Source organism: Nuphar pumila, chromosome 12 (genome assembly GCF_984573655.1).
Source record: "Nuphar pumila chromosome 12, dmNupPumi1.hap1.1, whole genome shotgun sequence".
Classification (NCBI taxonomy): domain Eukaryota; kingdom Viridiplantae; phylum Streptophyta; class Magnoliopsida; order Nymphaeales; family Nymphaeaceae; genus Nuphar; species Nuphar pumila.
The window spans coordinates 103,574,031-103,646,119 of NC_143260.1; the positions used below are offsets into that span (position 1 = coordinate 103,574,031).

The 72,089-nt window shown below is 38.6% G+C and overlaps 1 protein-coding gene across 1 annotated transcript; it reads right to left on the reverse strand.

The window, feature by feature from the left end:
• Positions 1-813: 813 nt before the first annotated feature.
• On the reverse strand, positions 814-28,635 carry LOC149821414 (uncharacterized). Its single transcript, XM_089983681.1, has 5 exons — positions 28,292-28,635; positions 1,815-1,929; positions 1,644-1,733; positions 1,130-1,228; positions 814-1,031 (listed from the first exon to the last, which is right to left on the reverse strand). Exons 1-5 carry the CDS (start codon positions 28,357-28,359, stop codon positions 933-935), a joined length of 471 nt encoding a protein of 156 aa, XP_089839807.1. The 5' UTR covers positions 28,360-28,635; the 3' UTR covers positions 814-932.
• Between the last annotated feature and the right edge of the window lie 43,454 nt (positions 28,636-72,089).

A 72,089-nucleotide genomic window follows, 5' to 3' on the forward strand; every position in this document is an offset into this window, starting at 1 on the left:
TTGTATAACTGGTAGGGGTCTGCCTGACCCCAACTTGCCTTTCAAAAAAATATGGCAGCTAGATTGTCTTCACAAGATGGAATACAATTATAAGATGTGGCAACCAAAGACTAGGAACTGCATCATTTGCAGCAGTAAGATATCAAAATTTCTCCAATTCACAGGGTCACAGGCTCAACCATCCAAATCAACTGCAAGAATGGAGGAGTTCAAACGACTTATAAGTAGTCCTTGATCCTCAAACCAACCAGGAGGCATACCATGAATAACAATCCCTCTGATAATGGTGTAGGACAAGCTTCTTTAGAAACCCAAACGAGCCATCTTCAGCTCATTACTGAGATGAACTCAATCAGCAGGTTTCAAGGCAATCAACACGAGTTCAAAAGAAAACTTACCTCCAGTCTCTGAGACATCATCATTGCTACTGTTCACAATAACAAAGGAAGAAAGCTGCAGTGACACTTTACTTTCTAACAATTACATTGCAAAAATATTATTGGCTTGGAATGACCGGATCATCTTATTATATAATTTCTTTGTAAATGTGTCCTAACTTCAGATCATGTACAGGTTTAACCAAGGCCTCAGTCTACACAATGACCTGATGATCATGAGATCATATAATTTCTTCAACCACAGATCTTGTACAGGTTTAACTGAGGCCAGGTGGTTCTTCTGTAAGTCATCCTAAACATCATGGAAGTCAGCAGCCAATTTAATCAAGAAAAATATTTGTGACAACCCCGAAGAATCAGGTAAGGTACCAGTCCCTCCCAGCGAACTAGCACAAAAATAAACAAGCAACAGAATGTTCATCGCAAAAGAGAAACCCAACACATTTCCTAATTCAAAGGCTTTTTGACAAACCGTACCTAAAAAATTACAAAAAGGGTATAAAAAGATAAAATCCTGGTTCACGTACATGCTCGCTAGTTGGTCTTTGTCTTTGCAACCTTTTTCCTGGGTTTCTTGGGGAATGAGTTCTTCATTCCAAGGAAGAATACCAATGCCCCAAATAGAGCCAAGTTCTGGAAATTTATACAAATATCAAACAGTTAACGACGGGGCAGATATAGCCAATCAAAGACCAGAGAGGAAAAAATAATTGTGAATAAACAGAGACTACCTGAACAAATTCAGAAAAAACAGGCAAGAATTCGGGCTTCATAAAGTCATAGTTGTAGAAATCATGAAGAATGGGTGTTACAATCGCCAGATAGATAAGCTGCAATATCAAAGTTTGTCATCAGATAAATATTGATAAAAAATCTATAGTTGTTAGATTTCTATATGGCCATATGAACTGCATTCTGATATTAAAAACACAAACTATCATTGCCAGAAACAACCATCTTTTTCCTCATCTCTTTCACAATATGTTCAGAGCAAATCAGTCATACAAATTAGCACAGCTGCACACACACAGACAGTTCATTCAATTTGATTTTATAAAGAAAGTGCAGATACTCCCAGGAAAAAAAAATCCCAGCTAGGACAGGAAAAATATGAATGCAAGTAAAAACCTGGAAGCAACCTAAAAGCAATAACTGGGACAGACATCAGAAATTATGTCCAAGCAAAAAAGGAAACAATAAATCTTGCTCAATGAGCAAAAATAAATAAGAACAAAAAAACTATACCAGAAGCCATGCACCAAAAGAGCTACCAAAGATGAAGAGAATGCCACCAATTCCTTTTAAAGCAATAGCTGCAGCAACCAGATGTTTAATCTGCAACATATGGAAAAGGAACTCAGTTTCCAAATACAGACATCAGTGATCACATATACGCCTTTGCAGAACACATTTCACCTCAATTTGTAGAAGTTGAACTCCAAGAGATTTTGTGAGATGAAGTTTAAATAAGTTGTATTTCGGTTCAAATTGCTCGACTGAAGGTCCACCATCAGTGCCAAAATCATTCAGCCTGAAATAGTCATTGCACTCAGTATTTATAGACAGGCATATAAAATTTGAAAGAAGCATTGTATTCATAGAAGTGTCTTGATGATTTTGTTCCTTCCTCTTTTATTCTCCAATACCAATACAATAGATATGTTACATAACATGATCAAAGATACAAACTCCAACCAAACAGATATAATAAAAGAGAATAATGAACTGGTTCCCTAAAAATGATTACAGTGTTCCAACACTGTGGCAGACACCAATATTTTGTAAGGGAAACAAAAGACTAACTTACTCAAGAAATGAACTACTTCTAGCAGTAATAATTAATACCAAAGCTAAGACTTTGAAATCTATAGAAAGTGTTGTATTAAACATCCAATTCCATCATACGCGAATACTTTCATGCTCCAATTTCCTGTCTACCTATTTATCACAAGTTTTATGGTAAAGACTTAAACAATAATGTTTGACCGATCCAATTAAAAAATATCAAACTCACAGAACTCTGGATATATGCAATGGATTTTGTTAATCAACCAAGCCAGTTGAATAACCTCATTTGACAACAAAACACAGGCAAATCATCTCTCTAGTTATCATTTCACCAGCAACATGACTGAAACAATTTCTTACCCTTCAGCAAAAAAGTACAAGTTCTACCACCTTGTTTGATCCCAAAACTGTTGGCCAAAGATGCGCATTACAGCCATTCAACCAACAAGCACTATCCAATTAGAAAGCTTTCAGACTTAACATTTGAGGAATTGACCTTATAAAGTTCCTGCTACATTTGTTTTGGCATAAGCAACCTATTTTTGGCCATTAAATATTTAATTTAAAGTAAGGTGTTGGACACAATTAAACTCTCGCACAGCAGGCCAATCAATAGATGTCAAGGAACACTTGCAAGTCATGGTTTCAAGTAAAAGAAACACTGCCGAGTAATCATTTCAACAATTTTAGTTTTTGCACAATTCACTATAAAACATACATATGCTCTACGCTTGATTTTTTGACCATTTCACAAACAAATCCCATTATTTATATAATAACTAACTGTAAGATAAATAGGATATTGCAATAGTTAAATCGTTTAAAAGATATCAATGATCTTCTTGAGTTTTCAGAACAACTCTTTTTTCTTGAAAAAGATAAGAATTAGAATAATCACAGGAGAATAAAGTAATGCACAGAGATGATGAGGTGCCATCACAAGAAAAAACAGGAACAAAGCCATAATTGGCTACAATAGCTCCCAATCCAATTTGAATCCTGACTCAACCATTTATGATGACCCATTTCGAAGAGAACGGGCTTGAGTTCGTCAAAATCAGAGTTGAAATGCAAATGGTAATTTCGGGAAAGATCCGGGGACAGTCACAAGCTGAGGGTCATAGTCGTCCAAACCTGGTTGACTGGCTCAGTCAACTACCTAGGGGATATGAATGTCATTACCCTTTAGCTAAAATATCTTTTTGGGGTTTTTAAGAATAGTTTTTGGACCTAGTTCTACTAACTAGATTGAGATCTAGTTAGTGAAACTAGATCCCAACCAAAAACCAACTAATTAAAATTCAATTGGACCTGGATTGGATCCAATCCAGATCCAAAGCCCATCTCATAAAACAGCCCACGGTTTTGCATGTTTGGATCCTTGGAGGATTCAATCAGTTTGCCAAAAAATCCTTCTATTTCTGCATCAAAATAAACCACCTGGATAACGAGAATCACCACTTTGAAATACCAAACCATTTATTTCCCCTTTTATTCAGAAGGACAGCTCAAAATTCAAATACACAAAACATGCTTCTCAACCAAGAGTTCCAACTTCATTAAAAGCTTGCAAAAATTTTAAATTGTAATATAAAAAGACTAAGATAAAAAATTTGTGATCACAATAGTGAACGTGTGCCAAAAGACTTGTGCAGTATTCCCCAAAAGAGGGAGAGAGTATGCAACTTTCCTTCCATGAAATCACCACCTACAAACGATCAGGCCACAAAGGATGCATGCAATGTGGACAACCCCCATCCATTAACATTAGAGCCCAGCTTGTACTAGAGGGCATATAGTTCTGTAACCCATCCTGGCCTGATTACCAAAACCACAATAACTTCCTCGAATTTGCCCTTCTTATTAATCCTAACGCTCACTCAATTTTGAAGCCATTAACAGCTAAAAGTCCAATATTATTAAAAAAAGAGATCTGAAAAGTTAGCAACTGTTTTTTAGGGGTGTCAATGGGCCGGTCCCCCAAAATGGGTGGGTCCAAACCATAGTGACAGATATCGCCCATATTTTGAAAATATTGTGATATTAAAGCTGTAAAATGGAAAATTAACACCAGCAGATGTTAATTTTTCAAGTGTTAGTGTAGGGGGATTTTGGGATTTTAGAACAAAAGGATATGTATGTCGTTAGTGATTTTTTAAAAGGATACTTTTGGTATCAGATTTTTAACTCTTTCCCTTAGGGTTTTAAATCTTTTAATGTAAGGGGGTGTCTTTGACCTTGACCCTCGATGATTGATACTCTCGGTGGCTGCCTTGCGAGTTGCAACGGGGAAAGAAAGAAGGAAGGGAAGGAAGAAAAGAAGGAAAGAAAGAAAGAAAGAGGAAAGGAAGGAAGAAAAGAAGAAAGGAAAGAAAGAGGAAGGGAAGGAAAAAAAGAAGGAAAGAAATAAAGGGGAAAGGAAGGAAGAAAAGAAGGAAGGAAAAAAAGAGGAAGGGAAGGAAGGGGGGTCTCGGTGGCTGTCCTGCGACAGGGAAGAAAGAAGGAAGGAAAGAAAGAGGAAGGGAATGAAGAAAAGAAAGAAGTCAGTGTCTTGGTGCCCATCCTGTCACAGGGGAAGAAAGAAGGAAGAGAAGGAAGGAAGAGAAGCACCACCATCACACAAGAAGATGCTTCACCTTCATAGGATTTTTAGAGCTTCTTCGAGGTAGGTATTCTTACGCGAATTTACCAAGACTTATATGACTTTAATGAAATGGTGGTCTTCAACAAATGCACAAATAACTCACAAACAAGTGTCTATTGGAGACACTACAAGCATGACCCTTGAAAGGGTATAAAAGGAAGAACACTTGAAAAATAAATAATACTTTATTCATGAACAAAATGCTTAAGAAGCATGGTTTTTTACATTGAAGGGGTTCACCCCTATATATACAAAAAAGTGGGAGAGAGGAGAGCTCATTTTGAGCTCTCCAAAAGAGACGTTGGATTCCAACGTCTCTTAATATAGCTGTTGGACTACAGTCCAACAGATAGCTGTTGGATTGTAGTCCAACAACATTTATTATAGCTGTTGGACTACAGTCCAACAGCTATTTGCACAGTCAAGTTCCAACAGGAACTTGACTGGATCAAATATCTAGTTTCTATTGAACTAGATGCTAAAAAAGAAAATAAAGAAAAATAATAAAAGAAAATAATAAAAGAAAATATAATAATATAATATATATATATATATATTACAGATTACATTTTAACACTCCCCCTCAAACTTACGGTACAATGAGCGAAAGTTTGTCTAAGAGGAAGTGAAATCTGGGAGCAGCGAGAGGCTTGGTGAAGAAGTCTGCTAATTGATATTCTGATGTAACATATGGCAGATCAATGGTTCCTTGTAAGTATTCCTCTCTGACATAGTGACAGTCCATCTCAATGTGTTTGGTGCGCTCATGGAATGTCTGGTTGCTTGCAATGTAGATCGCACTTTTGTTGTCACAGCACATCTTTGAAGCTTGCGTTGCTTTAGCTCCCATATCCGCTAGCAATCGTCTGAGCCAAACAACCTCCATAGTGGTAGTTGTCATGGCTCTGTATTCAGCTTCGGTGGAGGAAAGAGAGACTTTCTGCTGCTTCTTGCACCTCCACGAAATTAAGGTTTCACCTAGGAACACACAAAAACCAGTAGTTGAGTGTCTATTATTGGGATCACCTCCCCAGTCAGCATCAGTATATGCAATTAAATTTAATGAAGATGAAGCAGACAAGAAGAGTCCTCGTGAAAGAGAGGATTTTAAGTATCTAATAATACGCAAAATCGCTCCCATGTGCACGGAGGTGGGAGCATGCTGAAACTGACTGACTGTATGAACCGCATGAGTTATATCTGGCCTAGTAATGGAAAGATAAGAAAGAGCTCCAACAAGTTGTCTATAAAGAGTAGGATCATCAAGAAGTTCTCCATCATCAATTTTCATTTTAACATTGACAACTTCTGGAGTGTCTACTTTCTTATCATCTGTAATTCCAGACCTGAAAACGATATCAAGAGCAAATTTAGATTGAGATATCAAATACCCCCGAGGGGAATAAGCAACTTCAATGCCTAAAAAATATCTTAATAAACCTAAGTCAGTCATTTCAAAGTGAGTTTTAAGAAGAGATTTGATATTTGCAACTCCCTGTTTGTCGCCTCCGGTGATGATCATATCGTCCACATAGAGAAGAAGAATAATGATGCCTGCATCAGATTTCTTAACAAACAAAACAGTGTCAGTTAAACAAGGTTGAAAACCAATATCAAGCATAACATGACTAAATCGGTCATACCAGGCTTTTGGAGCCTGTTTAAGACCATAAAGAGCTTTTTCTAGACGAAGAGCTTTACCCTTAGGGATACTAATACCAGGTGGGGCTTCCATGTATACTTCTTCAACGAGATTCTCATTCAGGAAAGCATTTTTGACATCTAATTGAAAGATAGGTCATGTTCTAATGGAGGCCAAGGCTATTAAAGTTCTAACAGTGGTCATACGGGCCACAGGAGCAAATGTTTCTTCATAATCGATGCCATACTCTTGGGCATATCCTTTTGCTACTAAACGGGCCTTATATCTTTCCAGGGTCCCATCACTTTTGGTTTTGACTTTGTATACCCACCTACAACCTATAGGTTTCTTACCCGGAGGAATATCTTGTATCGTCCAAGTATTGGCCTTTTCTAGTGCATCCAATTCTATTTTCATGGCTTCTATCCATTCTATATGATTTTTTGCTTGAGAATAGGATGATGGTTCAACATATGATTGTATTAATGTAATGGCGGCCCTATACGTGGGTGAAAAAAATTCATAAGACACAAATTTTTCTGGAGGTTTAGAGATTCTAGACATTCTTCTAGGTGAGACTTCAGAGTACTTTTGTAATGCACATGGAAGATTTTGCTCTCTACGTCTTGAATATTGTAGACTAACATCCCTATGGATTTGCTCTTCATTATCATCATTTTCAACAGCCCCTATGGATTTGCTCTTCATTATCATCATTTTCAACAGCAATAGGACTTTGATCATTGTCAAGGTCACATCCAACATCACATTCATTGGATTTTGAAATTGGATCAATTAAAAACGAGTATTCAGTGACATCCTTGGATTTTTCAAATTCAAAGAAGCTTTCTTTTTCCAAAAAAGGTACATTTCTTGACACATATAATTTGTCATTTTGAAAATCGAAACACCTGTAGCCTTTTTTATTATCAGCATATCCTAAAAAGCCACATGGGATTGCACGAGGAGAGAGTTTGTCATTTCTGTTGGTGAAAACAAAACATTTGCATCCAAAGACTCTTAATCTAGAATAATCTGGAGTTAAGTTAACAAGCTTTTCTATTGGAGTTGTATTCTTTAATGAGGAAGATGGCATCCTATTAATGAGGTAGGTGGCAGTTAGGACCGCTTCAGCCCAAAAACTTTTTGAAACTTGATTTGCAATTAGCAATGTCCTAGTAGTTTCTATAATGTGCCGATGTTTGCGTTCGGCTAGGCCATTCTGTTGTGGAGTGTGTGGACATGATCTTTGATGTGTAATACCATGTAAATTGAGATAGTCTTTGAATTCGTTGGACATAAATTCTCCCCCTGAATCAGTGCGAAAAATAGAAATATCATTTTGAAACTTATTTTTAACCATTTTATGAAATATTTGGAAGTTAGCAAAGACATCAGATTTATGTTTAAGAAAATAAATCCAAGTATGTCTAGAAAAGTCATCAACAAAAATGACATAATATGTATAACCACTTTTGGAAATTACTGGTGCGGGGCCCCAAACATCCGAATGTATTAACTCAAGTGGTCGTGAGGAAACAAAAGTTCTACTAAGAAATGGTAACCTTTTCATTTTGCCAAGAATGCAGTCTTTACAAGAAAAATTTTCAGAATTACAAAATTTTTCCAAACTTGGAAAATATTGAATTTTAGACATATGAGGATGGCCAAGCCTTTTGTGTCATAAATCCAATTCTAATTTCTGAATATTATAACAAAATGCATTCTTGGGTAATTCCAAAAAGTCCATGTAATAAAGTCCTCCTTCTCTATGGCCTTCCCCAATCAGCTTCCCTGACTGGCGATCCTGTACCCAACAACCATGAGAAGAGAAGGAGATATTACATCCATAATCAGATATTTGCGAGACAGATAAGAGATTCAAATTAAGTTTAGGGATATATCTAACTTCTGGGATAAAAAATCTTTTGGATTTTTGAAGATTTTCAAAACATCCTATTCCTTTTACTTCGAGAGATGTGCCATCGGCTGTAAAAACCTTTGACACACTTGAGTTATTTTTAAGACATTCGGATAGACTATTAACATTTGGGGTCATATGAAAAGAAGCACCAGAATCTAAAAGCCAAGGAAAGTTACCTGGACCGGAGAAAGATGCAACTGCCGCTCCAGTTGAGGCTTCGGTTGAGGATACCCCTTTGAGAAGAGGTTGAAGGATTTCCATCAGTTGAGCCATAGACACAGGTGCATCTTGATCTTTTGACTCAGATTCAACAGATGCAACTCTTTTTTCTTCTCTTCTTTTTAACTTTGGACATTGAGGCCTATAGTGCCCCGGTTCATGACAATGATGACAAATAACTTTTCTTTTATCAAAGTCGCTGTTTTGCCTTCCAAAATGAGGCGGCTTGTAAGTACGAGTATGATTCCCCGGTCTAGATACAGCTAAAACGGAGTCATCATCAACTTTTGGAGTACTTTTTCTAAGTCTATTTTCCTCCATAGTGAGCTCTTCTATAGTATCAACAATAGAAGGAATTTTTCCACAATGTAAAAGGGCCGATTTGGTGGATTCAAACTCCGGCCTTAGACCATTCACAAATTGATAGAAATGTTCCATATCAAGTTGCTTTTGGCGAAGCTCGATGTCTTCGGCACAATGCCATTTGGGCTCAAGAAGAGCCAACTCTTCCCAAAGTTCGGACAACTCATTATAATATTCTCGAATAGTTTTATCTTTTTGAGTCATTGTCCGAACTTTATCTTGTAAATTGCATACATGTGCAATATCTTTAAGGGAATACATGTTTTTGAGGTATTCCCAAGCCTTATCGGCATGCTCAAACTTAGCTAGACTAGAGCATTTTTTAATGTCTATGCTATTGATGAGCCATGACATAATTTTTGCATGCCCTATCCTCCATTCTTTCCATTTCTTTTCATAAGTGGCTAACGCCTTACTCTTCTCTTCTTCCGTTAGAGGAACCTCTTTATCACCCTCTTTCTTGGTAAGAGATAGTTTAGGTTCCAAATCGGAACCATCCACTATACCCCATAAACCTTTTCCCCAAATGTGGTGTTTCATAATCGAAGCCCACATTACATAGTTAGTATCATTTAGCTTCATAGGAATGATGGTGATCTTATCATTGTCATCCATCTTTTACAAGGGTAAGAGAGGAATAAATAAGAGTAGAGAGAGAAAAATAAAAAGAAAAGAAAAAGAGTAGACAAAAGAATAAGAGATGATACAAAACCAATTTTTTTTTAGCACAAGTTCGCCTTTCTTTAAACAAATCTTCTTAAGCCAAGAACAAGGTGATGAAACACCTTTTGTAAATGTGGCACGGAAATCGAGGCAGAAGCACTTCAAGATCTAAGGATTTCGTAGCTCTGATACCATGTAATGAAATGGTGGTCTTCAACAAATGCACAAATAACTCACAAACAAGTGTCTATTGGAGACACTACAAGCATGACCCTTGAAAGGGTATAAAAGGAAGAACACTTGAAAAATAAATAATACTTTATTCATGAACAAAATGCTTAAGAAGCATGGTTTTTTACATTGAAGGGGTTCACCCCTATATATACAAAAAAGTGGGAGAGAGGAGAGCTCATTTTGAGCTCTCCAAAAGAGACTTGGATTCCAACGTCTCTTAATATAGCTGTTGGACTACAGTCCAACAGCATTTATTATTATAGCTGTTGGATTGTAGTCCAACAACATTTATTATAGCTGTTGGACTACAGTCCAACAGCTATTTGCACAATCAAGTTCCAACAGGAACTTGACTGGATCAAATATCTAGTTTCTATTGAACTAGATGCTAAAAAAGAAAATAAAGAAAAATAATAAAAGAAAATAATAAAAGAAAATATAATAATATAATATATATATATATATATTACAGATTACATTTTAACAGTTGATGCATATATTTTGCTCATAGATTATACGTAACTAGGGTGAAGCTGATTCAGTTTGACAAATTTGAGAGAAAACACATTTTTGAAAGTATTAGTTGAATCAGCAAGATACAGGAGTCGACACTTGCAACCAAGGGTCGACCCCTATAGCTTTTATGAACCTCAAGGCTGACTCGAGGGTCGGCCCTTGCTATGAAGAGTTGACTCTCGGGTAGGCTAAAACCTTGGCAGGTTGACCCATGCCCCTTGGAGGGTCAACCCTAGCTTTTGAGATTCTGGTCTGACCCAAGGGGTCGACCCTTGCTACTCTTTATGCCCTATTTCAGAACTTAACAGTAAGGGTCGAAACCTGCTACTCTTTATGCCCTATTTCAGACTCTACCAGTAAGGGTCGACCATTTCTCTGAAGGGTCAACCTCTGTTGTTCTTTATGCCCTATTTCAAACCCTAAGAGTAAGGGTCGACCCTTTTTCTGAATGGTCAACCCCTGCTACTCTTTATGCCCCATTTCAGACCCTAAGAGTAAGGGTTGACCCTTTCTCTAAAGGTTCAACTTGCTACTCTTTATGCCCTATTTTAGACCCTAATAGTAGGGGTCGACCCTTTCTCTGAAGGGTCGACCCCTGCTGCTCTTTATGCCTTATTTCAGACCCTAACAGTAAGGGTCGACCCTTTCTCTGAACGGTCGACCCCAACTGCTCTTTATATGCCCTATTTCAGGCCCTAAAAATAAGGGTCGACCCATGCTACTCTTTATGCCCCATTTCAGACCCTAGCAGTAAGGGTCGACCCTTTCTCTGAAGCGTCGACCCCTGCTGCTCCTTATGCCCTATTTCAGACCTCATAGTTAGGGTCGATCCTTTCTCTGAAGGGTCAGCCTTTGATGCTCTTTATACCTTATTTCAGATCTTAATAGTAAGGGTCAACCCTTTATCTGAAGGGTCGACCCCTACTGCTTTTTATGCCCTATTTCAAACCCAAACAGTAAGGGTCGACCCCTGCTGCACTTTATGTCATATTTCAAACGGGTCGACCCTTTCTCTGAAAGGACGACCCCTACTACTCTTTATGCCTTATTTCAGACCTTAACAGTGAGGGTGCTGCTCTTTATGCCCTATTTTAGAACCTAACAGTAAGGGTCGACCCTTGCTGCTCTTTATGCCCTATTTCAGACCCTAACAATAAGGGTTGACCCTTTCTCTGCAGGGTTGACCCCCTGCCGCTCTTTATGCCTTATTTTAGACCCTAACAGTAACGGTCGACCCTTTCTCTGAACGGTTAACCCCAGCTGCTCTTTATGCCCTATTTTAGACCCTAACAATAAGGGTCAACCATTTCTCTGAAGGGTCAACCCTTGCTGCTCTTTATGCCCTATTTTAGACCCTAACAGTAAGGGTCGACCCTTTCTCTGAAGCATCGACCCATGCGGCTCTTTATATCAGATTCATTCACAGGAAATAAGGAGAGAGAGAGAGAGTGAAAGAGAGAGAGAAATTCACAATGGCTGGGGCAGCACTGCAATACACGACCTCCAAAACCCTAAGCATTATAAAGTAAAAACATATACATACTACAAGAATGCCATTAATGAGATCCTATTTAACATGTGTTTTATATAATGTGTATGGATCTGGATCCAGATCCATACGCACATGCAAACTGTATTCTAACACCCTCCCTCAAGTTGTACGTGATTTTGGAGCATGTACAACTTGCTCTTCAATAGCCAAAATTGGCGTCCTGTTAATCCCTTGGTAAACAGGTCTGCCACTTGATCTTCTGTTCGAACATGACGTAGTTCTATCTCCTTCATCTCGACTTTCTGCCGTATGAAATGTTGATCAATCTCAATGTGCTTCGTTCTGCTATGCTGGATAGGATTACATGCAATGTTTATTGCGCTTTGATTGTCACATAAAAGAAATGATCGAATAATTGTCTCCCCAAGATCACTCAATAAGTGTCTAATCCATGTGGCTTCTGCCGTGCATGCAGCCATCGATCTGTATTCAGCCTCTGTACTCGATCGTGCCACTGCCTTTTATTTTCTGCTGCTCCAGGACACTAAATTGTGCCCAATATAAACACAATATCCAGAGACAGATCGTCTCTCATCTGGATCTCCTGCCCAATCTGCGTCTGTATAAGTGATAAGTGCATGTCCTCTATGCATATTATCGTTCTTGCGATAAACAAGTCTGTCTCCTATAATGCGCTTCACAGCTTCCATATGACCCTCTGTTGGAGCATGCATAAACTGGGATACCTGATTGACAACATAAACTATATCAGGTTTGGTAAAGGTCAAGTGTTGTAACATCCCCACGAGACTTCTATACGTTGTAGGGTTGACACAAAGATGACCATCTTCAGAGCTCAGCCTTTGATGTAATACACTAGGAGTGCTGACCGGTTTGCAATTCGTCATCCCGGCTCTTTCCAGAAGGTCAAGAGTGTATTTTTGTTGCATGAGTGTCAATGTGTCTTGTTGTCTGTCAACTTCCACACCAAGGAAGTACCGCAACTCCCCTAAATCTTTCATCTTGAAAGTTTTCATTAAAAACTGTTTCACGTCTTGCACATGACTATCTGAGCTCCCAGTGATCACAATGTCATCATATATAAGGAGTATAACAATGTCCGCCTTTTGGTAAATAAAGAGTGAGTGATCCAGAGAGCATCTTCTAAAACCATAACTTTGAATCTGCATAGAGAAACTTTCAAACCAGGAACGGGACGCCTGTTTCAACCCATACAGAGATTTCCTTAGTTTGCACACCCAGGCAATAGGATCCTTCTCGGCATAACCATGTGGTTGCTCCATATACACTTCTTCCTTTAAAGTTTCATGCAAAAATGCATTTTTAACATCCATCTGGCTAAGGCACCAACCTTGATCGACTGCTATGGATATGATGATACGAATAGTACCCATTTTGACTACGGGACTAAAAGTTTCGTCGTAGTCTTCACCATATTGTTGTGTGAATCCTCGAGCAACAAGTCGCGCCTTATATCTGTCAATACTTCCTTCAGGCTTATATTTTATTTTATAAACCCATTTTGAGCCAACTACATTCTTTTCTTCTGGCCGAGGGACTATTTCCCAAGTCTGGCATTCATGAAGAGCTTCTATTTCTTCATTCATAGCTTCAGTCCAATGACGGGATTGAAGAGCTTGATTAAAACAAGTGGGTTCATCCTGTTTTGTGAGCTGAGACATAAACAACTGGAAATCAAGGGAGAAGGTCTCATAACTCACCCATCGTTGAATAGGATGCTTAATGCGTGACGGCCTTTGAGCCGAATCATTGGCGATGCTTTCCTCCACATTCCTCGGCTCTGTATTTTTGTCCCGTCTAGTGTATATCTGTCCAGAGAAACGTTCTACTGGGGGTGGCTCAACTGGAGATAATTCACCATGCATTTGTGAGTCATTCAACTCCCTACTCAAGCCGAAGGAAGGACAATTTGTTTGACATGTTTCTCCTGTATTAGCAAAAAGATCTGCGCTCATCCATGGATCATATACTTCTAATTCTCGAGGTGGCAACACTGCAGAGTCATTGACCTGAAAATTTTGTTCATCAAAAACAACATTTCTGGAGGTCCTAATACGTTTTGTAGTAGGGTCATAGCATCGATAACCTTTGTATTCATCTGCATACCCAACAAATCTGCACTTGACAGCCTTGTCTTGAAACTTATTTGGCAGAGATGAATCAATATGTACATAACATACACAACCAAAAACACGCAGTTCATCGTAAGAGGGATGTTGCATAAATAAAGTATAATAGGGAGATTTCCGATCCAAGAGTGCCATAGGAAGACGATTTATGATATGAACAGATGTGTGAAAAACTTCTGTCCAGATACTAACGGGCACATTGCTATCATGTAGCATGCTCATCGCGCTCTCGACAATATACTTGTGTTTCCTCTCTACAACCCCATTTTGTTGAGGAGTATGAGGGCAAGAAACCTGTCGGCTTATTCCTTTATCTCGAAGAAAGGCAATAAACTCGTTCGACGAATACTCTCCTCCACCATCACATTGTAAATGCACAATATCACAAGCAAACTTTGTTTTGACCATCGAATGGAATTCCCGAAATATTTGAAAAACTTCATGCTTGTGTTTTAAGAAATATATCCAAGTATAACGGGAATAGGAATCAATAAAGACAACATAGTAACGACGGCCAGAAAGAGAAGGAATAGGTGCGGGTCCCCAAACATCAGAACAAATAATCTCAAATGACTTTGAAGCTCTTTTATTTATAATATGAAAAGGAAGAACATGGCTTTTGCAGAGTTCGCATGAAGAACATTTATTATTATTATCAAAAAATGAACTTAAACTAGACTCTGGAAGGAGACCATCAGATACAAGATTTTCAACGAAACCTCGACTACAATGTCCCAAACGACTATGCCAAATATCTGGCTTATTACAATGAGATGAATTAAAAACTTCCAATGAAGGAAAAAATAAAGACTCTGAAGGCGAAGACACTGAAGAATGCTTGGACGACTTCGACTGGAGGACTAGGACTGAGGGCGAAGACATTAGAGGAATCTCCTTGAAGACGTACATGTTTCCTTGTCGCTCCCCCTTAGCGAACGTCTCCTTCGTTCGTAGATCCTTAACATAAACAGAAGAGGGAGTAAATTCGACGAAAGAATTCATATCGTCAACAAGTTTAGCTACAGAAACAATGTTCTTTTTAATATTAGGAGCAAGAAGGACATTTGACAAATGAAGTGAGGACTTTGACATAGGGATATGTGCATTGCCAGTATGACTAATGGAGTGATAAGTTTCATCTCCCGTAACTATACTACCATTTTCAAAATAAGGCAATAAGTGAGATAACTTACCCGCATTACCCGTAACATGTGTGGCGGCACCTAAATCAACATATCATTCGCCTTGTTCATTTTGCTTGATCGTCATCTGTGACAATGATGATAACAAAAGTTGTTGCACATCTGTGGATGGCACTTTTGTGTCCACAACAGTAGTTGATTTATTCTCAATTTTGTTTAGTTTTCCTCTATTTTGTGGATTGAACCAACAATCAGCTTTCACATGTCCTCTTTTGTTACATAAGAAACAAGTGGGCACTCTCCTCTGATTCCCTGTATTAAAAGCCCCTGAAATATTAGGTGTAGGTAAGATACCACGTCCTCCGTGCCCGAAACGTCTACGGCCTCTGCCTCCTTGATACCCTCCATTCCCTCGTCCAAAACCTACAGAAGTGTCCATGGCCAAAACTGAATGAGGACGAGCTGACTCATTTCCTTCTGCCCTTTGCTTCATAATCATCTCATGCTGGAGAAGTTTCACTTGGAGGTCGTCAAAAGTGGGCAAGTGAGGAAGGCAGGATAAAGCTGTGGTAAACATGTCAAAATCAGGACCCAATCCATTGAGAAGTTGTTGAACTTTATCTTTATCTGCAATAGCACTTCCAACAACAGCCAATTGATCAGTAATACTCTTCAAGCGGCCTATGTATTCCATGACGATCATGGAGCCTTTCTTCAAACTTTGAAATTCATTTTTTAAGTACATAACTCGGGCTTCTGATATCTGAGAGTATGTCTGAGACAGATTACTCCACAGATCTGCCGCAGTGCAATCATCTGAAAGAGTAACCAACACTTCTTGAGAGAGTGTTGACGTAATATAAGCAACCAAAGACTGATCTCGCTTCCTCCAAGCTGTATACTCTGGATTCTTAATAGAAATGGTAATTGTGTCACCCTTCTCATCCTTGGTTTCCTGCAAAATAAGCCGTGGTGGCATAGGAACTAAACCACCCAAATGTTCATCGAGATCCTGACTCCGTATAAAAGGAAGGATTTGCTTCTTCTAGGTCAAAAAATTAGAATGAGTAAGTTTTTCAGTAACGAGCTGACTCAAGAAATTGGCAGAGGGACCAGATGACGAAGAGAAATCCATAGCAGTGAAACGATGAATAAACAAACAAGATGAATAGAGGAAAAATACATGTACTACCAAAAGTGTTGCACAAAGAACGCTAAAACAGCAATAAAGGAAAGGAGAAATGGAACCAACACAGGTCTGAAAAACAGTCGTTGATGTTGAAGAAAAGATGGAATCAACACAGACGATGGAATGAAGAAGATAAACAAATGCCAATGAACGAGAATAATAAAAATGGGTAACAGAAAAGAAAAAACCAGGTGAGCACGCTGAAAGGAAAAAGGGAAAAAAAAGGAACCACCTTTCAAAAGATGAGATTTCAGATTCAGAAGATGAGATTTGAGATAAAGAGAAGATGATCACGCTGAAACAGTCCACGCTGGGTGTTGTTCACGCTGAAGAATCACGATCTGGGGTTGTTGTTCACGCTGAAGAATCATGATCTGGGTTGCTGTTCACGCTGGGTTTGTTGTTCACGCTGAAAAATCACGATCTGGGGTTGCTGTTCACGCTGAAGAATCACGATCTGGGGTTGTTGTTCACGCTGAAGAATCACGAATCTGTTGTTCATGCTGGAACTGTTACTGTCCACGCTGGGGTTGCTGTTCACGCTGAAGAATCACGATCTGTCAAGTTTCAGAACTTCTTCACGCACAGGATTAACCTAAGCTCTGATACCATATCAGATTCATTCACAGGAAATAAGGAAAGAGAGAGTGAAAGAGAGAGAGAGAGAGAGAGAAATTCACAATGGCTGGGGCGGCACTGCAATACACGACCTCCAAAACCCTAAGCATTATAAAGTAAAAACATATACATATTACAAGAATGCCATTAATGAGATCCTATTTAACATGTGTTTCATATAATATGTGTATGGATCTGGATCCAGATCCATACGCATATGCAAACTGTATTCTAACACTTTATGCCCTATTTCAGACCTAATAGTGAGGGTCGACCCCTGCTGCTCTTTATGCATTATTTCAGATCTTAATAGTAAGGGTCAACCCTTTCTCTGAAGGGTCGACCCCTACTGCTTTTTATGCCCTATTTCAAACCCAAACAGTAAGGGTCGACCCCTGCTGCACTTTATGTCGTATTTCAGACACTAACAGTAAGGGTCGACCCTTTCTCTGAAAGGACGACCCCTACTGCTCTTTATGCCTTATTTCAGACCCTAATAGTGAGGGTGCTACTCTTTATGCCCTATTTCAAAACCTAACAGTAAGGGTCGACCCTTCTTGATGCTCTTTATGTCCTATTTCAGATCCTAACAGTAGGGGTCAACCCTTTCTCTGAAGGGTTGACCCCTGCTGCTCTTTATGCCCTATTTCAAAACCTAACAGTAAGGGTCGACCCTTCTTGATGCTCTTTATGTCCTATTTCAGATCCTAAGAGTAAGGGTCGACCCTTTCTCTGAAGGGTTGACCCCTGCTGCTCTTTATGCCCTATTTCAAACCCTAAGAGTAAGGGTCGACCCTTTCTCTGAACGGTCAACCCCTACCGCTCTTTATGCCCTATTTCAGACCCTAAGAGTAAGGGTTGACCCTTTCTCTAAAGAGTCAACTTGCTGCTCTTCATGCCCTATTTTAGACCCTAATAGTAGGAGTCGACCATTTCTCTGAAGGGTCGACCCCTACAGCTCCTTATGCCTTATTTCAGACCCTAACAGTAAGGGTCGACCCCAGCTGCTCTTTATTCCCTATTTCAGACCCTAAGAGTAAGGGTCTACCCCTACTACTCTTTATGCCCTATTTCAGACCCTAACAGTAAGGGTCGACCCTTTCTCTGAAGGGTCGACCCCTACATATCTTTATGCCCTATTTCAGACCCTAATAGTGAAGATGAACCCCTATTGCTCTTTATGCCTTATTTTAGACCTTAATAGTAAGGGTCAACCCTTTCTCTGAAGGGTTGACCCTGAAATGAAATGGGGATCTTCGAAACACGAGCTTAGATTAACAAGGGCAAGTGTCAAGAATGACACTAAAGCATAACCCTTAAAAAGGGTATAACTGGAAACAAAATAAAAATAAAAATGTATTCTTTATTGATATGAAAAACCAATTGCTTAAGAAGCATTGGAATAAAATACAAGAGGGGCTGCACCCCTTTATATACAAAGCTGAAAGAGGACTTAAGAGCTGTTGGACAGTCCAACAGCTCTATTGCTAGTCAAGTCTGGACAGGACTTGACTAGCAACAGTCATTCTAGTTCAAACTGACCTAGATGACATAAAGACAAAAAATAAAAATAAAGGAAAAAATTACAGAAAAAGAAAGAAATGAAAAATGTATTTATATATATATATATAATAATATAATATTATTATATATACATATGTGTACAGTTTTACATTTTAATACTCCCCCTCAAACTTACGGTACAATGAGCGAAAGTTTGTCTAAGAGAAAGTGAAATCGGGGAGCAGCGAGAGGCTTTGTAAAGAAGTCTGCTAACTGATATTCTAAAGTGACATATGGCAGATCAATTATCCCGTGTAGATATTCCTCTCTGACGTAATGACAATCCATTTCGATGTGTTTGGTGCGTTCGTGGAATGTTCTGTTACTGACAATGTAGATCGCACTTTTGTTGTCACAACACATTTGTGAAGCCTTTGTTGCTTCAGCTCCCATGTCAGCAAGCAGTCGTCGGAGCCAAACTACTTCCATGGTCGTGGTTGTCATGACTCTGTATTCAGCTTCGGTGGATGAGAGAGATACCTTCTGCTGCTTTTTACACCTCCACGAGATCAATGATTCCCCTAAAAAGACACAAAAACCAGTGGTTGAGTGTCTGTTATTGGGATCACCTCCCCAATCAGCATCAGTATATGCAATTAAATCAAGAGAAGAGGAGAAAGATAAGAAAAGTCCTCGTGAAAGAGAGGACTTGATGTATCTGATAATACGCATGACTGCTCCCATATGAACAGAAGTAGGAGCATTTTGATATTGACTTGCTGTATGAACAGCATGTGTTATATCTGGTCTGGTAATGGATAGATAGGAAAGTGCCCCGATAAGCTGTCTGTAAGGAGTAGGGTCTGCAAGAAGTTCTTCATCATCAATCTTCATTTTAACATTAACAACTTCTGGAGTGTCAACTTTCTTATCATCAGTAATACCAGACCTGAAAACAATATCAAAAGCAAATTTAGTCTGAGATAATAAATATCCTCTAGGAGAATAAGCAACTTCAATGCCTAAAAAATATCTCAACAAGCCCAAATCAGTCATTTCAAAATGAGATTTAAGAAGTGTTTTGATTGTTTCAACTCCTTGTTTATCGCTTCCGGTGATGATCATATCATCCACATAGAGAAGAAGCACAATGATCCCTGCATCAGAATTCTTAATAAACAAAGCAGTGTAAGTTAAACAGAATTGAAAACCAATATCAATCATAACACGACTAAACCTATCATACCAAGCTTTTGGTGCTTGTTTAAGTCCATAAAGAGCTTTTTCTAAGTGAAGGACTTTACCCTTAGGAATACTTAGACCAGGAGGGGGTTCCATGTATACTTCTTCAACTAGCTTTTCATTTAAAAAAGCATTTTTGACATCTATTTGAAAAATAGACCATTTTTTGATAGAAGCTAAGGCAATTAAGGTTCGGACAGTAGTCATACGAGTCACCGGAGCAAAGGTTTCTTCATAATCAATCTCATATTCTTGGGCATAACCTTTGGCTACTAAACGAGCTTTATATCTTTCCAGAGTACCATCACTCTTGGTTTTAATTTTATAAACCCATCGGCATCCTATAGTTTTCTTCCCTAAAGGAAGATCTTGAATATTCCATGTAGAAGCTTTTTCAAGTGCATCTAATTCAGCTTTCATGGCTTCTATCCATTTGATATCATTTTTTGCTTGAAAATATGTGGATGGTTCTTCATATGAGTGAATTAATGCAATAACTGCCCTATATGTGGGTGAGAAAGACTCGTATGATACAAACTTTCCTGGAGGCCTCGAGATTCTGGATGATTGTCTAGTTGGAATGTTAGAATATTTTTCAAGTGCACATGGAGGATTAGACTCTTGTCGCCTGGAATATTGAATACTAGTATCTCTATGAACTTCTTCATTTTCAACATTAAGATCAATAATTCTTTGATCATCATCAAAGTTACAATCAAGGTCATATTCATCAGATGTTGATATTAGATCTAGCAAAAAGGAGTACTCAGTGACGTCTTTTAATTTTCTAAAATCAAAGAAGCTCTCCTTTTCAAGAAAGGAAACATTTTTAGACACATATAGTTTATTATTTTTGAAGTCAAAACATCTATAACCTTTCTGGTTTTCAGCATATCCTAAAAAGGCACAGGGAATCGCACGAGGGGAAAGTTTATCATTTTTGTCAGTAAATATGAAACATTTGCACCCAAATATTCTTAGTCTAGAGTAGTCTAGAGAAATGTTCATAAGTTTTTCAATGGGAGTGATATTTTGTAACGAAGAAGATGGCATCCTATTAATGAGATAGGTGGCAGTTAAGGCAGCTTCTGCCCAAAAGTCTTTTGGGACTTGATTTGCTATTAATAAAGTCTTAGTGGTTTCTATAATATGGCGATGTTTTCGTTCTGCCAGTCCATTTTGTTGAGGTGTATAAGGACAAGATCTTTGATGTGTGATGCCATGCAATTTAAGATAATTTTGAAAATCTGTGGATAAAAACTCTCCCCCTGAATCTGTGCGAAAAATAGTAATATCATTTTGAAACTTGTTTTTAACCATATTATGAAAAGTTTGAAAGTATGAAAGTATGAAAATACTTCAGACTTATGTTTGAGAAAGTACATCAACGTATGTCGGGAGAAATCATCGACAAAAATAACATAGTAAACAAATCCTCCTTTAGAAATTACTGGTGCAGGACCCCAAACATCCGAGTGTATTAATTCAAGTGGTCTTGAAGAGAAAAAGGTTCTGTTCTGAAATGGTAATCTTTTCATTTTGCTGAGAATACAATCTTTACAATCAAATGATTCAGAGTTACAAAATTTCCCTAGATTTGGAAAATGTTGGATTTTGGCTATATGTGGGTAACCAAGTCTCTTATGCCACAGTTCCAACTCTATTTTTTGAATAATATAACAAAAAGCTTTCTTCGGCATTTCCAAAAAATCCATGTAATAGAGTCCTTCTCTATGGCCTTCCCCAATCAGCTTGCCTGACTGGCGATCCTGTACCCAACAACCATGAGAAGAAAAAGAAATATTACACCCATAATCAGAAATTTGAGATACAGATAAAAGATTTAAATTTAATTTGGGAACATGTCTAATTTCTGGAATAAATTTTTTTTTTGTTTTATAAATTTTTTCAAAATTTTCTATTCCTTAAAGACCTTTGGCACACTTGTTTTATTTTTAACACATTTGGATAGACTTTGATTATTTGGGGTCATATGAAAAGATGCACCAGATTCAAGAAGCCAAGAAATTTTACCTAGATCAGAAAAAGATGAGGTTGTTGCGCCGGTTGAAGCTTCAGATGAGGAAGAGGCACCTTTGATGAGAGGCTGAAGAATCTCCATTAGTTGGGCCAGGGAAACTGGTGCATCCTGATCTTTAGGCTCCGATCCAGCAATTGCAGCTCTTTTTTCTCTCAGCTCCTTAAGTTTGGGACATTATGGCCTGTAGTGTCCCGGTTCATGACAGTGATGACAAATAACTTTCTTCTTATCATAGTCACCATTTTGTCGGTTAAAGTGAGGAGGCCTATATGATCGAACATGATTCCCTGGTCTAGACACGGCTAAAACGGAATCATCTTCAATTTTTAAAGAACCTTTCCGGAGACGATTTTCTTCCATTGTTAACTCTTCAATAGTTTCAACAATAGAAGGAATTTTTCCCCGGTGAAGTAGGGCCGATTTAGTGGTTTCAAATTCCGGCCTTAATCCAGTGATAAACTGGTAAAAATGTTCAGCATCGAGTTGTTTCTAACGAAGCTCGATGTCTTCGGCACAATGCCACTTTGGTTCTAAAAGGGAAAGTTCTTCCCAAAGTTCGGACAACCCATTGTAATATTCACGAATAGTTTTGTCTCCTTGTGTCATCATTCGAACTTTTTCTTGGAGGTTGCACACGTGTGCAATATCTTTAAGGGAATACATATTCTTAAGGTATTCCCATGCTTTATTGGCATGATCAAATTTGGCAAGACTTGAGCATTTTTTAATGTCAATGCTATTGATAAGCCATGACATTATCTTCGCATGAGATATTCTCCATTCTTTCCATTTCTTCTCGTATGAGGCAATAGCCTTGATTTTCTCTTCTTCCGACAGAGGGACCTCTTTATCTCCCTCCTTTTTAGTAAGAGATATCTTAGGTTCCGAATCGGAACCATCCACAATCCCCCATAAGCCTTTTCCCCATATATGGTGCTTCATGATTGAAGCTCATGTTACATAGTTCGTATCGCTTAGTTTCATAGGCATGATGGTGACTTTATCATTGTCATCCATCGATTACAAGGAGAGAAAGAATAGGGATAGAAGAGAAATAAGAAGGAAAATGAAAAAGAAAGAAGAAAAAAAACAATACAACAAGATGTGAAATCTTCTCTAATGAAGTGATAAAACACTTCTCTTCAAGTGGCGAACACTTTTGCAAACGGGCACGAAAACCGAGGCAGCTTTTCCTCAAGATTTAGTACTTCCGCGACTCTGATACCATGAAATGAAATGGGGATCTTCGAAACACGAGCTTAGATTAACAAGGGCAAGTGTCAAGAATGACACTAAATCATAACCCTTAAAAAGGGTATAAATGGAAACAAAATAAAAATAAAAATGTATTCTTTATTGATATGAAAAACCAATTGCTTAAGAAGCATTGGAATAAAATACAAGAGGGGCTGCACCCCTTTATATACACAGCTTAAAGAGGACTCAATAGAGCTGTTGGACACAGTCCAACAGCTCTATTAAGAGCTATTGGACTGTGTCAGTCCAAAAGCTCTATTGCTAGTCAAGTCTGGACAGGACTTGACTAGCAACAATCATTCTAGTTCAAACTGAACTAGATGACATAAAGACAAAAAATAAAAATAAAGGAAAAAATTACAGAAAAGAAAGAAATGAAAAATGTATTTATATATATATATAATATTATTATATATACATATGTGTACAGTTTTACATTTTAACAGACCCCTACTGCTCTTTATGCCCTATTTCAAACTCAAACAGTAAGGGTCGACTCGTGCTGCTCTTTATGCCCTATTTCAGACCCTAACAGTAAGGGTCGACCCTTTCTCTGAAAGGACGACAGCTACTGCTCTTTATGCCTTATTTCATACCCTAACAGTAAGGGTCGACCCTTTCTTTAAAGGATCGACCCCTGCTGCTCTTTATGCCCTATTTTAGACCTTAACAGTAAGGGTCGACCCATTATCTGAAGGATCGACCCCTACTGCTCTTTATGCCCTATTTCAAACCCTAACAGTAAGGGTCGACCCTTTCTCTGAAGGGTCGACCCTTTCTCTGAAGGGTCAACCCTGCTACTCTTTATGCCCTATTTCAGACCCTAATAGTAAGGTTTGACCCTTGCTACTCTTTATGCCCTATTTCAGACCCTAATAGTAAGGGTCGACCCCTACTGCTCTTTATGTCTTATTTCAGACCCTAATAGTAGGTCAACCCTTTCTCTGAAGGGCCGACCCCTGCTGCTTTTTATGCTTTGTTTCAGACCCTAACAGTAAGGGTCGACCCATGTTGTTGAAGGGTCAACCCCTGCAAGTTATTTTGATTTATTTTCAACTAAACCCAGCAAGGGTCGACCCCTGCAACAATTTTGTTGGTTTTCAATAAAATCTGGATCATCTGCCACTTGTTTTGCCTACAGATTTGAACCCTGACCCTAGAGTTGACCCTTGTTCTGAAGGGACAACCCCTGTTAACTTTGGTCACAGTTTTCAAGCACGAACCCGTAAGGGTCAACCCTTGGTTCTGAAGGATCGACCCCGAATTGTAATGAATACCAAAGACCCTAAGGGTCGACCCCTACTTGTATAAGTTACAAAAGACCCCTGCATGATAGACAATTGACCTTTGTCACTGGGTCGACTCTTACTAAGTCTAGGACTTGAATACGTGCATATCAACTCTTCTAAAGGAAGAGTTGACCTTTATACCTTGTATATCAACTCTTGTGAATAAGAGTCGACTCTTTTGAGGCAAGAGTCGACCCTTCACTTTTGTGAGTCAACTCTGGAGTTGGATGAGTCCACCCCTAGCATTGAAGAGACAATTTCTTCGACCCTGAATGCAGGTATATGATCCCGGGTAAAGAAGGTATATGCATATTGGGATATGCACAAAATTGTTCATGGCTCACGTGGAGCCTCTGGTTCAAGAAACTGGACCAAGGTCCTGATATCTATAAGGTGTGGCATATGTCTGAGTACTGTAAGGCATGCATGTACTACTGTTGGCTCTGCAACGAGCTTGGAGGTTTTGATGAACGCTTCTGAGGAAAACAACGCACATGTTAACCATGCACACCTAAATAAATAATGGTGCCTTCACCGGTGAGTCGCACGAATGGTTCAAGGCACCAGAGCAATAAACAGATGGTTATGAGATAGACAACCCTCATAATCATTACGTTTGCATGCCCTATCTTAGAGAAGATAGGCGGTACAAACCTCGAGTAGCACATGATAGCAAGGTATCCTCACTAGTCTCCATGCACTCGAGGGTTGGGAGGTCGGGGCTATCAATGTGTCGTAGGTAATAGTGCCCAACTACTACAGTTAATTCAGGATGCATCCTAATTCTTATTGGTCCTCTTCGAGAGTTATCTCTCGGCCACGAGCAACCTGCTTTGAAAGTCAGGGGAAGGCAAACCTTCGGGGAATCTAAAATATATAAAATAATAAACATCCAAAATGTTCTCTCTAGCTGCCATATGTGTCCTCGTTTACCTGAGAAACAGTAACTAAGAGAAAACATGTCTAATTAGACTAACAGATCTGTGTAAATTTTGTGTATACATCTACCAGGCTTTCACCCATTTTTATGGGGCGCAGGTGAGCAGTGGTAGCTACGCAGCGCAGGCCGGGTTGCAAGGCGAAGACGATAGACCAAGACTTCTAGGCTCAGTTCATTTTCATATTTTGGCATCATTTTGTAGATATTTTGATAAACATTGATAAACTCTGAATTGCAAATCTCGTCTTATTCATTTCTGGAATGATATACATGTTTTTGATTAATTTTCATTATTTCCTCATATTTAAATTACTCTGATTTGTTTGCAAAATCGGGTTGGATTCTGAACAGAATCCTCGTTGTTAGATCGGAATCCAAACCCTATGGGGGAGTTGGATTCAAGCCTACGCAGTTCACGTTTCTCCTTTAACCCACCCAAGGATTTGCTAACGTAGGACCAAAATGATTTTTTCGCTGTGTTATAACCTCGTTTTACATTGCCAAAGAAAATTTCAAATTTTTTCTGAATTTTCCAAGTTAAAAATCTCACGGCGTTACATGCATCATGCGAGGACATTCCAAATTCCATCATTTGAAATGGCTCTAATCGAATTCAGTATTATAACATATCCATAGAAATGGAAACCGGAAGGTATATGTCATATGAAACACAGCTTAGAATCGATTGTCCAAGAAAATGAGATGTCCAAAAGGAAACTTCGCAATATAGCAACATTCTGCAGTGCACTTTTGGGTTCAAAAATGCACTTTGTTTCCTTTGAGTGCACAAGAATAGATGGAGTATTTATTCCCAACCAAAGCCTCTAGGCCCTCTACTTATCTGCACAACTTTCTTAAAATATGTAACAGTGCACATGACAGTCAATTTTCACAGGGGATCCAAGTTGTGAGAAGTTTTGCTGCATGGATATGGATTTGGGAAGCTATCTTTCGAGGATTGACTGCAAGAAAAATAAAGGCATCTTTTATGGAAAAATTTTGCCTTCGAGATTGGACCAAGGATACGCCCAAAAAAATCATATAAAAATCAACAAAGAAATATTACCAAATGAGACAATAAAAAACATTAAAAGTAAATTTCTGGGAAGCAAACAAAGACAATAAGACACAAGGATTTGGAATAAAAAATGCAGCTATTTAAAATCATAAAACAAACTAGGTTAAAGTTATGGGATTAAGAAGATGATTGAAGTTAAATACATTGTCTTGGAAATATCTTGGAAGCAAATACCTAGTAGGTATCACAAAGTACTATTTTTCTAAATAACATATTGTCCATATTTTAGGAGAAAAATAAGAATAAAGTGTAGAAAACAGAAATTGAAAAAAAACAGGTTGGGGGAATATATCAAAATAATCACAAGGTATTTCGCTGCAGGATCACATGACCAATTTGATTACAGTGAAAATAATAGGGTCACTGTTTCCAAAATATAGCGACTATAAGTCTATAACCCATACTCGGTACAAAGATATTAATGATGACTTGATGAGAAAATCGACAATAGAAACAAATCTCCTGCACAGAGAAAAAATGAAAAAACAGAGTTCTTCAAAAGAGTACCTCATCGAACAATAAAATTTCTATTTTTACATACATGTCTACCTTCACATTTCTACATGAAAAATACTAAGAAGTGTTCTTTTTTTATAACTTTTTATATTAAATCTATTAAATGCCAAGATTTCCATGAGATTTATAGAAAACTTATTGCATCATCAGTACATGCAATGAATACAACAATAAAACTGCAAGTTTTTCCAAGTTGAAATAAAGCTTAGTTCTTAATTATTGTAAATTTTTCTTTTTCTTAATTCATCTTTTTGGGGCTCTGACTAGTCTGGCCTAGGCCCCGACTAGACCTTTTAGACATCTGCCACCTAGGCGCTGACTAGCATTTTTAACTACATAGAGCTTAGCCCAACCAAATGAGATCAATAGGTTTCAAAGTCACACGTTATACAAACCATGTTGTAAAAGCATTCAGTAAATGTAAAAAATGACCATAAACAACCATGCTACTCACAATGTTTGTGACAATCCACCACATCTGTTTCAACAAAAATCATATCCCTGCTCACAAATACGGCCTCCAAGTTTGAGATACTACACAAAGTAAAAAATTCTACATCCGCACTATCATCCAACTTTTTCCTTACCATCCATTTTTTTCGTAGTTTCAGAAGAAAAGTATGCAAAGGCCATGGAATGTAAAATCGTAAAGTATAAAACACTTCGTGCTTGAGGTCTCTTCCGGCCTGCTTTTATGTCAATTTTCATAAGTTCTTGGTAAAGCATCTATCGAAAAGTTAAATAAAGCCTAACTGCCTATTCAATGGCTATCATATGATATCTACCAAATCATTAGGGCAGCAAACAACATTCACCATCTGCATAGTCTTCTTTCTGGATCACTTTGCCTTCCCTCTACATATACTCTGAGCTCCTTAAATATTGTTTTAAGCACATGGTTTAACCGTTAGACACAACACGTTGCGGTCCTTGAGTATTAACCTGTGAATCTTAATCATCTCTAAACGGTACTTAGCAACCAATACCAGTCAAGTTAACCGTTTAAGACAACGGTCCCAAGAGAGTATATCTCCTACCACAACATCCACCAATCGATCCCAACTTTATAGAAACAATAACAGAGGGACAACACCATAATAACAAATACTTCACCATTAAAAAAGCAGGCAATGACTCCAGAAAGGAGAAATTCGAACTCGTGATACCACTACCAAGCACATGACGCAAGCAAATCAAGAAACTACTAAGCACAACAAAGGAAACGAAATTTATCCCAGACCAAACAGTAAAAACAAGAAAAATCCACAAATTGCACGTTACGAAATAAACAATGAAAATAAAGGCAAAAAATCAGAATAACATGGAGGCAAGAAACTAAAAAACCAGATCTGATCTTTCACAAATGAAACAATGTGCGAGTGTTTTCGCGTGAGAGAGACAGAGAGACAGAGAGAGGCTAACATCTGCCACGCCGAGAGTATGAACATGCACGAGAACAGAACTCTCCCGGAGAAGGAAGCGAACCCCATCGCTTTCCGGCCAGAACGTCAACGAGAGATCCACCGGAAAAAATAAATAAACGATCCTGCCGGAATCTGACCCCGGATTTAGTGATCTACGCCACGCGATCCTACACCGAGTCGCAAAGAATCGAATCCGTACAAACTAGTGCTCCGGCGACTGCTGCCGATTCCCCTCTCTCTTTCTCTCTCTCTCTCTCTCTCGGGAGTGTTTCTGCGAAAGCAAAATGCTCCCCCGAAGAGTGAAGCGTCTCTCTCTCTCTCTCTCTCTCTGTCTCTCGTCTCGTCTCGTCTCGTCGGACCCAGCATTTTATAGGTCCGGTATCTTCTCGGGAGAGGTTTGTCGTTTGAAATTGACGCCATCTCTGCCGTCGATAGGCTAGGGCATCGTGACGCATTCGACGGCCCGCTCGCGCTGTTTTGTTCCTACGTGGCCGGTGACGTGTTCTTCTCTGACGCCGGAAATTTCAATTTTTGAAAAAACAGGAAATGGGAAATAGTTTTTTTTTCTTTGAAAAAAGGCAAGCCGGGGTTAGGCTAGGGATGGCAGTGGATCGGGGACCCGGGACAAGGTCTCCACCCCCGCCCCGTCTCAAAATTCTGCTTTTCATCTCTGCTAGGGTTTTGATTTTAACCTTTATCCTTGTTTCATCTCCGGCCCACAAATGAGGCGAGAAGGGGCGGAGCTCTATTTCTCCCCGGTCCACTATCATCCCTAGGTTGGAACGACCCTTACCAATTAGATACTATACCGTTGGGTTTTGAACCTGAGACGTCCCAAAACAACGAGACGTACACTAGCTGCACCTACCAGTCAAGCGGTGCCCCCGTTGGTAAATGGGAAATAGAGTTGCTTACACTGTGTAATACGTAAACGTCAAAGCAAGCATTAGTATTCTGCCACGTTTGGAGAATGTCCAGTTGGAGAAGGCATGACATAGATGTTTTTGAGACCGGATCTGGTGAGGGTATGCTCTAACTGTATTCCGTCGCAGCATCCAAAACCTGTGCACTCTTTTTTCGATGTTCTTCGGGTTTCGGATGGATGGCATCGGAATGGTTTAAAATGAACGGCTCACAATGAGCTTGTTCACCGTTTTGATGGGTGTCATCGTTTTTTAAAAAGACATCCATGGTAGGGGTGTCACCGGGTTTGATTCGGACTTAGGTGGAACCAGACTTGGACTATATTTTCGAATATGGTATCGAGTCTAGACATCCGTTTAATAAGGTCCACTATAAGAAAAAACGAACCAGGACCCAATCAAAATTACATGAACCAAACTTCTAACCATACCCTGTAAAACCATATTTTTTTTCATTTTTACATTAAAAAATTATGGGTCTTAATCGGAACTCGGGTCGGGTTCTTGTTTGGTATAAAATTTCATAAACTATACCCAGGTTCATGTATTAATAGGACCTTAAGGTCCGGACCTGAGTCCTAATCGGGTCTTCTAATTTATCACTAGAACCTATAGGATTTGGTTCGAATCCGATCCGAGTAAACCAGGCCCGTTGACACCCCTAATCCAAGGCAGCTCTCACGATGTTGACATGAATGTTTTTTTTTTTTAACCGTTCATTTTTTGCTCTCTAGATGTCATTCATCTCAAACTTTTACGGAACCCAAAAATATTGTGGGGCCCATCAAAAAACCAACCTGTCCATCTGACTTGATGCGCTTCCCTTTCTCATAGTAGAATAAAATAGAGTTTTTTTATTTAAATACAAAAAACGGGTTAACTTTTGATATAATAATAAATGCACGCTTAATGTTTGAGAATTTATAAATACCTGCTTAGTTAGAAAAATTATTCTCAACCACCCGCTTTCCTTGGTTGAGGTGTGTTTACCATGCTGAAACCATGGTTAGATATAACATAATTACCTTAATACCCTTTATGTTTACCATTTTAGGAATCCCTTACCCACGTAGACAAAGGTTGTGTCCCCTAATAGCCAGTCACTAGAGCACGGCTAGGGGTGTCAACGATTTGGGTTTGGTTTGAACTAGACTTGAACCAGATTTTTGTGTATGGTATCGAGTTTGAACTTGGGTCTAATCGGGTCCACTATAAGAAAAACCATACTCGCACCTAATAAAAACTACATGAATCAAACTCGGATTATATATGGTAAAACCATATTTTTTTATCATTTTTACATTGAAAAATTGCGGGTCTTAATTGAAACTCAGGTCGGGTCCGAGTCTGGAGTAAACTAGGCTCGTTGATACCCCTAAGCACAGCCATAGCAGCCCGTTATTGAAGTGTAGTCTCTCTCTCTCTCATTTTTCTCTAGTATGCAGTGTTTTGAAGCATTCATCTATGTATTTCATTTTTTAATCTTTATTTGTACTTTTGCATCCAATTTGTAGATGTTGGCAAAGGAGAAAATCTCTCTCTCTATCTCATTGTTTGGAGTTTGGAAAATCAAAATAGCATGCCTTGAGATGGTAGGCTAACAAACCTATGAAGCTTACAATGTTGGCATAAAATGTATTGGGGAAGAGCCACTTACCGGATACGGCCTTGGACGATCCGAACGTCACTTCGATGGATGTGGGTGGTCGATGTTTTTCTCAGCAAATCGATGCCCTCAATGAGCCCAGGCTAAAATGTCAAAATGTAAGCAAGACCCTTGAACCTAGAGAGAGAAATCACACACGTACGTATGTGGCACTCAACAACCACGTATTGTAATACCTGCGAATTTATTTTATTTTAATTTTTAGATTTGAGCAAAATTCAAGTTAAATTCAGGCAAAATTTGAGAATTTAAATTTAACTAGGACTCTAGTTAGGTCTGTTATGAGCCGTACATCTCGTAAGAGATCAGATCTGATGATTTTGGTTATGTGTTGGTTCAGAAAATATTATTTTTAAAATTGATCGACCTTCATTTTTGGTTTTTTCAACTCGGATAAGATTCAGAATTTGATTGTTTAAAATTGACCAGACTATGTTTTAGTTTCAAACTAGGTTTTTTATGAGACCCAGAGGGTCACGCCCAGCCCGATAGAGTACCATGTGCCTACGTGGTGGCCCATAGGGGTTCAAGGGTGGGTAATGGCCTTTATGGATCTTTGATGAGTTATTCTCGTATCCAAATCTTAGTAGTTGGATCCAATAGTGATTTGGACTTCTTTTATAGATATGGATCTTAATTTAAGAATTGGATTTGAAATTAATGTTTGGTACCTGGATCCAATGCAACTTGGTTTGGATACATACCAATGTTTTGGATTAGGATTATCTAGATTGAACTTAAGTAGGGTGCCACCTAGGTGAGGCCCACTTTCTTTTTTTTAGAGACCTCATAAAGATGATCTCTAATTAATTAATCAATAGAGGGTTCTTGTAAAACCCATAAATTTTTCATATTTTACGAGAAATAATATTGAATTAAGGCTAAAAATATTATTTAGGATTAAGATAAGAATTAATTTATAATTTAAACATTTATTAAGATTCAGAATAAATTTTTAGTAGAGAATTTATTCTAAATCAGGGTTTCGATTTTTAATCGGATTTGGATTTGAATTAGAATTTAATAAATATGTCTCAAATATTATAATTAGATTTGAGTTTGATTCAAATCTAAATTAAGACTTAATCAATTGTTAATTCAAGTTTAAAAATTATAATAAATTGTATTTTTTGTTGAAATCTAATCTATAATTTTAAATTTAGTTTAGAAGTAATACATGTAATTCTTTAAGGTATTTCTAATAAATGAATCATATTTTTTATGAGAAAGAAGTGTAAAAATATAAATTAGCATAAGAAGAATTATAAAAAATATCGTATGAAAACTTAAAGTTGATTCAAGTTTTTTTTTTATGAATTTCACATTCATAGTTGAATTTATGAAAAAAATAGGATTTAATAAAATAACTAGTAAATTTCATTTAAATAAAGTTGAATATGTTTTTTGATAAATTCAAGATAACTCGATATCTATGTAATGTTAATTCAATAAATTTGAATTTAGTTTCATGAGTTTAAAATCTAATCTACAAAAAAAAAAAGTACTCAAAACGACACTAGGTCCAGTCGATCCTAGTAAAGATCGCTTTCGAAGTTCATTTCTGAAAAAATATCATTTTAAGAAAATAAATTAAATAGTCTAGATAATGATAATTGCCGTTAAGTAGAGTATGTAGGACTTAGACAAAATTTTCAAAGTATAAGAAACACCCCTACATGACCAAGGGTCACATTGACCCTATTTAGTTTTAATTTTCCAGAAATTATTTTTGAAAAATTTGAATTAACCTCTTAAGGAATATTTAAAATAAATAATTTAAATACATAAAAATTTGAAATTTTATAGATGAAATCTATTTATATTAAGGAATAATTTAGAGTCATTTCATCTAATTTCACATTTAAATTTATATATAATTGAATTTTAATTTAATTAGGCATGAAATTAGAATTTAATCATAAATAATAAAAATTTATATGGATTTGGACCTTAAACTAGGTAGTGGATTTAACTAATGATATTTGGATCAAACCCAATTAAGTCAGATATAATTTATATAATATTTAGATCAATTTAGGGGTAGAGTAGATTAGATATAACTCAGGATATTTTGAATAATACATCATTGGATTGAACTCATAAGGGCAGACGCTCTGAAAAACATTATTATTGCTTCAACATAAATTATGACTGATAAATAGTGTATCTATTAAATCAGAGTCAACCTTGACATTTCTCATTTCGAGGGCATCAAAATCGACTATACACGCCCAAATTGGTATTGATTTGAGCATTTTATCATCGATTGAAGTTCTTCCTTAATTGTAGGTCAAAAATTTATGTTCTTTAATGTCAACTAAATTTTATTATCAAATCGTGTTTGTATGATTAAATCTAAAACTATCACGATTATCTATGTTTTGAGGGTTATCAAATCGACTATTTAAACGTCAAATTCTTATAAGTCTTTGGGTTTGTAAGCCTCCCAGAAAGTTACCATGTCACTAGAGCCCAACCAGGGTAAGAAGTCCTTACTTTTCTTCTCTACCTTAGTTAATTTCAAAATTTAATAAGTTAGGACTTATAGTTTATTTAGATATTTTATTAATAAAATATATTAATAAATATTAACTTCTTATATTAGAGATAAGACTCATGTTTAAGCTCATTTATAAATAAAAGCCCTCATAAAAAGGATTAATAATGTTAGTTCTCTCTCCCTCTCCTATTCTCATTATAATTCTCTATATCTATGTTCTTCTTTTTCTTCTTCTTTCTTTTTTCCTTCTTTGAGTTTTTTCAGCAGCCATTGAAGCTCCTCTAAGGTTTGAAGACGGGAGACGAAAGCCAATCTATATTTGAGAACTCAATTAAGGTAGGGAGTTCTATACTTTACACGTAAAATAAAATTCATGGGTATGAATTCTTTTAATTTTTCATAAGTATAGATTCTAAACCATGCCTCCCACATATGGGTTTGACTTAGGAATGTCTATGCATGTGATAGAAAGGGGTTTTCGAAAGAAAACCCCTCTAAAAATCATTTTCTCTCAAAACCAATTTCTCAAAAAATAAAAGCATAAAAACTGCAAAATATGCATGTTACCTAGTTATTTTTCTGTATATTTAGATTAGTAGATTATGTTTATACTGATGTGCTGTAAAAAATGAAATAATTTCTATGGTCATTTTCATAGAAAAATATACGTTTTGTATTACCGGGTTTCTCAGAAATTTTTTCGATAATTACATATTTCTGGATTAACACCCGACCGGTAATCGCTTGTATCTCCCTCATCCAGAAAAGTTTTAATGAGCGGTTTATTGTGTTGGTAAACTAACAAAATTTTGCATCTAGTGTAAAATTTTGAGCCCTGTTTATGGACTGAGCATGGATTTGTGATAGTCAGAATAAAAAAGTATAGGTCTGGAACAAAACGTTCATTACATCCTTATATGAATGAATTTTTACAAACAGTTTGCGGCATTTGAAAGCTGACAAAAATTCCTATAAACTGTGAAAAATTTAGCTTTGACTATTGAATATAAATTTTTTTGCAGCTTCTATAACAGTCAAACAGAGTTGGACTTTTCAAAAATTTGGGGAAAGGTTCTTTCTTGTTATTTGATAAATCTTATTTATTGCTGCATATTTAATAGGTTAATATTAGGTTTTATTGATGAAATACAGGATTTATAAGTTTTAAAAATTTGTTATATGCATGAATCCATGTTCTTGTATGTGAAAAATCATTTTAAATAAGGTTCTGACAAAAACTTTTTTAGGGTTTTGATATTTTTGATAAAGAAAGTTGAACTGAGCATATAATATGGATTGTTTTATATTTAGCATGATTAAATAACATGTTATTGCATAAAGAATTCATATTTTCATGATTGTTTAGGGCTTTATATGATTCTTGCATAGATGTAATCATATTTGAAATATTTCTTGAAGGTTTTGTGATTCTTGGATGATGTATGTTATTGTTTTAGTAAGATTAATATGAATTTAATCAAATATGCATTATATAATGATGTAACAATATTTAGAGTATCAAAAATTAATATTGTATGCATTTTTACTTTGAATCTTGTTCATGCTTGATGGATCTTGCATGAGTTTGAATATTAGCTTTTTTGTCCTCATTTTTTATCCCGACCTACACTTGACAAGACCTGTCTTGTATTTTTTCTAAACAGGGTTTAATCCCAGAATTTTCTTAATTTTATTCTAACAAATTTTTTAGTTCTATTTCTTGGACTATTTTTCTGAGACATAGGGGCATTCATAGTAAAATTGAGAGAGTGTAATTCAGTTCTTATGATTTTTGGAGGGTTTTTCAAAAATAAATTAACAACGATCTGAGTTTGCACAATATGACATGTGTGGATGCTTAATTTTATTTGATATTATGCATGCAAAGTTATGAAAGTTTATCATATTGTTTATGTATATGCGCACATGTTTGCAAATTGAGAAATACAAGTATGTTATTGAATGCAATATTGTAAACTCGCATTCATTGGTCCTGAGGTAGACAAATTATCTTTGGTGGATTCTAATATGGTGTTGCATATAAAATATTTAATTTAAATAATTGAAACCTGTAACACTAAAGTAAGGGCTTGCAAGGAGAGGACAATCGTTACAGATGGATTCGTAAAAATATTTTTTTGAGCATAGAAGTTTGCTCTTCCTCAACAACGAAGGTCAAGAAAACCCTCTGCAATATACTGCAGTGTAGGAGGAAGAAATTCATGAGTGAAAGTTTGATGCATCGGGATTGTGGTATTCAGATCGAGCTTCTCTCGCACTTATCGTCCCTCACCTACTACTAGTGAAAAGTGTTTGGCCAGGCCAAAACCACCTATGTATAAAAATAATGCCTGGTCCATGACCCTAATTCAGATATATGCATGTGTTTGTATCCACGAGGCTAAGAAGATGAACCTAAGTATACATGCATTAGAAAAATATTGCATGCATCATATAAGAAAAAAAAGATAATTGAACATAAGAATCAGTTCATGCATATGAAAGGTTTCTGCATTGGTAAGTACATGCATTTTTTACTGTTCATGCATTTTTACTTGTTTAAGTTGAATGAATGATGAATAAATGTTACCTTTTGTAATTGCATGTTTACTTGAGATATTTGCAATACTTATTGAACTTTGTCGTAATTGATTTGTTAAATGCATAAAAAACTGAAGCAATTTCTGCTTACGAATTCTAGATTACATGTTTAGTATAGCTATACCCTACTAAGATAAGTTTTGTTTGACCCCATGAATTTTAATATTTTTCAGGAAGTGAGTGAACTTACTTGCAATGACGTGAGGTTGCGATGGGGACCGAGTCATATCTTTCTCAAACCTTCGAAGTTCTGGAATGAGAGCATTTTAGTTGCTTAAAAACTCTGATATTTGATTTGATTTGATTTGATAATTAGACTTTTATTATTAATGTTGGAGATATATGAACATTTATTTCATACATGAATGTCTAATTTCTAAGTTCAAATGCATGTATGAATGTGAATGTAAACGAGAAGTAACGCACCAAGTTTTAGTTCCATTTGATTTTTCTATTACAATTTTATAAAAGTATTTAAAAAGAAATCTATGATTTTCGAGATTTAAAATTTAGGGTGTTACCATTCTAAAGAGGGTGTGATGCCCCCTTAGTGAACCCCATAGTTAGTTATTTGGTCAGAGTTTTATTTTAGTAGGACTCTTAAGAGACCTTATGGAGTTGAAAGTCTTTTACAAGAGTTAGAAGACTCTTAGGAGAACATTCTAGGTGGGATGTTTCATCTAAGGGTTGTTAGATATAGTTTCTATCTCTAAGGGGAACTTAAGAGATCCAATAGGAGGGGACCCCTCTCCCTCACCCCCCGCTATTGAGGCTATTTAAACCCTCTCTACCAATTTCATTGCATCTCTTGTTTCTTCTTCTTCCTTCTTCCATATTTTGTGTCTTTCTTATATATATATATATATATATATATATATATATATATATATGTGTGTGTGTGTGTGTGTAATGTTATTAACTACTAAGGGTATTTTAGTTATTTTATTAACAAAAATCAAGGATGGGGTGGAGCAGGGTGAGGCAAGGCAAAGGAAAGCGTAAATCCATCCCTGTCTTCATCCCCACACAAGTTTTTATTTTCACCTTCATCATCGGTCCTTTTCATGTTTCATATCCTTCATCTCCGATCTAAACGGGGTGAGGCGGGGTAGGGCGGGGCCCCGTTTTCCCCCAGGTTCATTGACATCCCTACATGGTAGTCCTCATCAAGTTGCCATGGATCCTTCCTATTTATAGGGGAGGTTTGGTGAAGGTCCATAATGGGTCCATAATAGGCATTAGTGGAGGTCCTTAATGGGCACAATGGCCAGTTTCTGTAACCTCTAAAACCCAAAGAGTCACACATATATATGTCCCTTGATGTGCCCATGTCAATATATAGGGAGGGGTCACATTCAGGTTGGATCGGGTCCGATTCAAAATCCAACATACAAAGCAAAGAGGGGAAGCCTAATACCTTAGATCAACCCTAGGCTGAAGGAAAATCCTTCAAAAACCTACCATTATAAGGGCACAACTTTGAAATAACACATATATAAAAAAACCAAGAGTAAGTGATTAAAAAGCAATAATAGACCGGAGCAAGTAGTAAAACAGAAAAGAAAACACCCTATGTTTTTTTATTCAATGTTGTTTTTCATATATTACACTAAAAACATAAATTATACATAAAAAGTATATATTTTTATCTACACGAGATCTCCCGTGCCAAGTCGAGCTGAACACCCTATGTTCGGGCTCAACTCTTTAAGCTAAATGAGCTCCTCACGGCTCATGCTGACCAGCTATATGAACCAGTTACAAATGAGTTCATGATGAGCCAAACCGAGCCAAGTATATGAGCTGCTCGGTTCGTTTGCCAGATCTATTTATTCTCAACATTTCTATGTTTTCAGTGGCACCAAAAATACATAGTGCTTTCAGGGCTGGTAACGGAAGAAGCAAATCAGAATTAAAAAAAAACTGCATCAGAACTGGAGGGGCAAAACTTGATCAACAGTTTTTTTTTTCTGATTTGCTTCTTCACCGTGGTTGTACGGAGGGGGACGGCAGAGTATATATATATATATATATATATATATATATATATATATATATATATATATATATATAATCTTCTTCTTTACTACGCCTTCATCCCAAAACAATTGGGGTCGGCGATATGAACCAAAATATATATATATATAGAAGTGTGTGTGTGCGCGCACGCGTGCATCTCAACAAAGATATTGTACCATAACTTACGATGTTATAAACTTGATTTACATAAATCTAAGAAGCAAAATCTTACCTTTGGATGATATTTAGCTTGTTGTGTTTACTATTTTCTTGTGTTTAAAGTTGACTTAAATAGGATGTTTTATATCATTTTAATACCACCCGTGTTCTCATGAATTTGATTTTCACCATATCAAAAGTGAATCTTATGATCTATTAGACATGATAAAACCTGAACAGGACCCGAAGGGGTCTATTGTTTTCAGCCATACTCAAACCTGAAGCCGACCCAGATCAAAACGAGTTTATTAAATTAGACCCATTCCATTTGTACCCGAACCCATTAACTCATATGGTCCACAATTTTCAACTGTACCCAAACCCGACCCGCTTAGACCCCTAATTGTGTTGCAACAGTGGAAATGTTCATGATGTTTATAATTGATGAAGAACTTGCTTGTCCTGTCCTAGAGGAGTCGTAAGGGATTATCACGTAAAAAATAACTTCTCTGTTTTTGCATATTTGATATGTTTTCTTAATCATCTTTTCAACCATAGCAGTAAATATCAGCCTTTTTTTACATTACAAGATTATTCCTTTGTCGAGAAAATCTAAGAATTGAAGTATCTTTCATCTCATTGGTGCAAACAATAGATGCAGATTTTTTAGATAAAACAATATTTTTTTAGTATTGTAAATTACCACTTGCCATCCATTTGGGGCAGGGGTCTGGTTTGGTTCGGACCCAGGTGGAACCAGACTTAGACCAGATTTTAGGGTATGGTATTGAATCTGGACCCGAGTCTAATAGGGTATTATACTATAAGAGAAACCATATTCGGAACCCATAAGGACTACATGAACCAGACCCAGACCCAGACCATACCTGGTAAAATAATATTTTTTTATCATTTTTATGTTGAAAAATTGCGGGTCCTAATCAGAACTCGGGCTGGGCCCGGGTCTGGTAAAAAATTTCACAAACTATACCTGGATCCATGTATTAATCAGACCTTTGAGTCCAGACCTGGGTTTTAATCAGATTTTCTAATTTGTCACCATACCCAAACCGTATAGGGTTTGGTCCAAGTAGGGTCCGGGTAAACCCGACCCGTTGACACCGCTAAATTGGGGCATATTCAAAGTTAATAAAACTTCATTGATTAAGATTTTTAAAAACTACAACGGGGCTCCGCTTGTTTGGTAGGAGTTGTTAGTCACGTCACCATGTGTTGTGTCTAGGGATGTTAATGGGTTCGGTTTACCTAAACCAAACCCTACAGGGTCCAAGTATGTGACAAATAAGAAGACTTGATTAAGACCCGGGTCTAGACCCGAAGGTAGTTTGTTAAATTTTACACTAGACTCGGACCTGATCCGAGTTCTGATTAAGACCCATAATTTTTCAATGTAAAAAGGATAAAAAATATTATTTTACCAGGTATGGTCGGAGTCTGGTTCATGTAGTTATTATCGGATCCAGATATGATTTCTCTTATAGTAGACTCGGTTAGTGTAATACACGAGAATTTAGTATTAATTTTTTATGATTATTAAATAAATAAAAATAAAAATTTGTCTTAATGGTGGTTTGAAATTATATTAGGTATTTAAATTGATACTTAATTTTAATTTAGGTTTAAATACCCATTTGAAACTTAAATGGGTCTAATATGGTATTTGGATATAGTGGGGACCCAAGTGTGAGATGTCCCAAACAACGTCATTACTGTTCTGACAAAAATTTTGGCTGATCAGTAGCTCACAAATTAAATCAAAGGTGACTTTGATGTTCCTCATTTTGAGGGCATCGAAGTCGATTACCTACATGCCCAAATTGGTCCTGATTTGAGCGTTTTATTATCGACTGAAGTTCATGCCTAATTGCAAGTAAGAAATCTGCATTTTTCGCCATTGAGTAAGATTTTTTATTGATCCATGTACATACGATTAAATCTAAGACCATCACATTGATCTACATTTTGAATCTATCAAATTGATTATTTAAACATCGAATTTGGTTGAGTCTTTATGTCACAAATAGAAAGGTCACCTTGTCACCAAACTTCATGTAAGACTTTATGTAGGGATGCCAAGTGACACACCGTTTTTATTTTATTAATTAAATACTTAATTATAAGAAGTCGTACATATCTAATTAGGAACCCTATGAGGCTAGAAGGATAGAGTTTGGGTGAAGGAAGTATGAAAAGATATTCTTTTATAAACATTATAAATAGAAGGGAAGAAACCTCTCTCATCACATGAATTTGACAATCTCTCTCTTACCTTTTCCTACCTCAAGTTCTCATAGGTCTAGACCTGTATTGAAGGGTTTTAGAAGTTTGTAGCTGGTGTGTTTGTATATCCATAGTGTGCAATGAGGAGGAGAGATCATCTACGGTGTCAAAATGTTGTTTAAGTGATCAATATCATATTGTTTCAGTGATCCGTATCATGTTGTTCGCTTTTTTGATATAAGATCTCATTGGCGTGTCTGTGTGCATAGCACCAAGGGTGTATATGTATGCTAGATTAAATTTTCAGACTGGTATAATGGATGATATCAATCCTAAACACGAGTTTGAATTGATATTCATGATTTCAGAAGGCTATGATCATTCAGATTAATTTTTACCAGAAACGATTTTGAGAAAACCTTATTTCTTGTTCGTAGTTCGTAGAAAGTATGATTTATAATTAACTTCAGATTTTGTTGGATGTGTATTTGATGTGATCAGTATGTTGAGATCATATAGAATTTGATGTTTATGGTGTTTAATCAAATAAAATAAAAAAAAAGAAAATAAAATCGTAATTATAAAAAATCAATTTTGAGTATTTTAGTTTTTTTAAAATTGGATTTAAATGTTATTTGTTGTTATGATTTATGTTGATATGCATGTATTGAATGATCTGAACTATATTCATGTTTGATTCATAATTTTATGATGGATGGAATTAAATATCATAAATAAAATTTTGTAGATCATATCGATTAGGGTTTATGAGAGTATTTTTTTTTTAAATACAATTTATATGATTATATTATGTATCTAATTAGGGTTTATGAGATTTTTTTCGAAAAACTGTTATTTAAGCGTCAGTGCTTATGTAGGCTGACTACTTAAAACTCAATTCGATCAAGGCACTGTCATAAATAGGACCTCGTATTAAAAAAAAAATCTATGTATTTTTCTTAAAATACTCTTATAAATTTTAGGTAGAAAAAGAGAAGAGAGAGACTATCAAATTCATGTGATGGGAGGGGTCCCCTCCCTTCTATTTATAATATTTTTAAAAGAATTTATTTTCATATGGGTTTCCTCCTTCACCCCAAACTCTATCCTTTTAGTCTCATAGGTTTCATAATTAGATATATAAAACTTTTAACAATTAAGTATTTAATTAATAAAATAAAATAAGAGTGTCAGCATTTTCACATAAAGTTTTACATGAGGTTTGGTAACAATGTGACATTTCGGGAGGCTTACAGACATGAAGACTCAACCAAATTCAACGTTTAAATAGTCATTGACAACCTTCAAAATGTAGATCATTGTAATGGTCATAGATTTAATCATACGTGCACAGATCAGTAAAAAAATATTAGTCAACATCGAAAAATGCAGATTTCTAACATGCAATTAGGCATGAACTTTGGTCGATGATAAAACACTCAAATAAATACTAATTTGGGTGTGTAGATAGTCAATTTCGATGCCCTCAAAATGAGAAACATCAAAGTCAACTCTGATTTAATTGATAAGGCACTGATCAACAAAAAATTTTGTCGTAATAGTAATGACGTTTTGGGCATCTCACACTCGGGTCCCCACTGAGTACAAATACCATATTAGACCCAATTAAGTTTCAAATGGGTATTTAAACTTAAATTAAAATTAAATATCAATTTAAATACTTAATATAATTTTAAATCAATATTAAGATAAAATTTTATTTTTATTTATTTAATAATCATAAAATTTTTTAAAAAATTCTTGAGTATTACAATTAGACTTGGATTCGAACTCGATGCCATACCCAAAAATCTGGTCTAAGTCTGGTTCTACATGCGTCCGAACCAAACCCGACCCATTGACACCCCTAATTGGGATGTTGCAAGCCCAATTGTATGTTATGTAACTGGTGGGGGTCGGCCTGACCCCAGCTTGCCTTTCAAAACAAACATATATTTTAAAAATTGTCACCATGCATATCTTATTGTTTTGTTTTTTTTAACTGACATATCAAACTCTAGTCACCTGTCACGTCATACCGATAATCTCTGTGGACACACTATGTAGACGAACATAGATATAAAAACTTTCATTTAGTGAACAATTACATCCATATGTTCCTATAGAAAAATGTGGGTTTCATAGTGTCAAGAAGCAAATTTGCCACTTCATAAGTATTTTGATGATAAGAAAATTATGTCAATCTACAAAGAAAATCTAACCAACTGTAAGATTATAAAAAAAAAGTGAAAAATAATGAAAAATTGTAAGAAAACAATCTAAACAAAAAATAAATTGAAAAAATAACAATTCTAAATTTCAATCTCAACTCTCTCTCTTCTTCATTGTCATCTCATCTTATCTATATATAGATGAAATATTATAATCCCAAGTGACTCAAGTTGTTGCACATGAAATCTCGGAGAGCCTTGCAACGTGCCATAGGTATGGGACTTGGTGCAGTGCATGGGGTTGAAGAGACGTATGCATGCCACTGATAGTGCCATGTGCCTGAGCTTGGCACTGGGTTGTGCAAAGGGGTGTGGCATGTGCACGGGTTGGTGTAACGCAGGTGCTGAAAAGGTGTGTGCATGTCACTGATTGCGTCATGTGCATGAGCTTGGCACTGGACCGTGAAAGGAGTGTGTGACATGTGCACTGGCAGGATGCAGTGCACCTTCATAAGAAGTGCGTGCATGCCACAGATTGTGTTCTATGCTGGAGTGTGACACAGAGCTGTGCAAGGAGTGTGGCATGTGCACAGGTGTGGTGCAGTGCAGATGCGGCAACAGATGCACAGATGTGTGTGAAGTGCGGTGGAAGTGCCCCAAGAGTGATGGATTGGTTGGTTGCGGCGTACATGAGGCAGTCGAGCCAACCCCGTGGCAAACAAGCCTTGCCCATGTGTGCAGATTTTGGTGCACGAGCATAATAGTGGTGTCGTGTGTTGCATTGACCATTGTCGTGCGTGGTGCATGTGGCGTGCGAAGCACAACATGCGGTGGGCACGTGGTTGCGGTGAGTTTGGTAAGGGCTTAGCATGTGTAGCAATGTGTGCAGTGTGCGCACAATTGCGTGCATAATCTTTGAGGCGATAATCCAATGAGCATTTGAAGTTGTTTGGGGCCAAGATCGAAGATTCACCGTGTAAATGGACTATGGGGAACGAGTGGGTGAAGACAGATTTGAAAAATTCAGAAGTTAAAAAATTTATGGTTCCCCAAGTGTTATTCGGGTTCCTCTTGCTGGCAGGGGTCTCGCTCCTAAAACACCTATATAGGGGACCTCCTGTTTGAGCTGTCTGGCACATGTTGCAGCAGCTTGGCATAGGCACCCCCTATATCGCACGAGCAGCACTAGGAGTGCATGGGGTTGTCCGTGTGTAGTGCAAATCCCCCATGAGACGTAGGCAAAGGCCTTGGGTGCGCAGGTAGGCGACTTTTGGTGCGACGGTGCGATCCCAACCGTGCATGGTAGCACGGGGTTGTGCAAGTGAGTGCACAGCGCCATCGAATGAGTTTGGGTGGTACTTTTCGCTATGGCATGAAATCATCAACTAGTCTTCGCACTGGGGGTCAAAAGACCTTGTCCATTCGGTGGTGAGGTTATGGTTGGGGCGTGCCCATGGGGCCGCTATCTGCTCAATGGCACGCGAGGCTAAGGCATCCGTGTGTTGTTGGCTCGGATGACTGGAATTGAGGAAAGGTGGCTTGCAATGATGGTTGGAGGCATGACATGCATCGGTAAAGGCTTTAGGATGTGTTATGCTCCTCATGACCCGTGTTGGATATTGGTTAAGTCGGTAGTGCTGCGAAGGCATGTTTCAGCTCTTGTCAGCGTGCACTTGCTTATGGGAGTAGTAAGGCACATTTGGCTCGACGGTTGAAGGTGCTAGCCGGTATGGGTCGACTATGCACGTAAGTGGCGATCAGATGCACGATGGACCATGTTTGGAAGAATTTCTTGAAAAGAAGGGTTTGCTAAGTTGGCATTCCGCTGGATAAGAAGTTTACGTGTGGGAAACACGTGCTATGAGGCTGACTAGGCTGTGAAGCCTAGTGCCGCACGGGCGTTCCTTGGCTTGAAAGGCAAAAAATTTGGCCTTAGAAAATTAGCCCATGACAACTGGTATCAAAGCCAGGTTCATACGAGTGCCTAAGTGGTGAATGTGTTGGAGAGCCTTTGTTCGGGTTTCTCTTCATGTTGCCAAAGCATTTTCGGAGCACCGAAGCCAGAGTGTGATGCTTCATGGTGGAGTTAACATGAAGGCTGGTTTCTTGGAGTGGAATTGGTTATGTGGAAGGCCAACTATATAGTCAGCTCATGACAATAATGTGCAGTTTCTATGTGGGCGAGAAAGATCATTGTTTTCCTTCATGCCTCGAAAGTTTTGCGAGGCACAGTGACATACAAAAGGTGTGTTTAAAAAAAATGAATCCTTTGGGTCAAGGCAACACTGAAAGGGCAGTGTTTGCTTATTACGAGCTCACCAACCACCAAGAAAGTGCCCTATGAATCAGGGCTTATGCGCGACAGAAGGTCGCAGTTGAATGCGGTGGACCGTTGTTGGAGTTGCTAGAGGCACAATAAGGTATGGGACTTAGTGTGTTCGAAAGTTGCGATAATTGCGGGTTGAAGCCAGAGTGTAGGCACACCTTTGGGTTCAAGGGTGCCTTGTTTGGTGAGGGCAGTGCGAGGAGAAGCTCGATTGTCGCTCTGTGTTTGGTGAGGGCAGTGCGAGGAGAAGCTCGATTGTCGCTCTGTGTTGAGGGCAGCGTGGAAAGAATTGTCTCGGTTGTCGCTCTGTGTTGAGGGCAACGTGAGAGGGAGTGCCTCGGTTGTCGCTCATGTGTGTCGGCATACTCTCCACGGACCACAGTCAGGATGACAGGTGGTGTGCAGACCGAGTATGGCCGAAGTGATGCAACCTGAAGTGACCGAGCCAACGAGTGGGCAATGAGGGCTTACAGAGGAGTCAAGTGAGTTGGTTGAGGGCAATGCGAGAGGGAGTGCCTCGGTTGTCGCTCGTGTGTGTCGACATACTCTTCACAGACTTACAGTCAGGATGACAGGTGGTGTGCAGACCGAGTATGGCCGAAGTGGTGCAACCTGAAGTGAGCAAGCCAACAAGTGGGCAATAAGGGCTTACGGAGGAGCCAAGTGAGTGGAACCTCCAGAATGTGCTTCATCTTATTTTGGCAGTCTGTGTATGAGCCGCATGGTCGAGTGGTGAAGTTGGGGCGAAGGGGGGCGCTCGAGTGTGAAATTGGTGGTGTGCAATGAGGGCACATGTGTGAAGCGAGCTGAAACAACAAGATTTATGCGGGCATGGGAGACCCGCTTGAAAACGAGGACTACGCTGGGGTCCTGTGATTCTGAAAAGGGAAAGGAACCGAATGGGACAGATCAAATCATTTGAGTGAGTTGCATTGTGGAACGAAACTCCTTAGATGTTAAGCGAAGAGATCGTCGAGGATGACGATGGCTTGAGTATAGGAGAATGTTGCACACGAAATCTTAGAGAGCCTTGCAACGTGCCATAGGTATGGGACTTGGTGCAATGCATGGGGTTGAAGAGACGTATGCATGTCACTGATAGTGCCATGTGCCTGAGCTTGGCACTGGGCTGTGCAAAGGGGTGTGGCATGTGCACGGGTTGGTGCAATGCAGGTGCTGAAAAGGTGTGTGCATGTCACTGATTGTGTCATGTGCCTGAGCTTGGCACTGGACCGTGGAAGGAGTGTGTGACATGTGCACTGGAAGGATGCAATGCACATTCATAAGAGGTGTGCGCATGCCACAAATTGTGTCATGTGTTGGAGTGTGGCACAGGGCTGTGCAAGGAGTGTGGCATGTGCACAGGTGTGGTGCAGTGCAGATGCGGCAACAGATACACGGATGTGTGTGAAGTGCGGTGGAAGTGCCCCAAGAGTGATGGATTGGTTGGTTGTGACGTACATGAGGCAGTCGGGCCAATCCCGTGGCAAACAGGCCTTGCCCATGTGTGCAGAGTTTGGTGCACATGCATAACAGTGGTGTCGTGTGTTGCATAGATCATTGTCGTGCGTGGTGCATGTGGCGTGCGAAGCACAGCATGCGGTGGACACATGGTTGCGGTGAGTTTGGTAAGGGCTTGGCATGTGCAGCAATATGCGCAGTGTGGGCACAGTTGCATGCACAATCTTTGAGGCAATAATCCAACGAGCATTTGAAGTTGTTTGGGGCCAAGATCGAAGATTCACCGTGTAAATGGATTATGGGGAACGCATGGGTGAAGGCGGATTTGAAAAATTCGGAAGTTGAAAAATTTATGGTTCCCTAAGTGTTATTCGGGTTCCTCTTGCTGGCAGGGGCCTGGCTCCTAAAACACCTATATAGGGGACCTCCTGTTTGAGTTGTCTGGCACATATTGCAGCAGCTTGGCATAGGCACCCCCTATATCGCACGGGCAGCACTGAGAGTGCTTGGGGGTGTCTGTGTGTAGTGCAAATCTCCCATGGGACATAGGCAAAGGCCTTGGGTGCGCGGGTAGGCGACTCTTGGTACGGCGGTGCGATCCCAACCGTGCATGGTGTCACGGGGTTGTGCAAGTGAGTGCACAACGCCATCGAATGAGTTTGGGTGGTGCTTTTCGCTATGGCATGAAATCATCAACTGGTCTTCGAACTGAGGGTCGAAAGACCTTGTCCCTTCGGTGGTGAGGTTATGGTTGGGGCGTGCCCATGGGGCCGCTATCTGCTCCATGGCACGCGAGGCTAAGGCATTCGTGCTTTGCTGGCTCGGATGACTGGAATTGAGGAAAGGTGGCTTGCAATGATGGTTGGAGGCATGACATGCATTGGTAAAGGCTTTGGGATGTGTTATGCTTCTCATGACCCGTGTTGGATGTTGGTTAAGTCGGTAGTGCTGCGAAAGCGTGTTTCAGCTCTTGCCAACGTGCGCTTACTTATGGGAGTAGTAAGGCACGTTTGGCTCGACGGTTGAAGGTGCTAGTCGGTATGGGACGGCTATGCACGTAAGTGGCGATCAGATGCACGATGGACCATGTTCGGAAGGATTTCTTGAAAAGAAGGGTTTGCTAAGTTGACATTCCACTGGGTAAGAAGTTTATATGCGGGAAACAAGTGCTGTGAGGCTGACTAGGCTGTGAGGCCTAGTGCCGCACGGGCGTTCCTTGTTTTGAAAGGCGAAAAATTTGGCATTGGAAAATTAGCCCGTGACACAAGTTTTATATCTAACAAATCCTAATTTTACTAAAACTTCTAAAATGAGATATGAATTAATTATTAAAATCCAATACATCAGAAAAGTTTTTTAGAATTATGCGCATCCCACCCCATATGGCAAGATAACAAGCCCATTTGTCCCTAAAGAGCAAAAGAACCATCCTAAAGTGGGCCAGCCATAAAGTTTTGCTAACCTAGCCGTGAAAATATTTGGTAGAAGGCTTAAAAGATTTTGGTCCTGCTAGGTCACATGTTTTTTGACCAAAATAGACGAAAATCAAGCTCATATCGCTGTAAATTCAGTTAATGACAATATAAGTAAAATATCATGATTTTTTTTATAATATCTTGACTTTATACCGAGAATATCATGATACTCTCATGATATTATCAATTAGTTTTACTGTTTTTATTTATTTTTTACATTTTAAATATGTTTTTCTTTTTTCTTTTATATTTTTAATTTATTTTTTTTATTTTTTTATGTCTTTTTTGTTTAAATTAACATGATATTTTTTGATGTATTTTGTTATTTTTTTATTTTTAAGCTTTGATATTTTCTCAAGATTTATCACCAAACCTATAATATCGCAAAAAATAGCCTCGCAACCATAGTCTTTACCAATATTTGTGACTTTGATATCAACATATCATCCCATTAGCATTAGTGGGTAGCGTGTCATCATTGATTCGTCAAGACAAGATTTTACTTCATCTTCTACGTGGCAGGTGACTGGCAGCAGTAACCAACGGGGGCTCCGTTGTCTGGTAGGAGCAGCTAGTGCATATCACCTTGTGTTGGGATGTTGCAGGTTCAAAACCCAATGTTATAGTTGTATAACTGGTAGGGGTCTGCCTAACCCCAGCTTGCCTTTCAAAAAAAAGGTGACTGCTTGCAGTTTCGAGCTTTTGTCAGCCTAAAGCGTCAATGCCAGGTCAAGGACATGGTCAACTGATCACCACTAGGATCAGATCTAGCCGAGTCATCTGGGTCAAACCCCATACCTCTTAAGTTTCTCTAAGCGAGCCAGATCATGGATCCAGCACGGGCCTAGGTCAAGCTGCCCCTGTTTGATGCTACTCTTCATGTAGGCCAATTCGTTTGCTTGTCCTTATCCTTTTAGAGGTTGAGCCTGGATCAGGTCCAATCACATTTCACAGAAAATGTGCTGCTAGTCCCCCTTTTTTTTTTTTTGAAACGGTTCAATGGCTCATTACCTGCTCTGTGGGCCCCCCTTACATGTAACATTGTGTGCAGGAATGGCAGTGGACCCGAGCAGGGGCGCGACAAGGTCTCCACCCCCACCCCATCTCAAAATTCCGCCCTTCATCCCTGCACAGGTTTTGATTTTAACTTCCATCCCCGTTTCATGTCCTCCATCCCCAGTCCAAACGGGGTGAGGTGGGGCCCTGTTTCTCCCTGGTCCATTGCCATTTCTAAAAGCATTTTTGTTATTTTAATTTTAATCTTCATCCCCGCCTCCATCACTATTTCATGTCCTCTATCCCCGGTCCAAACGGGGCGAGGTGGACCCGTTTCCCCACCCTCCCCCCTCCACTGCCATCCCTAATTGTGTGGGAGCTTTTTGATATTTACACAGAGAAACCACCTCAGGATTATAAGCCTCCATGGGCTTATAAGTCCTAAGCCCCTGCATCATGTCAAGTAGGGATGGCAGTGGACCGGGGGAAAGCGGCCCCCCGCCCCGCCTTGCCCCGTTTGGACCGGGGATGAAGGGCATGAAACGGGGATGGAGGCGGGGACGAAGGTTAAAATCCATCCCCATTTGGGGATGGAGGCGGGGATGGACGTACCCTTTTCCCCGCCCAGTCCCTGCCCCGCCCCGCCTCATCCCAGTTTGAACCGGGGATGGAGGACATGAAACGGGGATGAAGGCGGGGGTGGAGGTTAAAATCCATCCCCACCGGGGATGGAGGTTCTAATCTTGAGGCGGGGTGAAGGTGGAGACCTTGTCCCCCGCCCCGCCCCGCCCCTCCCCACTGCCATGTCAAGGGTCATTGCCCTTCTTTGTCTTTCTTATTTCACCTTCTTCATCGATCTCTACAGTCACAACTTGTCTGGAATGAATGTGCCAATTACTGGAAGCTGCAAGAATGCACATCTTGCTTTGTGGAGTGCGTTTCCTTTCAAGCACGAAACAAGTTATCACCCCCACACCAATGTTGTCAGTATCGGCCCTGTATCGTTTGGCCAACGAGTCTGATACCAATACTTAAGTTAATCATTCTGAATCGGCAAAAAAATAATTAAAAAATATTAAGTGTCAATCATAACGTGACACATGTTAAAATCATTAAAATAATATCAAAATAATATTAAAACAATGTTAATTTTTTATATTTATTAAAAAATAGCGGATTCAGGATGATGTGTATCGATTTTTCTGTATGGGCCGATACACACCGATACTGACAATATACTTTATGTTTTTGAAGTTTTGTTTTTATTCTACTAAGCCAAGGGGAAACCCCATCACTGACCATACATTGGCAGGTCTTGGGTTGGTAAAACCTTTGAGGTCCCTCTACCCACTGTACAGTGCACCCAGCTTCCACCTTGTGGAAAGTAGGGATGTAAACGGTCTGGGTGCAACCCGATACCTGACCCGAATCCAAGTTCATTAAGCGGGTTTGTAGCCAAATTTGGATCCGATTAATAATCAGATCCTGCTTTGGTATTAAGTTTTGCATTTAAACCTTAACCCGAATCCGACTAAAAATCCAACCCAATTAAGTGTAAATACCAGGTTTTAAGCTAGTCAGAGTGTTGAACCAAAGTTGTGCATCTTTTTAAGTGTGTGTTTTTTACTATCCCTAAGTTTAGGAATATTACTAATATAAGGCTTTCCAGTTGGCAAACGTACCTCTGCGTGTTTTCACATGTTGTATCATGCAGATTTTGCTCCACCAACTTTGCCATGAAACTCCATTCATAAGGACCTTCTTCCTTTCACTCCCCTGCTAATTGTAACTTACAGCAAGGTGAGAAGTTTGGTCATGCGGTTTGATCTGCCACCCTGTTAGTCATGTCTTCAACCCGGAGTTTTACCTTTCTGGGAGGCAGGCCCATTAAGTGACCCAGTTCTCGGTGATGGTCGTCACCAAAAAAAAAAGAAAAGAAAAGAAAGAAAATGAATAATCTGCAAAAGGAAATTTATTAGTCTTCTAACGAAAACATATTCACTACCTCTTTTTTTTTTTTTTATGACGCGGAACCTTACCGAAGCGAAATAAACCTCATGTGGGCCCTTGACTTACATGGCACACCTCTGAAAGGTACACACCTGTGCACCAGTGGGATTTGATCAGGTGCCTTCATCTCAGCACACACAACCACCCTGTTGGACCCGGGCGACCCCCGCGCGCGGTGGTATATTAAGTACCACTTTTATGACTCCAAATTTTTGTGAGTGCACTTATAACAGATTTGTCCATCACAGGAAGGTAGGCATGTAATTGAAGTTAGAGAGGAGGAGGTAACCTGCATCCAGAGGATCAGGGTCAGGGGGAGATCCTAAACCCCAGGATGCAGATTACCAGCTTCAAGCTAACACTAATGCTAGAGAGAGAGAGTGTGTGGCGTCCCATGTAGTATGCAAGTGTGTGGTGCTTGTATATATAGATACATAAAGATGAAAGCATGCATGCTCAATCAAGTTGTGGATGGTATACATGATTCTTTGAGAGAGTGACTTATAAAGCCAAGATAAGATGCCTTCTGTCTGAGGTTTGCTCATTCACCAACCAAAAAGACAAAAAGAAGGCCTGCCCTCTTTTAAGAAAAGGATGAGCCTGTTAGTCATTAGTGATTGATTTGTACCAATGTTATCAGTATAGGCAAAAATCGATACGATTCAGGGGCGAATCCAATCGGCTATTTTTTTAATAAATGCAAAAAAAAATACTTAAAATTGTTTTTTAATATTATTTTAATAGTTTTAACACATGCCACATTATGATTGACATGTAATATTTTATTATTATTTTTTAGCTGATACAGAACTATTTCACTTGAGTATCGGTATCAGCAGATGCAGCTGAATCGGTGGCCAAACGATTCAGGGCAGATACCGATACTGACAATATTGATTTGTACACTTCCATGTACACAAACACTTGCATGCTTGGTGGAAAATATACATTAGTAAATTAACTAGAAACTGAAAATTAATTTATTTGAAATGCCACATTACATATATAACCCCATTCAAAGGGTAGCTTAACAAGCCAAACCAACCGAACAGATGGCGTTCAAGCTCGGTTCATTTCTTGTGCCAAGCTGAGCCGAGCTTGAGCTCATGGTGAGCCCAAGCTAAACAAGCCAAACTCAAGCTAGCTCATTTATAAAATATTACATTTCTTTAGAGTTGAAAATAACAGAATTTTGGACCCTAGACCTATTGAGCCAAGCTCGAACTGACTCATTTATAAAATAAATAATTGTTTCGAAGTTGCAAGCAAATAGAATTTGAACTCTAAACTTATGGATTTCAAGCCAAACACTTCAACCATTTTCACTCTATGATATAAAATGCATATAAAATATACTTATTAATTAACAACCCTGCACGAGCCGAGCCATGCCGAACCTTGATTATTTGTGTTTAACTTGCCGAGCCTATATCACGAGTACAAACGAGATCTTTATGAGCCGAGATCTGGCCATGAACAACACATCTTGTTTCGCAGCCCGAGTCTAGATTAGCCAAGCAGAGCCAAGAATTGAGTTCTCGCTTGGCCAAGATCTACTTAATGTTCCCTTTGGTTAGTAAGTTTGAGCTTGATTAGCACATCTGGCCTTTTTTTTTAGTGATCCAATGGCCAATGTGACTTGTGGTGAACCTATGGTTTAGGGTGAAAGCAAGGTCACATTGCAGCCTTTTCCCTAAGAAATAGCCCCTTATTTTCCGCCTTTTCGCCACGTTATCATTGTAAAAGGATGGCTTTCTTTTTTTTTTTAGACCCAAGGGGTTTGGGGTAGTGGGGTGGGGCCTAGACCGTTTGATAGGCAATCTAGGTTCAAATCTCACCCCCCCTGGGTAAGCCGAAGCTTGGCGACTCTTTGAGGTCGAAGGGTAAGCTTTAGGAGTTTTACGCCGACATGAACAGCAATCATAAGTACGACAGGCTGAGCCAGCGCGGCTAGGTCTGCGGCGGTTTCTCCAAGTAAAAACCAAGAAAAGGATGGATTTCTTTTTCCAATTTTAGGAAGCATTGGTAGCATTTGCCTCTACACACAAAAAGGTTGTGCTAAGCTTGCTGCTCCTTTTTTATCAATGCCTTCTTTTCTCGTTTAAAATTTTGGAGAATGGGAATATCCTTGTCTGGATATACCATTAGCATGACATACATCCCAGCCGTTCATCAGCTAAAAGTAAAAAGGTGGGGCTCTAAATGAAATTTTTTCAAGGTAAAAGAATGGTAGGCAAAAGCTGCACAAGGTATAACCATAACCAGGACAGATAGGGGTAACTATCATTAGCCATTAGAGGATGGTGTTATGCTGGGAATATTTACACTCTTTTTCTTTTTCTTTTGGGGTGGGAATTTTCAGAAATGGCACCCAGTCTTTTGACATAATTCAAAATGCAGTTAACATTTAAAAATTTGCAAAAAAGCCATCCAAATTTTGCTTATGTAGACAAAAAAAAAACAAACTTTTTAATTTTTTCTGCGGCTTCTACTCTCGTACTGATGTCGGTAGTAAGAAAAAACTATTATTTTATCCTTCAATAACTCCAATATAGTCTTGGTTTTATATGCCAACAAAATTTTTTAATATTTATTTTATTGTTAGGCTTATGAATTTGGTGAGTTTTGATCTAATATCTTAGTCCTGGGTAACTGAAATATGTTTACCAACCAAATATTTTTACTGGAATGAACCAAGATTTTCATACAAATTTTTTACTTTTTTTAATTTCACCCTACAGATGTGATCTAGACGGTTGGTTTTATAGAATCAGACTCTTGGATCATCTACGATGTATAAGAATGATATTTTAAGAGTTGAAAATCAACTATTTAGAATTTTTATAAATATTCAATCATAAAAAAATATATTTCTTGATCCGATTAAGATGAACCAATAGTCTATTCCTAGCAAATGAACTACGCCGAATGCATTTGTAGGGTTAGATTTTGCAAAAGAAAATATGAAAATCTCTATCCATACCTGCAAACATATTTGGTTGGCAAACATATTCCAGTTTATCTCTTCATCCCTCCTCAATTATTTACTTTATTGGTCTTTGTTTGTTCTTAAAATATATTTACATTTAGATCATCAACATCAGCATGCTTCAAATTATTGAAGAGAGCTCAAAGTTTGTCAGCAAAGCGAAAGAGAGCGATCAATAAATTCTTAAGGTCATATTAAGACTTCACTATCAATTCAGTATCAAAACTTTGTGGATTCTTTCGATTAACCATAAGCAAATTTAGGTGAATTTAAAAATAAAATAAAAAACATAGACAATTTTTGAATTAAACTGAAATCTTAAGTGTTTTTTTTTTATAACCCAAAGAAACCACACCCTGCATGAGGACCTGGTTGTGCTGGTTCAGCCTGCCATACCTACGGTCATCATGCCGGCAGCGTAAAACTCTGAGGTTAGGACCCTTGCCACCGAGGCCTATTAGGTGCTGGTTTAAAAACAGTATTTTTTATGGGAATAATACATTTGGGATTCGAATCCGTGACCCCGCCATTATGATAGTGCAACCTAACCATCTGTCTATCTCATTAACAGGAATATTACATTCTCATGCTGTGGCTTCTAAGAGAAAGGCCTAATAAATATGCAAATGCTGTCAATTTGAAACCAATCCAACGGCTGAAAGAAGAGATTGGGTAGTTATCATGTGTTTCCCCTAGCTTCCTTTAAATCATAGACCAGAATCTCTTGCTTTCTTCTTTCTGGTCTCCTTGCTTTTCCCATTAAAGAGGGTAGCAGTTTGAAAGAGGTTCTATTCCCCACTGTCATCCATCACACCTGCTCAGGGATTCCATTCCTCCAAAACCTTTTCTTCCTCTAAAAACTGCATGGATTCAAACACATACACCTAAATGATTGGCTGAAAATGACCAAATAACGGCATCCAATCAGCTTTTTGTCGCTTTGATTGCAATAAATCAATCGCAATTATGGCCGGTAAACGAGCCAAATGAACCGAACAGAGGGTGTTCAAGCTTGGCTCATTCTTATGGCAAGCAGAACCTAGTTGAAACTCATGGCTAGCCTGACTTAAACAAGATGAGATGGAGCTGGCTTCATTAAAAAATGTGTACCTTCCAAAAGAAAAGACTAAACCTACTGAGTCAAGTTCAAACTTGCTCATTCACAAGAATAAATTATTTGAAAGCTGTAAACAATAGGGGGTTCAAACACAACTTATATGGCATATAACATATAATATATATCTACTACAAGTTAACGAGCATATATGAGCCAAGCCAAGCTGAACGCTTGTGGTTTGTGTTAAGCTTGCCGAGCCTATTTTGAGGAGTTCAAACAAGCACTTTTTGTGAATTTAATACTGGCTGAACCATGAGCAGCTGGTCTCTTTTATCAGCTGAATTACATGGTTGACCAGATCCTTTTTATTGGTTAGACCCAGTGTTACCAGAAGCTTCATAGATAGGTGGAAAACATGTTTCTGAAAAACTCTTTTCCCAAGCGCGAAACTCTTTGCTTCCAAAACTTGATGGGAATCTCAATTCTCCCAGGCTTCTCCTATGCTTCTCACATGTTTTTTATCTATTTTCCTACTACATGCTTTCTATGTGCTTTTTTCATGCTTTCATGTTTTTCATGTACTTTTTTTTTCACGCTTCCCACTCACTTTCCATATACTTTCTCTAACTTGGCAATCATCAATTTAATTTTTACACTACAAAATCATGAAATTTAAGACTCATCATTTTTTATTTTAGTTTTTATTCTCTTCTCATTCTATTACTAATTTGCTTCACATTCAATATCATCACTTTCTTTTTTATTCCATTTTCTTTTTTAATTGATTCCTCGCTTCTCGTTTCTTATAAATTTTAAAATACCTTGCTTCTTGCTTATGCTTCTCGTTTCGTTTCTCGCTTCCGCTTCCTAGCTTGGTAACCACAGTTAAACCAGGCATCTGCACCTTCTCAATAGAAACAAGCCGGCCATCTTATACCCTGATATGAAACTCAACTCCATGTTGATAACAGGTAATTTGGATACGGATATTAATTTCTTAGATGTATCGGATGGGAGTAAGGGTTCGTTGTTTCGTCGTACCATCCAGGTAATTGGGTAAATATTCAACAAACTCAAGTTCATCTGGGTTTTTGCGAATCCAAATCATGTCTCCATATTTGTTAGTTGGTTTTGATCCACTTAGTGCTATGAATTGATCATGCATCTAGGACTAGAAAACCAGAGTCTAGATTCAGAAGCCATTGGTTCGGACCTGCCCACCTCTTAGAAAGTACTGGATCCCTGGGGTGTAGGTTTAGGCAGGACCGTATTCAGCTCTGGCTCTGTTAGGGAAAAAACCATGGTGGGGGCTATGTTTTCTTTATATTATTTTTCATTGGAAGATTCTATATCTTATTTGACAATATGCTTTGAAAGTTTATAAACCACACTAGGTCCTACTCAAGCATTCTGTATCATCATTTAAACCTGTATATTCCAAAATTAAGTTCAAATTTTACAATTAAAGGTTTAAACATTGTGCTGGATAGGATGCCAATCTGGTGGTGCAATAAAAGAGTGCTTATTCAAAAGTGTATAGTTGGAAGCTAGGTGTGTCAATTGGGTCGGGTTTCACCCGGACTCGACCCACACCAAACCCTATAGGGTCAGGGTTTGGTGATAAATAAGAAGGTTAAATTAGAATGTGGATAGGAGCTGAAAGATCCGATTAATATATGGATCCAGGTATGGTTTGTAAAATTTTAAATCCGACTAAGATCGGCATTTTTTCAATGTAAAAAAGATAAAAAATATTCTTTTGTCAGTTATGATCCAAGTCTGGTTCATGTAATCCTTATAGGGACCTGATATGGTTTCTCTTATGGTAGGTCTGATTAGACCTGGGTCTGGACCTGATACCATAATCTCTAATCAGAGTTTGGGTCTGGTTGCACCTAGGTCCAAACCAAACCCGACCCTTTGACACCCTTATTGGAAGCTAATTAACACCGCCATCCAACATAAACATGATGCATGCATGCTTATAAAAGCATAACAATTCAAAAAGCATAGATGGTGTTTCGGGACTGCCAAGTTTTCTTGTTTTTGTTGCTTGATGTAGTTACCTCTTTTGCTTTCTTGTAGTGTATATAAAGGCCTTTGGCATAAGAACCCTCACGTACAAGGTGATTTCAATGTCACTACTTGCTAATAAAAGTCTCTACTTTCTTGTCTTCTTTTATGCTCTCTTGTCTTCCCGCTCTCTTTACGTGATTATGTGTGCACATGCTTGTGCTATTGCGCCATTGTTCTTGACAAGTGACATTTAACTTGATTTTTGTTGTGCACTTGAAAGGCCGTTTCAGTGTTAGGGTATACCGGAGTACGTCATTGGGACCTTCACTTTTAGCCTGTGACAATTTGGTACCAAAGCCATGTTGAGGTTTGGGATAAGAATTCAATATTCTTCGTTGAGAATGCCTCAGAAGAAGCATAAGAATATTCCTTCGAGTAGTCAGGTTTCTCCCAAAGATGAGTTCATGGCTGATAACCGTATGACAACTCTCGTGTGTGATGTCGTTGAGTTGACAGATCCTGTAACCAACATGAAAAAGTTGTTTAATGATACTAATACTGCTTTTAGGATGCTTAATCAAAAGATCAAGAGTGCAATAGAGAGAGTGAAAGATTGTGTAAGATCTTGCCACTAGATATGAAGACTCTATTGGGAGTCTTAACACCAAGTTTGACGATCTATTGGAAATGTTCAACATCTTGACTATTGAATTGGATGTTGTCCGACAAAAGAATAACCAATTGGAGCGACAGGTGATGAATACCTTAGCTAATGGAGCAGTGACACATGTGGGGTTGCATATTAAGTTGTCTGAGCCTGCAAAGTACAAATGCATTCAAAACTTGAGAGATTTTGAGAACTTTATTTACTTAATGAACCAATACCTCGAGGTTGGAGGTATGCTGAAAGGTGTAGATTCGTTGCGCACTGCAACTATGTATCTTACTGATGATGCTATGCTTTAGTGGAGATGTCGCAAAAGCAAAGTTGAGTGTGGGTGTCCCATTGTAAATCTGTGGACAAACTTCAAGAAGGAACTGCACTTCTTTTTTTCCAAGAATGAGAGTGGAATTGACCTCAATAAGATGTTGGCCCTGAAGCAGACTAGGTCAATTCATGAGTATGTTAAAGCATTTAGCTCACTGATACTAGACATTGAGAACATGGGCGATGCAGACTAGTTGTTCGAATTCATGAATAGACTACAGGGGTGGGCAACTACGAAGCTTAATCGGCAAGACACTCAAACTCTTGCTACAACACTTGCTGCTGCTGAGAAGCTCGCTGAGATTGATAAAAAAATACAACATTCCAAGAAAGACAATTCAGAAATGATCGTAACAATAATAGAAAAGACAATCAAAAGAATGACCGAGAGAACAATATTGGTAATGGAAACCAATAGGGTGATAACCAACAGAATCGTGGACAACAGGAGGGACAACATAATAACCAGTAGATAAATAACAACTATCGAAGGCAAAAGTATCATCGTCGGGATTGTTATATCTGTCATAGTGATCACTGGGCAAATCATTATCTGAACAAGAATCATGGTCTAGGGAACTAAGATAACCATGAGCCAAGAGTTGTAAACGTCGTCCAAGCTGAAGTCGAACATGCCACTGCAGAGCAACAAACTGTTAGGGCTATGCAGATGAATGCGGTGAAGGTAACACCTGTTGTTGGACCACCCATGAGTAAAGAGTTAATGTACTTAGAAGTCCTTATGAATGAGTGACTCGAGGCATTGGTTGACACGGGCGCCACACATGACTTCATTTCTCTAGAAGAGGCAAATCTATTAAGGCTATAATGAGAAAAGAAAGAGAGTTGGATAAAGGTGGTCAACTTCGAAGCCAAGCCTATTTATGGGGTTGTCTGTGATGCACCGATGAGAATCCTGAGCTGGTCTAGAAGGGCCACATTTTCTGTAACACCAATGGATGATTTCAGGGCCATCCTAGGTATGGAGTTCCTTCGAAGCAACAAGGTTATGCTGATGCCTCATCTGAATGTTGTCAGTTTTAAGGATGAGAAACTGCCTTGCATGATTATTGCACTGCCCATGGTAAAGCATGGGTGTAGTCTGATTCTTGTCAAGAAGCTTTTGACAGGCTAAGCGTGTGTTGACTAAGGAGTTTGTGTTGAAGTTGCCTTACTACCATAAGTTGTTTGAAGTGCAGATCAATGCCTCAAACTTCACAATTAGAGGGGTGTTACAACAAGAAGGACATCCCATCGCCTTTAAGAGTTGCACACTTAAGGATGTTGAGCGATGTTGCATTGTGCACGACAGAATAATATTGGCTATCGTGCATTGCCTTTGCGTATGGAGACACTATCTTCTAGGGTCACAATTTATTGCACAAACTGACAATGTGGCGACAAGTTATTTTCAGACTCAGAAGAAATTGAGTTTGAAGCAAACTCGTTGGCATGAATTCCTTGCAGAATTTAACATGGTCATTGAGTATAAACCTAGCAGGACCAATGACGTTGTTGATACTTTAAGTTGGAAGGCAAAACTTGCAACATTGTACAAGAAGAAAAGTAGCACCAACCAACCAACAAACGACCTTCCCAAGCAGGTTCGAGAAGGATTGAAGAATGATTCAATGGCCCAACAGATTATCACGTTGGCAAAGGAATGGAAGACCCAAAGATTCTAGTTTGAAGATGATCTGCTCTGCACCATTAGGGATCGTCTTTATATCCCATGGTGGAGAACTCTTGGAAGGCGATTGATGTAGGAGTGCCATGACACATGCTAGGCTGGTCACCCAAGCCAGTAAAAGATGTTCACATTGTTGGAGTGTGTGTACTATTAGCCGCAGATGCAAGACAATGTAGATGCCTATCTGTGAACCTGATTGATTTGCCAACATGACAAAACTGTGAACCAAAGACTGGGAGGATTGTTGGATCCATTACTTGTGTTGAGCCATCCATGAGAGTGCATCACGATGGACTTTATTGTTAGTCTACCAAATGTACAGGGTTGCAGTTCAATTCTTGTGGTTCTCGAAGTATGTTATCATCATGCATACCCCTGCCACCTACTCAACTATGGACACTACAAAGTTATTCGTGTAGAATGTGGTGAAATATTAGGGAATCTCAGAGAGCATTATCAGTGATCAAGATACTCATTTTACTGGAAAGTTCTGTCATGAGGCATTTTGATTACTAGGGACAAATTTGCATTTTATCACCAACTTTCATCCCTAGGCTGATGGTAGACATAACAAATCAATGGCATCCTAGATATCTTTGGCACTTTGTGAGTGCTAACCAAAGAGATTGGGTGGACTTGTTTGATATCGCCCACTTCTGCTATAACCTCCAGAAGAATGAGTCATCTTACCATAGTCTGTTTCAAATTGCAACATGGCAACAACCACAAACTCTTCACTCTCTTATTGCACGCAGACATGAAAAAGTGCCATACACATACCAGTTTATCAGAAACTGGCAGGACCAGGCAGAGTTGGAGAAGGTCTATCTAAATAAGGTTGCGAAGCGCATGAAGAAATGGGCAAATGAGAAACGTCGAATTGCAGAGTTCATCGTTGGAGATAAGGTGTTGGTGAAGCTCTACCTCGAGCGCACTGCTATCTTTTGGAGTCGTCACCGAGACCTCATTCGCAAATATGACAGCCTCTTCACCATCATGAGGCGACTTGATAACTTGGCTTACAATTTGGATTTGCTAGCAGACTTTCAAGTGCATCCAGTCTTCTATATGTCCAACTTGAGACCATTCTATGAATATGAAAGAGATCCACAACGGAGTACATCTCTGCATTCTTTGATCTCACATTGCACACCTTCAATAGCTAGCATCCTTGGTAGAGAACTCGAAGTCATCCTCAACCAGTCCAATAATTATCATGGCAAGGTGAAGAAGTACTTGGTGGAGTAGAAAGGTGAAGCTACTTGAGATAAAATAGTCAATATGTGAAAGCACCATCAACTTATGGAGGAGTACTACTCATGATATTTGTGTGTGTGCTTATGCTATTGTGCTCGCCCGCTTGACGAACAACATTTAGCTCAATTTTCTTTGTGTGCTTGAAAGGTCTTTCCAGTGTTGGGGTACACTAGGGCACGTCGACTCAGAAGAAGGTGAGTTTGAATCAAGCTCATTGGCAAAAATTCCTTGTAGAATTTGACATGGTCCTTGAGTATAAGCCTGGCAGAACAAATGTCATAGCTGACGCTTTAAGTCAGAAGGCAAAAATCACAACATTGCACGAGGAAGGTAGCTCCAGTCAACCAACAAGCAATCTTCTCGAGCAAGTTTGAGAAGGATTGAAGAATAATTCGATGGTCCAATAGATTATCACATTGGCAAAGGAAGGGAAGACCCAGAGATTCTAGTTTGAAGATGATCTGCTCCACATCATTGGGGATCGTCTTTATATCTCATTATAGAGAACTCTTGGAAGGCGCTTGATGCAGGAGTGCCATGACACACGCTGGGCTGGTCACCCAAGGCAGTAGAAGACATTCACATTGTTGGAGTATATGTACTATTAGCCATAGATACAGGACAATGTAGATGCCTATATGTGAACCTACTTGATTTGCCAACAAAACAAAATTGTGAACCAGAGACCGGAAGGATTGTTGGATCCATTGTTTGTGTTGAGCCGTCCATGGGAGTACATGATGGACTTCATTATTAGTTTGCTAAAGATGCAAGGTTACAATTCAATTCTTGTGGTTGTAGAGAGGTTCTCAAAGTATGCTATCTTTGTGCATGCCCTTACCACCTACTCAACTATGGACACTGCAAAGTTATTCATATAGAATGTGGTAAAATATTGAGGAATCCCAGAGAGCATTATCAGTGATCGAGATCCTTGCTTTACTGGAAAGTTCTATCGTGAGATATTCTGATTGCAAGGGACAATTTTGCATTTTATCACCTACTTTCATTACTAGACTAATGGGTAGACAAAGCAAATCAATGCCATCCTAGAGGAGTATCTTTGACACTTTGTGAGTGCTAACCAAGGATATTGAGTGGACTTGCTTGATGTTGCCCAATTCTGTTATAACCTCCAGAAGAGTGAGTCATCTGGCCATAGTCCGTTTGAAGTTGCAACATGGCAACAACCACGAACTCAACACTCTCTTTTTGCACGTAGACGTGGGAAAGTGCCATACACATACCAGTTTATCAGAAACTGGTAGGACCGAGCAAAGTTAGATAAAGTCTATCTAAACAAGTTTGCGAAGCGCATGAAGAAATGGGTGGATGTAAAGCGTCGACTTACAGAGTTCAGCATTGGAGATAAGGTGTTGGTGAAGCTCTACCCTGAGCGCACCACTATCTTTTGGAGGCACCACTGAGGCCTCATTCACAAATATGATGGCCTCTTCACCATCATGAGGTGAGTTGAGAACTTGGCTTATAAGTTGGATTTGCCAGCAGACTTTCAAGTGCATACAGTCTTCTAAGTGTCCAACCTAAAGTCATTTTATGAAGATGAAAGTGATCCACAATAGAGTATATCTCAGTGTTCTTCGATCCCATAACGTACACATTCAACAGTCAGCATCCTCGGTAGAGAACCCGAAGTCATCTTCAACCAGTCCAACAATTATCATGGCAAGGTGAAGAAGTACTTGGTGCAGTAGAAAGGTCTGCTAGAGAGTGAAGCTACTTGAGAGAAAATAGTCAATATGTGAAAGTACCATCAACTTATGGAGGAGTACCACTCACGATTATCATCCAGGATGGTGTCAACTTAGGCGGGGGGGAGTGTTTTGAACCTCCAAGCTTTTTGCTTTTGTTGTTTGATGTACTTACCTATTTTGCTTTCTTGTAGTGCTTGTAAAGTCCTTTGGCCTAAAAACCCCTAGGTACAAGGTGATTTCAGGGTCCCTATGTATTTGTTAACTTGCAAATAGAAGTTGTTGATGTCTTGTATTCTTCTATACTCTCTTGCCTCCCCACTCTCTTTATGTGATTGTATGCGCATGTGCTTGTGCTATTGTGTCAGCATGACTGACAAACAACATTTAGCTATATTTTTGTTGTCTTCTTGAAAGGACATTCCAGTGTTGGGGTACACCGGGGCATGTCACAGAGGCCTTCACTTTTGGCCCATGATAGATGGTATGAAAAAAATTGGAAGCCAACACGACTATCTAACACATTCACGCCCAAACCATGTGGTGAATCATGCAACTCATCCCTGAGGGCAAGGGGTAAGCTCACATAGTTTTGCGTTGTCAGCACAACGATCGTAAGTACAATAGACAAAGCCAACATAATTATATCTCTGATCCCAAGAGGGTTTCTTCGTGTAAATATCAAAAAACTGATCATCCTAAAAATCCACTAATTAGGTACCCATCACCCAACAAGTATGCTCGCGAAAACCTTAAATTCAAACTTCAAATCGACCACATTGCAAGAGCAAAATTGAGACTTGTAGAAACGCATCCATAGGGAGGTCATTCACTTGATACTGGTGACTGTATTTGTGGTCCTCAAGTCACTAAAACTCCATATATAGTAGAACCATGCGCTCTACAATGCACTCATAGATAAAAAGTGTTGGGCTAAGGTTGGATGCAGATAGGGCGTTGCCAAACAGGGTGTAGTATGAAAGGATACTGAATTCCCTATTGTTGTGAATGGTGATTTCATTTTTGTTGTTCATGGGACCCCCCCCCCCCTAGCCATGAAGTTTTCTCTTGTAGCAGATAATGAAGAGAATTGAGCGGTAAATGAAAGAACGAAGATAAGCAAAAATAGAGCATAAATGTAGCTCTGTTTACAACGTGACGGTCCACCTTTGTTCAGAAAATAACATCTGAGTTTGTGGCCATGGTGAATCAATTGAGAGTGGCTAAATAGCAACATCAAGGCATGTTCCAAGTCTACTAGCTAATATAAATGCCCATATTCAATGATAATACCGTGTTGTTCATGTGTGTGTTGCATAGACTTTTTTTTTTTATTTGTAATCCAAAATAACCACACCGGATATGAAGACTTGGGCGTGTTGGCTAAGCCTGCCATACCTACGGTCGCATGCTAGCAGCATAAAACTATGAGACTAGGACCCCCACCCTCGAGGCCTATGATGGGCATCGCCCTGTGTAGAGGAGTGATGCCCATGGGTATCGAAACTTGATTTCATGTCTAGTATCCAAGGCCCCACCCTACTACGCCAACTCCTCTTGGGAAGTTGAATAGACTTGACTCGTGGTTACTAAAATAAAGAAGAAAGAGAGTCTATTAGATTGGTTCATTGGTTTTTCGGTGAAAGCAACGGGCGAATCCAAGGAATTCTTTATGGCTCTAAGACTATGTTTGGTAGCCTTTAATCAGAGGTGCATTGTAGTTCCCCATAGTTCTCTCATATTCAACGTTATTTGGTAGCAGTGGTGTTGCCAAAACAGTGCACTAGGAATGAAATTGGCAGCCCAAATGCCATAATTCAATACCATTTACAACATAATTGTTAATCAAGAATAGCATCTAAAAACATGGAAGACAATTTTGGAGAAGATGAAAATTGTTATTCATATTGAAAACTAAAGCTTTTAAAGAAAGATATAATCTAAGATATAGATACAATCCTAGCTATCTTAAGTTTTCTCCTCACTTTTCTTCTAATATGGTAACTAATCTTAGTTGCCATGTCAACATTTGAGTATAACTATACAACCTCATTAGGATGAGGTTTCACGTTTTACATAAACATTTTACCGAATATACAACATTGCATATTTACACAGCAGGATTACTGCACTAATTCAAAATCCCCCTCAAGTTGAAGCATGCACATCTATCATGCCCAACTTGCTATTCAACCATGTAAATTGCTCACATCCCAATGCTTTTATAAACATATCAGCACATTGCAGTGAACTAGCCATAAATTTAGTTTGGATCAATCAGTTTTGAATCTTTTTATGAACAAAAACTTATTTAGGATTCAGAGTTCACACCCATTTATAAAAAGAAAATTATTTGGGATGCAAAGTTCACACTCATTTGTAAAAAGAAAATTATTTGGGATGGAGAGTTTAAACTCATTTGTAAAAAAGAAAATTATTTGAGATGCAGAGTTCCCACCCATTTATAAAAACAAAAGTTATTTGGGGTACAAAGTTTCCACTCAAACTTACTTTTGGAGAGGGTAGGTGGTATGTCCCTGATTTTGCAGATGAACACACACCTTGTTAGGGTGTACTATGTGGGCCTAATAAGGCTATAAGGTTATGTCGTTAATTCTGAATAGTTATTATGTGCTAAACTTGTATTGAAAACATGCTCTAATGTCGCAAGTGCTTAATCAGGAATATGTTCATGGTTTGAAATATTGTTGTATGCAATTGTTATAGTTGTTGGTGTAATGCATTATGATAGGATAGTGCATTGATTATGTTCTAAAAGATGTGTATACTTGTAGTTGGATTGCAAGCATGTGTATGATGATTTGAAGCATGGATATATTCTTAGTTAATAATATGCAACATGAAAGTAATTGCAATTATAGTAAATCTGATTTGTAGAATGATTGTTGTGTTGAGAAATTCATGTATCATGTATGTTTAGTTTCATATATGTATGTATTATTAGTGTATTTGTATATTGAGACTTGATGAGTCTCACCCTTATATTGGCACATAGAGGTAATGAATAAGAAGTTGGAGCGATGGCTAGATGCTGTGAAATATGCCAGTGACCATTTCTTGGATCTGAGATAGTTTTTAGAATAATTTATGAATTCTTTAAACTTGTATTTATTTGATTATGTTTCTCAAACAATTCAATTCAATTAAGTCTATAAATGTTATTGCTTAATTGCTATTCAGATATCGGATTCCTAGGTTGAATCTGAATTATGAGTTATAGGTGGACCCAAGTCCAATACGAGAATTGGATCCAGACTCATGTTTTTTTATATCTGTAACCCATCCAAAATTCTTAACCAAAAATAAATATTTTTTTTCCGCTGTGCATTCTTTGAAAAAAAAAATCTCATATTTTTAGGATATAAATTTTGGGGCAGTATACCGCACCCAGAGTTGAGGTTTGACACTGGCAGTTCAATCTAACTTAAAAGCTAGACTCACCAGTTCTAGGTTCGACCCAAATTCCATACTAGTCTAAGCTTTTTTTTATGACAAAGGAAAACTCCTCATTGATAACCAGGTCAGTTAATGGACCCACCTCCTTGCCCACAAGCCATCGGAATTCAGATTACGTCTTCGGAAGCGTTATTGATCACTTTTGACACTACCATTTCCCTAGTAGGGTGCATTATTGTGGCCCTTAAACTATGGTGTTGAGTGCAAAGTATTTTGAAAATATTAGCGGTATTTTGAAATTATCTTGATTTTATGATGATATATTTAATAAGCAAAAAAGTCTTGATAAAATTAAAATACGCATTCATAGTATCGTTTATTTTAGAACTATCATGTTTTTATCACAACAATATTATCCTTGTATCGAACTCTTTCTGAATTTCATGTCGTTTACTGCTCTAAAGATGACCATATTGTCCTTGTAAAATGATACATTTAATTTTTTGAAATGCTTCATAATTTGCATTATCCACTCCATTCCAAAATCACGAATGCTTTATTTTTTTAAGATATTTTTACCCTTCACACTAGAAAACATCTTGAGGTTCGCATGCTACCATGAAAATGTCCTTTAAGTATCTGATCGTAAAGAAGGTCTGTAAATGTGTGGTGACATTCACATATATACAATATGACATTCGTGAGCTATCGTACAAATCTCCTTTAAGTAACTGATCGTCAAGGAGGTCCACAAATATGTGGTGACATTCACATATATATATAGTACAACATTCGTGAGCTATCATGCAAATCTCCTTTAAGTAACTGATCATCAAGGAGGTCCGCAAATGTGTTGCAATATTCATATATATGTAGTATGAGATTCCCACTACCATGCAAATTTTTTTAAGTTACTGATCGCTAAGGAGGTCCACAAATATGTGATAACATTCACATATATATAATACGACATTTGTGAGCTATCATGCAAATCTTTTTTAAGTAATTGATCGTCAAGAAGGTCCACAAATGTGTGGTGACATTCACATATATATAGTACAAGATTTGTTCCCTACCTTGCGAATCACCTTTAAGTAACTAATCGTCAAGGAGGTCTACTAATGTGTGGTGACATGCGCATATATATATAGTACGACATTTATATTCTATCATGTGTATCACATTGGCGAGCCACCATTCAAATCTCCTTGAAGCAACTAATCATCAAGCTAACAACTTAAAAGTATTGGTTGGGAGATCCAGAAATCTAAATAATAGGACAGGAGATTTTTGTGCACCTCCTTGACGATTAATTACTTAAAAGAGATTTACATGGTGGCTCGCAAATGTCCTACGATATATATATATATGTGTGTGTGTGTGTGTGTGTGTGTGTGTGTGTGTGTGTGTGTGTGTGTGTGTGTGTGTGTGTGTGTGTGTGTGTGTGTGTGTGTGTGTGTGTGTGTGTGAATGTCACCATGCATTTGCCAACCTCCTTGATGATTAGCTACTAAAAGAAGATTTGCCTGGTATTGCATGAATTTCAAGAGGTCTGCTAGTGTGAAGGGTAAAAATATCCTAAAAAAGTGGGATATTCATGATCATGGACATGGGGTGGCTAATGCAAATTATGGGGTATTTCAGGAAATGTGTTATTTTACAAAGACGACACGATCATTTTTGTCTTTATGTTAAAGCATTCACCTCACTCATGCTAGACATTGATAACATGGGTGATGCTGACCAGTTGTTCCACTTCATGCATAGACTACAAGGGTGGGCAGCTATGGAGCTTAATCGACAAGACCCTCAAACTCTTGTTGTGGCACTTGCTGCTACTGAGAAGCTTGTTGAGATTGATAGACAAAATACGACATCCCAAGGAAGATAATTCAGAAATGATCATAACAATAATAGAAGAAACAATTGAAGGAATGACTGAGGGAACAATATTGGTAATGAAAACCTACAAGAGGGACAACATAATAACCAGTAGATAATTAACAACTACTGAGGCAAAATTATCATTGTAGAGATTGTTACATATGTCATGGTGATCACTGGGCACATCATTGTCTGAACGAGAATCGTGATCCAGAAAACAAAAATAACTGCAAGCCAAGAGTTGTGAACGTCATCAAGCTGATGTTGGGTATACCATCGCAGAGCGGCAGACTGTTGAGGCTATGTAGATGAACGCAGTGAAGGTGACACCTACTATCAGACCACCCGTGAATAAAGAGTTAATGTACTTAGAAGTCCTGAATGAGTGACTCAAGGCATTGGTTGACACGGGCACTACACATAACTTCATTTCTCTTGAAGAGGCAAAGTTGTTGAGGCTACAATGAAAAAAAAGAGAGAGTCAGATGAAAGCGGTCAACTCCAAAGCCATGCCTATTTATGAGGTTGTCCGCGATGCACCGATGATAATTCTGAGTTGGTCTAGAAGGGAAATATTTTCTTTAGCACCAATGGATGATTTCAAGGTTATTCTAGGTATGGAGTTCCTTCAAAGCAACAAGGTTGTGCTGATGCCTCATCCGAATGTTGTGAGTTTTGAGGATGAGAAGTAGCCTTGCACGATTGTCGCATTGCCCATGGTGAAGCCTTGTGAGTTCTTGGTGTCCGCGCTCCAGTTAAAGAAGGGTATCAAGAAAGGTGATGATACCTTCTTCATGATGATCCACGAGATTGATGAAGAGGAAAGCATTGCTGACATCTCAATGGCCTTAGCGCTAGTATTGAAGGAGTTTGGTGATGTTATGCCCGATGAGCAATCGAGGAAGCAACCTCCGTGAAGAGAGGTAGATCATGAGATTGAGATGGTGTCAGGTGCGCGGCCACCTGCTATGGCACCGTATCGCATGGTGACTGATGAGTTAGCAAAATTATGAAAATAGTTAGATGGAATGCTAGAAGCCAAGATCATTCAACCGTCTAAAGCACCCTTTGGAGTGCCTATGCTAATCCAGGTGAAGCACGATCAATCAAAATGCTTGTGTATGGATTATCGAACATTGAACAAATTGACTGTGAAGAACAAGTATCTGCTTCATTTGATTGCGAACTTGTTTGACCAGTTGGGTAAAGCTCGTATATTCTCGAAGTTGACTATTGATAGGGTAGAATCGTCGAAGGGGACGAAGCCAAGACCATCTGTGTGACACAGTATGGAGCGTTCAAGTTTCTTATTATGTCATTCGGCTTGACAAACACGCCCACAACCTCCTCTACACTGATGAATAAGATTACTTGCACCTTGACAAGTTCATCGTGGTTTACTTAGATGACATAATAGTGTACAATAATTTTATGGAAGAGCATGTTCAACACCTTCAGATTATGAATATCATCACACATTTATGGACCTCCTTTACGATCAGTTACTTAAAGGAGATTTGCATGATAGCTCATGAATGTCATATTATATACATGTGATAGTCACCACATATTTGCGGACCTCCTTGATGATCAGACAATTAAAGGTGATTTGCATGATAGCTCATGAATGTCGTACTATATACATGTGAATGTCACTATATATTTGCGGACCTCCATGACGATCAGTTACTTAAAGGAGATTTGCATGATAGCTCATGAATTTCGTACTATATACATGTGAATGCCACCATATATTTGTGGACCTTTTTGACATCCCATCATGTTTAAGAGTTGCACGCTTAAGGATGTTGAGCGATGCTGCATTATGCACAACAGAAAAATATTGGCTATGGTGCATTGCCTCTCTTTATGGTGACACTATCTTCTAGGGTCGTAGTTTGTTGTGCAAACTAACAACGTGGCGACAAGTTATTTTCAGACTCAGAAGAAGTTGAGTTTGAAGCAAGCTCGTTGGCAAGAATTCATTGCAGAATTTGACATGGTCCTTGAGTATAAGCCTGGCAGGACCAATGTCGTTGCTGATAATTTAAGTCGAAAGGCAAAACTTGCAGCATTGCACAAGGATGAAGGTAACACCAGCCAACCAACAAACGATCTTCTCGAGCAGGTTCAAGAAGGATTGAAGAATTATTTGATGGCCCAACAGATTATCACGCTAGCAAAGGAAGAAAAGACCCATAGATTCTAGTTTGAAGATGATCTGCTTCGCACCATTGAGGATCATCTTTATATCCCGTGGTAGAGAATTCTTGGAAGGCTTTTAATGCAGAAGTGCCATGACACACACTGGGCTGGTCACCCAGGGCAGTAAAGGACGTTGGCATTGTTGGAGTGTATGTACTATTAGCCACAGATGTGAGACAACGTAGGTGCATATGTGTGAACCTGCTTGATTTGCTAGTAGGACATAGTTCTGAACCAGAGATCAGGAGGATTGTTGGATCCATTGCCTGTACTGAGCCGTCCTTGGAAGTGCATCGCGATAGACTTCATTGTTAGTCTGGCAAAGGTATAAGGTTGCAGTTCAATTCTTATGGTTCTAAAGAGGTTCATGAAGTCTACTATCTACATGCCTACCCCTGTCACCTACTTAGCTACTGACACTGCAAAGTTATTCGTGTAGAATGTGGTGAAATATTGGAGAATCCCAGAGAGCGTTGTCAATGATCGAGATACTCGCTTTACTGAAAAGTTCTATTGTGAGGTATTCCGATTGATGGAGACAAATTTGCATTTTATCACAAACTTTCATCCTTTTACTGATGGGCAGACAGAGCAAATCATTGGCATTCTGGAAGAGTATCTTTGGCACTTTGTGAGTGCTAACCAAAGAGATTTGGTGAACTTGCTTGATGTTGGCCAATTCTGTTATAACCTCTAGAAGAGTGAGTCATCTAGCCATAGTCTATTTGAAGTTGTAACATGTCCACAACCATAAACTCCTCACTCTGTTATTGCACGTGAACGTGGGAAAGCACCATACATATACTAGTTTATCATAAACTTGTAGGACTAGGCAAAATTAGCGAAGGTCTATCTAAATAAGGCTGCAAAACGGATAAAGAAATGGGCGGATGAGAAGCATCGACTACCAGAGTTTAGTGTTGCAGATAAAGTATTGGTGAATCTCTAACCCCAGCGCACTGCTATCTTTTGGAGTGACCACCGAGGCCTCATTCACAAATATGATGTCCTCTTCACCTTCATGAGACGAGTTGAGAACTTGGCTTACAAGTTGGATTTGCCATCAAACTTTTAAGTGCATTCAATCTTCTATGTGTCCAACCTGAAGCCGTTCTATGAAGATGAAAGAGATCTACAATAGAGTACATCTCAATATTCTTCGATCTTATAATGCACACCCTCAATAGCCAGCATCCTAGGTAATGAACCCGAAGTCATCATCAACCAGTCCAACAATTATCATGGCAAGGTGAAGAAGTATTTGGTGCGGTAGAAAGGTCTAATAGAGAGTGAAGCTACTTGAGAGAAAACATTCAACATGTGAAAGCACCATCAACTTATGGAGGAGTACCACTTATGATTATCGTCGAGGATGGTGCCAGCTTAGGCGGGGGAGAGTGTTCTGAACCGCCAAGCTTTTTGCTTTTGTTGTTTGATGTAGTTACCTCTTTTGTTTTCTTGTGCATGTACATGCCTTTGGCTTAAGAACCCCTGAGTACAAGGTGATTTCAGGGTCCCTCTGTACTCATTAACTTGCTAATAGAACTTGTCGCTTTCTTGTCTTCTTCTATGCTCTCTTGCCTCCCCCACTCTGTTTATGTGATTGTGTTTGTGTGTGTGCTTGTGTTATTGTGTCTGAATGATTGACAAATGACATTTGCCTCAATTTTTGTTATGCGCTTGAATGGACATTTCGGTGTTGGAGTACACTGAGGCACGTCATGGGGGCCTTTGCTTTTAGCCCGTGATAGATTGTATGAAAGCAATTGGAAGCCAACATGACTATCTAACACATTCATGCCCAAACCATGTGGTGAATCATGCAACTCATCCCTGAGGGCAAATCACGTAGTTTTGCGCTGTCAACACAGCGATCGTAAGTACGACAAGCAAAGCCAACACAACTATATCTCTGATCCTAGGGGTGGTTTCTCTGTGTAAATATAAAAAAAAAATGATCATCCTAAAATTCCACTAATTAGATACCCATCACCCAACAAGTATGCCCATAAAAACCTGAAATTCAAACTTCA

Coding starts and splice junctions, on each gene's coding strand:
- LOC149821414 (XM_089983681.1), bottom strand. CDS start 28,359: ATGGGGTTCGCTTCCTTCTCCGGGAGAGTTCTGTTCTCGTGCATGTTC. Junction 1,734..1,814: donor TTCAACTTCTACAAATTGAG/GTGAAATGTGTT, acceptor CATATGTTGCAG/ATTAAACATCTGGTTGCTGC. Junction 1,229..1,643: donor CTTTTGGTGCATGGCTTCTG/GTATAGTTTTTT, acceptor TTGATATTGCAG/CTTATCTATCTGGCGATTGT.